The following is a 72,089-nucleotide window of genomic DNA, read 5'->3' on the forward strand; positions in this document are numbered from 1 at the left end:
TGGCCCCGGCCCTGGCTTCTGGCTTTACAGGAACAGAGGTGAATAAGGCTGGTGAGGTAGAAGCCTTTGATTCTAGGAATACTCGGATGGGTCAGTGGCTTTGGGAGCCCTGAATGGAAAGGGAAGTGTTTTCTCACTGTGTGTATTTCTCACCCGCGGGGTGCGAGCTAGGATTAGAGGTAATGGCCCACCAGTTCTTGGCTCCATTGTTTCATTACTGTCTGTCCGAATCCAATACGAACCTGCATGGGCCAGGTGGCTTTGATGGAAGCCACGGATTCTGGCCATACATTTGTCTTTGGCCTGACAGGCTTTTCTTGTGACAGGGACCACCAATGCCTGATTTTCTGTGGGACTTTGATAAAATTTTAGGGGAAAAGAAAATGGTGCAGTCTAATTATAGGTCCTTGATCAAATAAACTTTGTGTATGACTGAGTTGGGAGATAGGCAGGAGGGATCTCATTGTATTGTTTTCTTCTTGCCTGAGTGATACCTGGAAACGTTATTTTGGTAAAGTCAGTTCATAATGGGGAATCTCTGCACGTAAGCTGAATCGCCTTTCTACTCTTCCAAATCATGCAGACTGTGGACAGCGGCTAGAAATCAGGCCAGGATTTAAACAATTTAAAAAGCAATTTTCAAAATCAAGCAAGCTTATGAATACAGAAATGGTTACCAAATTACTCCATGTTTCAAATTTGTGGAAAATTGTTACTGGGATAATAGATTTCAGGTAAGACTGAATTATCCTGATGTTTAGCTTGTGGTTTTTTGTGTGTTTGTTTTGCTAAATTGCTTTTGGACCACTTGTTTTCATTCAGATGACCTACAGATAATCTAGAGGCATCGTGACTGCAGGAAGAGGTTTAGATTTAATTAGTATAGGTGCCATCAGGCATCAGGAGATTTTAAAGTTCTTCAGATTTTAAAGTCCCATCAGCGCTGCTAAAGGACTTTGCAACAAAGTCAAGGGTAAAGGTTTTTCCCACTAATGAACTTAACATGTTTATTATCAGGCTTTGGGAGCAGTTTCATTTCATATCTCATGCTGAATTTCAAGTCAATTAGAGAATACTGAAAAAGAATGCTTTTTTACTTATCTTATTCCTACCTATTATCATCTCTATGGTAGCCAGGCCAAGTATTACTGAGGAAGAATAGTAAGATCAACTACCCTAGCACCAACCAATCAGTAGAGACCACGACCCTGAAAGGACACACCTTTCAGAAAAGCTGATGAATATTCTATAGAGGTTCTCCCAGGAGATAAAGTGTGATAAATAAAACTGCTGGGGATGGATTGTATAATAGCCCTATAACTTAAGAGTCATAGAATACAAACCTAAGGAGTTTGTATTATGCTGAAGAAAATGGGGCCCCAAAGTGGGGGAGGTCACGGTCGTATCTGTGTTTCAGAGAAAATCTGGCTATTCCAAAGTGCCCTCTTGACCTTTAGGCTACGGTCCCGCGTGCGGTTCTCTGGTTTTGGAAGTGAGGATGAAGGGAAATGTACAAAGAGAGGGTTGTTTTGGTTTTATCCTCACAGGCCATGGGGCAGATTTGATGTTTGGGGGAACAAGAGAGGTCCCAAAGGATGACAGCTAGACTGAGCCACTTGAAAAGCCAGCGGGACGATTTCGTGAATTAGGTACCGTATGTATTACAGAATGGGGAGAGAGCTATGGGATCGTTTCCAGACTGTTGCATTTGAGGCATTAGGGCTGCTTTTTAGTATTGGGTTCCCCGCAGAAAATATAAGCTTGTAAAATCTACCAAACCAGTTTATTATTGGAAATGACCAAAGTGTGACCTTCTATTAAATCTGCATACTCAATCCAAAAAGAATGTTAGCGAAACACTGCTTTGTTAGCCCTTAAAAGACGTGGTGGTTGCTGGCCTTCAAGCATGCTCAATACGGAGCCACCGTTCGGAGCTGTCCGAGTGAGAAAAAGCGGTTGCCCCCTGCTGGTCAATCTCCGTAACGCAGAGCCAGGAGGGAAGCAAGGGGCGTGTCCGCTGGTGGATGACGTAACCCCGGCGTCCGGAAACAGGATCACGATTGCGTCAGTGGCGCGCGCCGCGGGAAAGCTGACCAGCCGCATGGCGGCGGGCTGCTCGGAGTCTCCGCGGCCGAAAGCGGCCTCTGAGCAGCGGGTGGTGGGAGCGGCCGGCGTGCTGCCTTGCCTGGAGCTGCCGACCTACGCTGCCGCCTGCGCGCTGTTGGACAGCCGCTACGCCTGCCTGGTGGCCGGGCCGCACCGCAGGCACATCGCGCTCTCGCCGCGCTACCTTCACAGGAAGCGCACGGGCATCCGGGAGCAGCTGGATGCGGAGCTGCTGCGCTACTCCGAGAGGTACCCGGCCGTCAGCCTTCCCTTCCCTTCCCTTCGCGGGCGCGGGGCGGGGGGCGGCTGGGGCGGCTGGAGCTGCTGGAAGCCGCGCGCCCCGTCCTGCAGCCGGGCAGGCCAGTTCGTCCCGGGTCGAGATCCGTCCAGGGTCCGTCTCCGGCGAGGATGAAAACGTCAGGGTGGCGTGACTTGGGTCGGCGGAGGGTTGGAGAAGCTTGTTCTAGAAGCAGGGTGTCGGGGTAAGACTGGACCAGGGGTCTGCAGACCGGGAGGCCCAGTTCTGTATGGTGTCTTTCTCTCCCGCCCCCCCACTGGACAGTGACAGTTTGCAACGCGGCACTTCAGTTGACTCTCATTCTGTAGAACACTGAAGCCTTAGTACAGTTTTTGTTTGTTTATTTTTCCACTCCGAGCACCTGCTGCATGCCAGGTACGGAGCTGATTAAGACTCCGGCTCTCCTTTGTCCTTTCTCTGTTTCTGCACCTGTGAAGTCCAGACACTGTCCAAGGTATTGCCAAGCAGCTGTGACGCTCTAATTCTTTCTTTCTTTTTAAATGATAGTGCTCTCAGATCTGAGTCAGTCAGACCCCACCAGGCTGAGTGATCAGGCCGCCATCGCTCCCTGCCTGATTGCTCCAGTGTAAATGCATCGCCGGAGTTCCATTTGCCGAGTCCGCTGAGCCCCACGCAGGGAGCATTAGGCAGGGTGGTTGGGAACAGGTGCTGGCATGGCCTGCTCTTAACGCCAGGAAAGGTTTGTGTCACATAGAGAGGTGTGAATGGATGACGCAGGGCCCAGACAGTGACGGGCCCCCAGGGTTGCAGACTAATCATTCTTTCTTTTTTAGAAAATTACATTTCATGGGGTGACGTTAATCAATAAAGAGTACATAGGTTTCTGGTGAACATCTCTATAGCATTTGAACTGTCGATTGTGTTGTGTGCCCATCACCGAAAATGAAATCGTTCTGTGTCACCCTGTATTTGTCCCTCTTTACTGCCCACCCCTCAACCCCCGTTCTCAGTTTTTATTGGTAAATAGTGAAGGGTGGTTTTGCCGTTGTTTGTCATGACCTTGGTACTCTCATCTCTTGGACCTGATAGAGGGATGAGAGAAATAGTATTAGTTTTATATTGCTTTGTTTTTAAGTAGACAGTGTATTTAGTCTAACTGACCCACTTATTGCTACTGAGGGTGAAAAAAAAAGTCTTCTGGTGTATTTAAATCAAGATACTCAGGAGTAACTAGAAAGCGCTGGGAATTGCAAGGGTAGAGGCTCAGAGGGAGAGGGGCGGATGGATGTATCTCAGCACTCCTCTGGACTGCTTTGGACCGAAGGTAAAGGTTCTGAAACTCCGGTGAGCAGATTCTCTGGGAATTCCTTGATAGGTACAATTCAGAAATTTCATGAGCCCCGGGAGTTGTAGGAATTTCCTGTGTTAATTCTGTTCATCACAGTGTCCAAATCTTTTGCAGTTTCTCAGTGAATCCTAAACCCTACACAGGTTAAGAAACAATATACAGCTTCCTGCAAGCATCAGCACACACTTTTGTCTACTTAGTATACTAGGGACTTGCGATGTCAAAACAGAAAAAACACGATCTGTGCTGTAAGGAACTTGAAGCTTTCATAGAGTTATACATGTAAGCCAAATGCAATGAAGTGTTAAATTTTGGTAGAAATCTAAGTTTATAATAAGAAAAAGTTGGTGAATTTGATCTTGGGACCATTGTGAACAACTTAGCAGGAGGAGGATGCTTTGAGATGGTAGCATCCCAGGCAAAAAGAGTTTCCAGGTGTGTTCTTTTGGGGTCATGTTCTCCACTGCTTGATCGGTGCCAGAGCATGGAATCATTAGTCAGTGCAGCTGGTCCTGAGGGCCGCAGCTGCTTTTCTTTGTTCTTCGGCTTTTCTGGGCCTGGAGCTGAAACACAACAGGCCTAGGTGTTAATGCTTAAGGGCTGTTCTCTGGCTTTCTTGTTTGTTCCTCCTGGAAGGGGGTCTAAAACCCCATGACTTGTGATGTGCCAGGAAGGGAAGGTCAGAGGAGGGTCCGAATCCCATGATTAGTGATATGAAATCAGGGTCTGAGCCGCAGGACCAGCTCAGGCAGGAAAGGTCAAGGGGGCAGGTAAGGTCCTTGTTTTCCCAGTTTTGCCCATTGCTAGGTGCGGCGCAGTGGGGGCGGGAGGCTCATGGCCTCTGTGCCGGGCCTAGGCCCTTGTTCTGCTTGTCTGTCTAACTGCCTACCACAGTTTGTGGATTTACACAAGTCCTCTGGGTGTTGTCTCGATGGTCACGTTCCCTAGTCAGTAGTTCTGAACCCTACAGAACCCAGTACCTTCCTTTCACAGTAGTTTGCAGTACTGTCTTAAATGAAACTTAGAAGGTAGTATAACCTACCTACACAACTGCAAAAAAAAAAAAAAAAAAAATACGTAAGAGCTCTACAATACAGTAAAATGCATTTCAGTGTGGTAATGCTCAAGCATGATTTTCTGGGAGGACTGAAGTTAGACGCCTCCCATATCCGTACCTAGAAATCATTGTGAATATGTCACTTACAGATGTACATTGAGGCAGGGGTTTTGAGTTGACACCTCAAAGAACTCTGTCTCCAGCAGTGCTTTTCTGAAATAATGGGGAATTCTGGGTAAAGTTCTACGCAAAACAATCTATCCTTGCATTTACATATTATCGACATTCCTGAAATATTTAATCCATATTAAAACCATGCAAAAATGACTTTAATATTATTAATTTTTTAAGTTAGAGTCTTTATAAATCAGTTTATCCTCTATTCAGAAGTGTTGTATAGCTAGGGACATTTCTTCATTGTACAGGACTGTCCTGCACATGGCAGAATGTCTCATATCCCTGGCCTTCGGCAGTGCTTGTGACAACCATGATGAGCACCACAAATCCCCAAATGCCATCTCAGGACAGCAGCATTCCCCCTCAGGAGACTCGCTTAATAATCATTGATTAGAGGAAACAAAGTCTTAATTTTGTTTTTCTGTCTTAACATGGCAGCTGCCCCACCCCCTTGCTTTCTAACTCTGCTTTCTGTGTCCTTAACATTGTCCTAGTGATGATATAGTTCCTGCTTAGGAAAGCCATGTGCACAATTAACTCCAAAGAGTGCTTTCCAGAGTAAGCCTGAGTTTAAAGTTTTTTCTAATGTAGTAATTATTTAAGTTCTTTCTAGTGGCTCCTGGCCGTTTTACTTAAACAACTGCTGTTAGGAGAAATTCTATTCCTTATTCTATGTGAACTATTCTAGAATATTAGAGTTCAACAAAAATGTTCTCTGCCTTTAAGGGGTCTTATGTGGAGTGCAAACACACATGCAGATAGATTCAGTAAAAGGAGATGAAGAGCAGCTGTCCTGCTGTGCACGGAGTCCTATAGTAGAGGAGCGATATAGAGGAGCGATAGGTCTCAGCCTGTCTCAGGAATCAGGCAAGTTTTCTGGAAGAAGCAGTGGGTGTGGTGCCGAAGCCACCAGGTCTGCCTCTCTAGTAGTTATAATTCCTTAAGAACTTGGAAATAACATTTGTCAATACTAGTCGCCCCCTAATCCTGACTTAAATGTATAGACTAAAGTATCAGAGTCTGCAAAGTTCTCCATGAATAGTTTAGTTGTATTTTTTGCATTTCCACTATAGCAACAGTTGCAGTTTAGGATGTTTTTCTATTAAGTCATTGGCTTTAATTAGGGGCTTCAGCTTTAATCCTAATGCTTTTAGTGCTGTATGCCTTCTAAGACAGAAAATACAATAATTTGGTAATGCTGGCTAATACCAAAATTGTTTTGATCCACTTACACTCACAAAAATGCACATTTGTTTTGCCAAGTCCTATTTTCCTCCCGTTCTAGCATGAAACTAGAATCCAAAAGAGTAGCAAATAGGGAAAAAGGGTCAACTTTTTGCACATGCATAATTGGACATTTCTGGGTACCTGGCTTAAATAATCATTTTTAACTTGGTAAATATATTGGAACCCTTGGCAAAATTGGAGTACTAAAGTTATTATAGACTGACCATATACTGTATAATGTTCTAGATTAAGTGGTTATATTTTCTGAGATACACTTTTTGGATTCAGAATATTTATCTAATCAGTATGACAATGCCTAGTTTGAAAGAGGATAAAAGATACCATTTTTCTTTTTTTCAAACAGCCTTTTAGGTGTCCCCATTGCATATGATAACATCAAAGTAGTGGGTGAACTGGGCGATATTTATGATGATCAAGGACACATTCATCTTAATATTGAAGCAGATTTCATTATTTTCTGCCCTGAACCAGGGCAGAAGCTTATGGTATGTATATCTCTTTTTTCTATTGTAGCTTTCTTTGTGTAATTATGTAGTTTGGAAACTTAAGAGACTATACACCCTGGGACTCAAATGGTTTGTTCTTGTGGATAACTAAAAATTATTTTAAAAGATAAAACAGAAATTAATTTCTATCAGTTCAATCTCGGTAAGTTTTAAAACTTCATCCTAAAATTCACATGCATGTATAAAGTATGTGTCCTTTGAATTTATTCTTGTCTTCATATAGCACCACAATGATCTTAAGGTGTAAAAGAAAATAAATTTTTATTATATATTATTTTAAAGTTTCACAATGATACATAAATACAGTTTCTTTATAAAAGATTCAGATCATGCAGTAGCATATAAAACGAGAGTTGCAAACTCAAATGGCTGTGGGTAGTGAAAGTGAAGGGAAGATGGGAGTGGGGCAGGGAAGGAAGGGCAGTCATAGGCCAGGAGACAGACCTGGGGGGAGGGCCTCTTCGTTTCTCAGGAGAACTGGAAGTGCAGAAATGGACGTGACACCTGTTAAATGCCTCCCTTCAGCTCTTCACTTGCCTCCTTTCCCATCTGCAGTTCTGCCTGTGTTTATGTTCATAAATGTACATATAGTGATGGGTATATGTGGAAAATTTTTGACTGAAAAAATTTTATACGAATTGGTTGATCTAACAATAATAACCTTTGATACTGTTAATAACAATACAGGTTAGATTTCACTATGACAAATTTACCTGCCATTTCTAATTAAAAAAATTTTTTTTTCAAGATCAGTTAAACAGGAAGAAAGAGTATACTTGGACTGCCAGACTGGTATCCTACAACCAGCTTTCATACTATTCAAGTTGGCAGTAGTTTTATACTTAAAAATTCCCAAATTTAATTGTCATCTGTTTTGTGTAATTAACACAAATGTAAACATGTCCATGGAAATACAGTGGTATACTGATTGTAAAGAAAGGAAGAAATGAAAAGTAAAATTATCCCTTTCACTCTCAACCCTAGAACAAGACCCAGTCCTTAAATATATTTGACCAGTTAGGGTTTTTGTTTTTACAATTTTTATTTATTTTTAATAATATAAGATAGTTTAAATACAATAAAATGTACAGATCATGGTGTGTAATTCAATCAGTTTTGACAAGGGCATATACTATGGTGTCTACTTAGAAATGACCCTCGTGCCCTGTCCTGCTTGGTCATCTCTCCTAGATACAGCCACTGTTGTGATTTCATTGATCATAAATTAGTTTTGCTTGTTCTGTAATTCCACACTAATGTAATTTTTCATTGTACTCTCTTAAATGGCCTCTTTTGCTCAGCATGAATTTTATCCATGCTGTTGCGTATATTGGCAGTTTGTTCCTATTTATTGCTCATGGTATTCAAGTATGTGAATATATAGCACAGTTTGATTGTCCATCTTCATTGATTGACATTTGGTTAGCTTTCTGTCCGGAGCTCTTAGAATAAAGCTGTTGTGAACATACATTTCATTCCTCCTAGGTGGAGAACTAGAAGCAGTATTACTAGTGTGCAGGGTAGAGGTTTGTCTGGCTTGATGAAACACTACGGTTAGGCTAACTGCCCATCAGCATTTGCAGATGCTCTGCATCTTGGTCATTAGTGCTGTCATTCTTTTCATTTTACTGCTGGTGGACAGGTAGTAGTTCTCATAATGCTTTTATTAGCATTTCCTTCTCATGCTAGTGTACTTTTTACGGTTATTGCTTTTTGGGTCCTCAGAAACTTGCCTACCCCTAGGTAGAGCTTCTAGAATTTGTATAGTGTTAGCTTTTCTGTTTAGGTCTGTGGTCAAGCTTTAAATTTTTGTGTATAGCTTGAGTTAGGCTTTTGCGATCCTTTTTCTTGTCCATTCGGTTATTCCAGACCCATATATTGAAAAGACTTTCCTTTCCCCATTGACTTTACTTTTTAGAGCAGTTTTAGACAAATAAAAAAATGGGACAAACACACCATTTCTTCTATTACTAACATGCGTTAATTTAGTACATTTTTTATAGTTGTTGAGCCAATATTAACACATTGCCATTAAAGTCTGCAGTTTACATTACCGTTCACTCTCGTATAGTATATTCTGTGGGCTTTGACAAATGTATAATAACATGTATCCATCATGACAGTATCATAGAATAATTGATTGTTGCCCTAGAATTCCTCTTGCTCCACCTTATCCTTCCTCCCTTCTTCCCTCTCACTTTCTCTCCCTCCTTTTCCCCTTTGGAACCCTGCACTACTCATCTTTTTACCGTCTCCATAGTTTTGCCTGTGTCGGAATGTCATGGAGTTGGAATTATACAATACATAGCCTTTCAGACTGGCTTCTTTTACCAGCATGCATATAAGATTCCTCTATAACTTTTCTTGGCCTGATAGCTTATTTTTATTTCTGAATAATATTCTATTTTATAGATGTACCACAGTGTGTCCAGACCATACAGAAGGTACTATTGTGGACCTTAGTCTCCTGATAATGATTAACAAGGAAGTTTTATTCTATCATATGTATAAGGAGCAGCTGACATTAAACAGCATTGTATACATGTTACTATTATAATTCTATAATGCAAAATATGATTTAAAAAACATTTTAGGTTTTTATTCACATACCTTATCTATGTTGATTCCTAGAGGAAGAATAGAAAACTAAGTTTTTTAGAAATTTTCATTTTAAGCTTGAAATTATATAACACATAGTTTTAGTTTTAAAGCTTCTAGTATTTTTGTGATTTAGTCCAAACAGCTGTGTTCAAGATTTACAAATAAAGGGCAAGCTGTCTTCTAATAGGACTGCTTACATCATGCTAAATTTAATCATTAAAGAATGCTCTTTAAGCTTTGAAATTTATACTGTTTATAGAAACACAATGTGGATACTAGTGATAAAAAGCATATGCTTCCTGCCTTGAGTTCTTTTTACATGTAGGTCATATCAAAGAGTAATTTCTGCTTGGTTTCAATATGGCTATAGAGCACTCCCATGGAATCTTGCATTGGGAGCTTAGATGGGTTTTTGTGGGTGGAGGGGAGGGTAATTTAGCCAGTTAGGTAATTGATATGGGATTACTTATTTAATAAGGTTAGAGCTTTCTAAAAGTTCTACAGTGTTCTAAAACAATGCTTTAGGATAACATGTGGTAAGTTTTAATTGAGATAAACTTTTCCATATCAGATTATACCATTATTTTGATGTTTTCTCTTTGAAGATCAGATTGAAGCTTATAAAGTTTGATTTAGCTGTTAATTCTTTGGATCTCTTCTTGAAACTCTACTTTTCTTCTTCTCAGGGTATAGTTAACAAAGTGTCCTCCAGCCATATTGGTTGTTTAGTACACGGGTGTTTCAATGCCTCCATCCCTAAACCTGAGCAGATGTCAGCTGAGCAGTGGCAGACCCTGGAGATAAACGTGGGTGATGAACTAGAGTTTGAAGTGTTTCGTTTAGATTCGGATGCGGCTGGAGTATTCTGCATTCGGGGAAAACTAAATATCACTAGGTCAGTTCCTAATCACATTATTATCATTTTGATATTTATTTGTTTCTATTTAATTCTAAATTTAGAGACCATAAGCCCTCTTTAAAATATTAGAATATTTATGCTTTCAAAGCAGAAAGTCATTGTAAGTAATGTTAGCAGTGTGACAATGCATTAAATATTTTAAAGCTAACTCATCTGTATTTTAATAAAATTAGGAGATATTTCAAAATGAATATAAAGCAATAAAATATCCCCTAATTTTTATGAGCAGTATAGGTGATCCCTCAGTTTGAAACTATTACAATCTCAACCATATTATATAATGTTAGCCTGCTTTTATTTTTACTTGATTGAAACAAAAATAATTTGATTGTTGTCATTATGCCAGGTAATTTAACTTCTGTATTGAAATTTTTCTAAGAATCACTCTGATCTTGAATCTTGAGCTTGGCTCCAAAGGAGCCACCTCTAATGGGGGCGCAGGACCCTTTGGAATACTGCTGATGTAATTGAATAGTTTTTCTAGATGGTGCCCTGATGAGTAAGGGGCCGGGCTGAGGTTCCGGCTGAGGTTCCGGCTGAGGTTCCGGGCTGAGGTTCCGGCTGAGGTTCCGGCTGAGGTTCCGGCGCAGCTGGCCCGTCGCGCTCTGTGACGGCAGAGGGGTGCGCTGTGTGCAGTTCAGGAATAGCCTCACCACGGAGCACCGCTGTGCGACTAGTGTGGCTGAGGGACTGATTTTTTTAAAGTTACCTCATTGAAGTTACTTAAATTTAAATAGTTATATATGACTAGGGCTATTTTATAAGACCAGTTCTAGAAAGAAGGCTGCTTATTGAGCCTTGTTTTTATTTTAGTGATATAAAATAATTCACAACTTTGGCATGGGCAAAGAAGAACAGTGAAACAAGGATTGAGATATAGTGGGCAGGAAACTCCATTATTTTGATATATAACAGAAGTATATTTTCTCTCTGTCATATGACAGCTATTTGGCTAATAAGCCTGAGTATTGTGATGTTTAGTGTTCAGTGACCAAACTTTTCTGAACAAAACCAAGATTTAGAAGCCTTGTTTTGACAACTTTTTTTTTGGTCATTTTTATGTGTGAAAACAATCTGGGGAGAAGGTGGGAAACGGTCATTTTAGCATTTCACTGGGCTGAGGGGATAATAGGAAAGAAGCTGAGATTTATGCCATAGTTACGTATCTCATACTGCTGTCATTAGAAAAATGTTCGCATGTTGAAATATTCTTGATCTCTTTTTGTTTTTGTATATTTGCTTATTGCTCTGTAAACTTTTAAACTGTTAATTTATAGTTTACAAACCAAGTGCTCTGCAGTTTCCGAAGACGTAACAGAAACTAGCACTGGAGAAGCTGTTGGAAAACTTCCAAAGAAGAAGAAGAAAAAGAAGCAAGACCCAGAGCCAGATGAAGGAGAGTGTGGTGCCCCAGAGCTGGCCGGTCCTGCGGCTGTCACTGTGAAGGAAGAGACAGACCTGGGCATGAGCAGTAATGTGAACGGCCTCCGGGAGGGAGAGCTGAAGAAGAAGAAGAAAAAGAAGCAAGACCCAGAGCCAGATGAAGGAGAGTGTGGTGCCACAGAGCTGGCCGGTCCTGCGGCTGTCACTGTGAAGGAAGAGACAGACCTGGGCATGAGCAGTAATGTGAACGACCTCTGGGAGGGAGAGCTGAAGAAGAAGAAGAAAAAGAAGAAGAAGGACCAGGACCCTGTTTTTCAAGGCAGTGACTCCAGTGGTTACCAGAGTGATCATAAAAAGAAAAAAAAGAAAAGAAAGCACAGCGAGGAGGCTGAATTGACTCCACTTTTAGAACACTCTCCTAAAAAGAAGAGGAAAAAGTCGTTGTCTTTTATGGATTGTGAATAGGATTCAGTTTTTAAAAGATTGATTTGTATACAGTAGATGAATAAATGTTTGAACGATAGGAAATCATTTTCAGAACTGGAAGCTGTTGATGAGGAGTGGTGCTGAAATTGCCAAACGGCTCATTGTTAAGGTGCCGATGTAGTGTCTACAGAATGGAAGGTAAGAGCTTCTCCCAGGCTCATCGCTTGCATTCTTCCAGGTTTGACATTCTAAATAAAGTTCTATAATCTTATTAGCAAAAGGACTTTGTAATGCAATGTCGTATCATTAAACAGTCTATTTGAGCTTAGGTTTTTTGGTTTATTGGGATTTTTTCTTTTCCTTTTCTTTTTAAATGGGCTTCACCTTTATCATAAAATTACAGGCCACTTCCTTTTGCTTTTTTAAAAATTGAAGGCAATTTACCAGTTTCAGATTTTCCTTTATCATGGCTACTATAGTATTTTCTGTTGTTTAACTTAGAATGTTTTGTTACAGGAGCTTCTGAAATCTGCAGAGCTCTTAGGAACCGTGTCACTACTGAGTGTGGTAGGAACAGTGTTCACTCATCTTTCCTTCCAGGTGCATGTGTGGTGGGGTTCTATTTCCCTCCATGTCTGCGAGATTGGCGGAGAGGGCTCTTCTCTTGTCTTTATTCATTTGTGCCTCAACCGTTCTGTTTTGGTTGTCTGTTGGAGGAGGAGGATCTGATGAAGACCGGATGAATGTGATTCTGATTAGTGGGGAATTTCCCAATTACTTTTTTTTTTCAATTTTTTTTTTTTTTTACAGAGACAGTCAGAGGGATAGGGACAGACAGACAGACAGAAACGGAGAGAGATGAGAAGCATCAATCATCAGTTTTTTGTTGTGACACCTTAGTTGTTCATTGATTGCTTTCACATATGTGCCTTGACCATGGGCCTTCAGCAGACCGAGTAACTCCTTGCTCAAGCTGGCGACCTTGGTGTCTTGAACCTGGGTCCTCCGCATCCCCGTCCGACGCTCCATCCACTGCGCCACCACCTGGTCAGGCCCCAGTTACTTTTTAATAGTTGGATTGACTTGCTAGAAATTGTGAAAAAAATAGCTGTTCACTGCTTTCACCAAGAAACTATTGGCTGTGCCTTAACTACTGGAAAACTGAAGATTGAAGTGATAGGCCGGTTCAGGCTGATAATTGACACATGGCAATATTCACTCGTTTAACAGGTGTTTGACCAGTTACTATGGGCAACCTATTCTACTAAGGTTCAGAGATATAACAGCAAAGTAGACGTAGTTCCTTCCCTTAAGGCAGGGGTCTCAAACTCGCGGCCCGCGGGCCGCATGCGGCCTGCCGAACAATTTTGTGCGGCCTGCAGACTAATCCATGAAGTTCAAAATATTTTGGATAAAATTAAGTAAGCCTAGGGGCCTACTTGTATTTTTCATTTCTCTAGCATCCTAGTTAGATATTAGCTTAGTTAACAGCAGTTGTGATGCGAACTACAGTTTCTGGTCGTTTTGTGACACTGAGTAAACTGCATGTACGATTATGCTTGTTGTACTGATTTTTTTTTTGTTTTCAACTGCAGTGAGAAAAGTGTTGCGTAACAGTTGCCTTTTGTAGACCTAGTGCGGCCCGCCGAACGGCTGTGATCTTGCTCTGCGGCCCACATGCTGAGTTGAGTTTGAGACCCCTGCCTTAAGGGATGTCATAGGAGCAACAGATGCACGTACACACAATAAAAGAAAGAATATACAGAAAGTTAGTAACTGTGGTAAGTACTACAAAGAAAGAAGATTGTCCACTCACTGTTAGTTGTGTTAGTGTCTGTAGCTGGAGGAATGGTTGACTTGAACTCCAAATGGCTGCCGTTTTTATTGCCATTTATGTAGTATTGGAAATACTACTTACTGGTCTCACACTGTTTAATTTCTGGTAATGTATTCTGTTAATAGTGTATCTTGATCCACATCTATAACAATAGAATACAGAGTTTGCGATGTTTGTCTACAAATAGATGTGCCAGACAGTGGCAGGATGGAAGCCACTGTCTTTTCATTCAATTTAGTTTCATGTGAGGATTGAGCCCTTGATATATGGATAGCCCAAATTGAGAGAATGGTGTCAGCATAAAACACACACCAGGTTTTGAAAATGTACAAAGATTGAATGTAAAATATCTCAATTTTGTATATTTGTGAAATTATAATATTTTTGGTATAGTGGGTTAAATAAAATGTTAAAATTAATTCAGCTTTTCCAGGTGTTTTTGGCGTTTCTTTCTGCTAAAAGATTTAAAATTGACTATGAGGCTCATACTGTCTTTCTTTGGACAGCGCTGGTTTAAAGGAAGAATGAGTTGAAAGGTTTAATACAATGGCTTACCCAGAAAATGTTTTACACATTCTTCCTTAAATTTTTTTTTTTTTTTTTTACAATAATAACTCAGATTTATTGAGGACTTACTGTGTTCCAGGCAGTGTACAAAATATATTTTTTTGTTATAAATAAATTTTTATTTTAATGGGGTGACATCAATAAATCAGGGTACATACATTCAAAGAAAACATTTCCAGGTTATCTTGTCATTTAGTTCTGTTGCATACCCATCACCCGAAGAGAGATCATCCTCTGCCACCCTCCATCCAGTTCTCTCTGTACCCCTCCCCCTTCCCCTCTCCCTCCTTCCCTCCCCCCACCCCCCATAACCACCACACTCCTGTCCATGCCTCTTAGTCTCGCTTTTATGCCCCACCAATGTATGGAATCCTACAGTTCCTGTTTTTTTCTGATTAGCTTATTTCACCCCGCACAATGCTACCAAGACTCCACCATTCCGCTGCAAGTGATCGGATGTCATCATTTCTCCTAGCTGAATAGTATACCATGGTGTATATGTGCCCCATCTTCTTCATCCAGTCCTCTATTTTTTTTTACAGTGATTAAAAGCCTTTAAGCAAACTCGTGGCCAATACAGCAAGAATCCATAAAAGAGTAGTGTCCTTAACATGTTCACCAAGTCCAAGTTGGCCTCATCACCATGCCAAATCCCTGAAAAATGCCACAGTTCAGTCTGTTAGGAGCTGTCACAGGGAGCAGGAGTCCAGGAAAGTTCCCCACAGGAAAAGTCCGCATGGCACTGGAATTGTTGTCGCCATTCTATACTTTGCAGCTCATGTCCAAGTCCCAGTGACCACTGCCTCTAGCTGGTAATGATTCAGATAGACTGGAAAAAGCCATTTGCAGCATGCGTGGATATGGAGCTTCTGTTCTCTGCCTGGAGAGTTGAGACCAGGTTGCTTTTTCATGGAGCTCTGTGACTGTGGCATGGTAAAGAGAACCTTGGGATACACTAAGCTGGGTGGCAAAGGTGAATTCATAATACAAGTTGGCAAAAGGAGGAAAGAGAGTTCTAAACTAGGAGTAGGTCCCAGCCTGAAATATGAGTGGGGCAGTGAGGTAGGAGGGATAAAGGAAACACTATATATTAAGCAAAGCAGCAGAAAATAGGACTATCAACACCCACAACAGAGATCTTTGAGGGAAGAAGAAAAAACCTGACTATTCAGGCAAAACATAGTTAAGTGGCCCTTGTGCAAATGAGATCAGTTTACCTGCTTCTTGGAAGAAATACCCTAGGCTCGTCCACAGTGTCATAGATGGGGCCGATGGCCCTGGGCACCTTCAGCCTTCAGTGGCAAACCCCAGCTTTCTGGGCAAGGTTAGGTCATAGGTGGCTGGAGCAGGGCTGGAAGAGACTGAACCCTCCCTTAGAGGAGCGAGGGGGAAGCCCACCTTCCAGTGTCCCTGTTTCCTCACAGCAGAGGCGTGTAAGCCTGTCAGGCTTTAGCTCAATGACCTTCCTTTCCACTATTGAAGCAGGACCCAGATGGCATCCTATGAGACCCCTTTGGAGCATTGGAGCCTTTAATCTTCCTTAAATTTTTGAAATTTAAATTCATAATTGTAATCCTGTCTGACTTAATATAGAAAATCAGTTTTTAGTGAAACAATATCGCCTTCATAAATACCATGGAAACTTCAAATTTTTGCTATTCATGGAAAAATACATTGTGGCTTAACAAAATAAGCAAATTCCCACGTGTCATGTGTATCTTTGCAGTTGGTGCTTCTGCATTCATATTGTATACAATTTAAAATAATTTGCATATTTGAAAATTGAACTTATATTTACTTATTCATGCTTTTTTACAATGTGATTAGCTTTGAAAAAGCAGAGCTGGTATTTGCCTTGCCTAGAATACAGGGACTGTATATTTTTACCCGATACAAAATCTGTGGTGATGATATCCTCCATATTCTGTTCAAAACATTTGTCACATGCTATGATTACCTTGGTGTGTCTTTTCTATCTCAGTATTTGCTCATTAAAATCTTCTAGCCTAGATCAGACTGCTTACCTTCTCTTTAATTACTATCAGTCACCAACTTTGCAAGGCACCTCATTCACCATTTGGAATAAATAGATGATTTAAAGAGTTTCTACAATCAGAGCACTTAATTTTTTTCTGAGATGCACAACAGTGTAAGTCAAGCATAAGTTTGAAAGACATGAACCGAGTGTAGGAACAGTCACAAGTGAACCACTGTTGCAGACTGAGGCAGAGGGTAACGTTCGAGCCCTGCTAGACCAGCAGCATCTTGACCCATAGAGAAGGGCAGGCGTTGGGGGAGAGCCTAGCAGAGGCTTGAGAAATAGTGAATGCAGAAACCGTCTCAGACACGGTATTCCACATCAAGTTTTTCCAGACCAGAGTTGGCTAAATGTGCTTGCTTTGTAATTATAATTGTTCTTTTTTTATTTTATTACTTAGAGCACTCTGCTTTATTGTTTAAAATTATTTACTGATTTATAAAGCATGTCTCTTGATCAAAATATGTCCTGACCAATTATAAAATGGAAAGCAGTTTAAAATGGTAACACTTTGTCTCTGATGTGAGAGTTTTAGCCTTTTCACACTTTTCAACTACAATAACACACGGAGTGCTCTTTCCGAGGTGGGATGTGCTATTCTTACTCCATCAGTGTGTGATGGCATCTTAGATGAAAAACTTCCAACTGGTCAAAATTGAGTGTCCCATTTGCTTTATACATTCACCACAAGGATCATCTTTGGACAGTTTTCATCCAAAAAGAAGTCATTGTGTTACAAAATTAATATGTATTTATTTTTTTTACAGCTTGAAATACAAAAGTGTCTCCTCTAGCCCTGGCCGGTTGGCTCAGCGGTAGAGCGTCGGCCTAGCGTGCGGAGGACCCGGGTTCGATTCCCGGCCAGGGCACACAGGAGAAGCGCACATTTGCTTCTCCACCCCTCCGCCGCGCTTTCCCCTCTGTCTCTCTCTTCCCCACCCATCAGCCAAGGCTCCATTGGAGCAAAGATGGCCCGGGCGCTGGGGATGGCTCTGTGGCCTCTGCCTCAGGCGCTAGAGTGGCTCTGGTCGCAATATGGCGACGCCCAGGATGGGCAGAGCATCGCCCCCTGGTGGACAGAGCGTCGCCCCTGGTGGGCGTGCCGGGTGGATCCCGGTTGGGCGCATGCAGGAGTCTGTCTGACTGTCTCTCCCTGTTTCCAGCTTCAGAAAAAAAAAAAAGGAAAAAAAAAAACAAACAAAAAAAAAAACAAAAGTGTCTCCCCACCCTCCCAGTGATGATTTACCTCCCCAGTCCTCCCTGACACACAGAACAGTTCTACACCCCAGAAAGAAATACTACTGTCAATTTCGTGTACAGGTTCAAAGTTTTCTTTTTAAATAGACTTTAAAATATTTTAAAATGTTAATGCAATCAAACTAGTCATAGTCTTTGGACTTACTGTCTTTCATATGATATAGATTACTTTCCATATGTGTATATATACAAGTTTCTTATTTTTAATGTTGGCAGAATGTCAGTGTGTAATTTGTTTTCTAATGGTGAACATTTAGGTTTATATTTTCCCTCTTATTAAATACACATATTGAGGATGCATGTTTAGACATACTTACTTGACTGATAAAAGGTCCCAGAAGTGGAATTGTATGAAAAGGAATAAATAGTTGTACTTTTTTATATCAATTATCAGATTGTCCTCCAGGACCTTTGTACCAGTTTACAATCCTGTCAGCAATGTATGGTTGGCAGCCTTGCCAACACGGAGATTACTGGTCATTTTAATTTCTGAAAATAGGTGGAAACGTTGTGCTGTGTGATTTACATTGACTTTGTTTTCAGTGAGCTTGAACCACTTGTTTATTGTCTGTGCGTGTTTTTTTTTCTTGACAGTTTCCCTTCATGTCCTTTGATTATTCTTTGTGGTGCTTTGCCATTTATTCCTTTTTTTTAAAGAACTTTCTGCATATTTGGGATGATAATGTTTTTTTTCTATTATGTTTGAAGTGTTTTTATAACTTATTTATATTTTAGCTTTATTATTTGTTGTTCAGATACTTATTTTTGTGTAATCACTGATCTCTTTTTGGATTTTATCTCATTGTTTTTCTTACAGTGGCACTTCCATCCCAAGATTATAAGATACTCATATTTTATCATTTTATTACTTTTACATTTAAAATTTTAATCCATATGGAATTTGTGTAGCTTGATGCAGGAAATTATTTTTTTTCCCTTCAAACTGATGTTCATGTGTCCCCAAACTATTTTAATTAAACCCATATTTTAATCTTTACGGATTTGAAGACCCATCTTAGCTTACACTGCATTCCGTGTACTGTAAATAGTCCTGTTTTTCTTCTGATATGCTTGTGTATTCTGGTACAGGACCACAGTTTGTTACTGTGATACAGTAGGCGGAGTTCTTAGGTGGCCTCTGCAATCTCCCACTCTTATTCTCCTAACTGAAGATGATGAATTTTACTTACATGATATATTTATTTATATTATAATTATATAACACAGTTGACTTTAAGAAATTATCTGGATGGCCCTAACCTTAATCACATGAGCCCTTTTATTATTAATTTTATTTTACTTTTTTAGATGTATTTGGAAATTTTTTTAAACTTGATTTTTCAGTTATAGTTGTCATTCAGTATATTTTAAGTTTTTTTAAATTGAATTTATCAGGATGACATTGATTCGCAAAACCATACAGGTTGAAGTGCACAGCTCAACACACCACCATCTACACACCGCCCCCCTCTGCCTCTGGCACTGTCTCTCTCAGTGCCCCGCCCCCACCCTCACCGAGCCCCACCCCTTTCCCTTGCCTGTCACTGCACTGTCCACTGTGTCTGTGTTGTGTATGTATGTTTTTTGGCCAATCCCTTCACCTTCTTCCTCCCAGTCCTCCAACCCCCTCTTTTCTGACAGCTGTCAGTCTCGTCCATGTGTCCATACCTGTTCTGTTTTGTTTTTCAGTTTATTATGTTCATTAGATTCCACATATAAATGAGATCATACAGTATTTATCCTCTGACTGGCTCATTTCACTTAACAATCTCCAAGTCTATTCATGCTGTCACAAAAGATAAGTTTTCCTTTTCTTTTCTTTTTTTAACAGCTATGTAGTATTCCATTGTGTAAATGTACCACAGTTTTTAGACCTACTTTTCTACTGATGGGCACTAGGGCTGTTTCCAGATCTTGACTGCTGCAGTGAACATACATATGTGTGCATATATGCTTTCAAATTAATGTTTCAGGATTCTTAGGAAATATCCCCAGGAGTGGGATCCCTAGGTCACAAGGCAGTTCCAGTTTTAATTTTCTGAGGCAGTTCCATGCTGGTTTGCACAGTGCTTGCACCAGGCTGCATTCATTCCCACCAGGAGTGCTTAAGGGCTGCCATTTGTCCACATTCTTACCAGCACTTACTTGTTGATTTATTGATGATAACCGTTCTGACAGATGTGAGGTGATATCTCATTGTGGGTTTTTTGTTTTACTTTTTATTTTTAATTTATTGTGTTGACATGGTTTCAGATGTCCCACTCAATGTAACACCCTCTACACACTGCATTGTGCACCCCCTTCCCCATGCAGAGTCTCATTGCACCCCCATACCCCCACAACTTGGCCTCCCTCCCCCCAACTCGACCCCGTGTTTCCTTCTGGCTGTTGCTACCCTGTTGTCTATATGTATGTGTTATGTATATATTATTTTGGCTAATCTCTTCACCTTCTATGTTCCTGTCCCCTCTTCCCCCTTCCCTCTGACAGCTGTCCATCTGTTCCCTGTGACCCTGCCTCTGTTTCTATCTCGTTCCTCAGCTTACTGTGTTGATTATTCAGATTATACAGTGTTTGTCTTTTCTCTGCCTGGTTTATTTCACTTAATGTAATAAACTCCAGGTCCATCCATGCTGTCTGAAAAGGTAATATTCTTTTTTATGGCTGTGTAGTATCCTATTGTGTATATGTACCACAGCTTTTTTACCCACTGGTCCGGTGATGGACACTGGGCTGTCTCCAGATCTTGGCTATGGCAAACAATGCTGCACTGAACATGGTGGTGCATGTCTTCTTTGGATTAGTGGTTTGGGATTCTTAGGATAGATTCCTAAAAGTGGGATGGCTGGGTCATAAGGCAGTTCCATTTTTAATGTTTTGAGGGATCTCTATACTGTTTTCCACAGTGGTGGCACTAGTCTGCATTCCCACCAGCAGTGCAGGAGGGTTCCCTTTTTTTCACACCCTCGCCAGTTGTTTGTTGATTTGTTAGTGGAAGCCGTGCTGGCAGGTGTGAGGTGATATCTCATTGCGGTTTTAACTAGCATTTCTCTGATTAGTGCCGTTTAGCATTTTTTCATGTGCCTCTTAGCCATCTGTATGTCCTCTTTGGAGAAGTGTCCTTTGCCCATTTTTAAATTGGCTTGTCTTTTTAGTTCTTGATAAATTTTGGTGATTAATCCTTTGTTAGGTGTATCAGTGAATATGTTCTCCCAGGCAGTGGGTTGTCTTCATTTTTATTCATGGTTTCCTTTCCTGTGCAAAAGCCTATTAGTTTGATATAGTCAAATTTGTTTATTTTTTTCCTGTTTCCCTTGCCCAAGGAAATAGATTGGCAAAAATATTGGTATGGGAGATGTCTGAGATTTTACTGCCTATGTTTTCTTCTAGGTATGGTTTCATGAATCACATTTAAATTTTTTAAATCTATTTTGAGTCTGTTTTTGTGTAAGTTTTAAGTAGGTGGTCTGGTGTTACTTTTTTTTTTTTTTTTTTGCATGTACCTGTTTGATTTTCCCAACACCATTTATCAAAGACTATTTTACTCTATTATATGCTCTTGTCTTTTTTTTTATTTTATATTGGCTTCAGGTGTACAGCACAATGGCTAGTTAGTTACTTAATTTATAAAGCGATTCCCCCCTCGGGCTGATTATTCAAGCATCCATCTGTCACCATACGTAGTTGTTTCAGTATTATTGACTATTCCTGATGCTGTACTTGGCATTCTGGAGCTTTTTTTTTTTTGTATTTTTCCGAAGTTGGAAACGCGGAGGCAGTCAGACAGACTCCCGCATGCCCACCAGGGGGTGGTGCTCTGTTGTGACCAGAGCCATTCTAGCACCTGAGGCAGAGGCCATGAGCCATCCTCAGCGCTGGGGCCATCTTTGCTCCAATGGAGCCTTGGCTTCGGGAGGGGAAGAGAGAGACAGAGAGGAAGGAGAGGGGGAGGGGTGGAGAAGCAGATGGGCACTTCTCCTGTGTGCCCTGGCCAGGAATCGAACCCGGGACTCCCGCACGCCAGGCCAGGGCCTGGAGTCTTTTTAAATCACAGAGTTTTCTCCACCTGGTGGCAGGGTGAGATAGATTTGAAGCATGAGAAATGTCTGACTGGAGGGAGAGCCTCCCTTACTGGAGAAGGAAGAGCGGAGAGTCAAGGATCTAAGAAGGGCTACCCCAGGCTGATAGCCAGCAGGAAGATGGAGACCTCAGGCCGACATCCACAGGTAACTGAATTCTGCCAATGTCTTAGTCTTAGAAGCAGGTTTTCCTAGAGATCCTCTAAATGAGGATTTGCCAGCTAACACCTTGATTTCCATCTTGTGAAGTCTTGGGCAGAGAACCCGCCCACACCTGCCAGACCACTCATCAACGGAGCTGTAAACTACTGAATGGATGTTGGAAGCTGCTCAGTTGTGGTCATTTGTTAAATGGCCAAATAAAAAGGATTTACATAGCTTCACGGTAAGTTTTGAGATCGAGTTAAAATATCCTTTATTATTATGCACTTTCAGAATTGTATTGGCTCATCTCTTACATGTAGATATCTGGATGTCCTTAAAAATCAAGTTTATCAAGCTAATTAAAAAGGTTTTTGATGGAATTGCTCTAAATTGAGAGAAGATTGAGGGCCAGTTGAGTTCTGCATCATACTTAGTTTCCGTAGCCCAGGCGTGACCAACAGTTTTTGCCCCCGGGCCAGATTAGAAAGAAAACTTTTTTCACAGGTGGGATGAAATATTAAAACTGAAAAATGTTAAATATAAAAACAATTTGTTTAAGTAAACAAAATTTTATTATATAATTTGTTTATGAATAACAGTGAAAATTTTAATATACAATATTTTAAGAAAAATATAATTACATACCGTATAAACATCCAAACTGTATTGCAATCAATTGAAAGAATATTTAATTAATAGAATAAGGTTGAAGAGGTTATATCACAAATAAAACAATTATTTCATTTTACAAACAGCCTGGACACATTTTCTGTTATCAACTGCAGCTATTGTCTGTGCTACAGTGCCACTTGATCCAGCACAGTTGACCACAAAAATAACGGATTGTTTGACCTTGGGTGCGCACTGGCAAACTCCGCCTTAAAGAATGTGGGTTTCACATCACTGCTAAATGTCAAACAGTTGGTATCGAGTACCAGACAAGTACAAAAGTTGTAAATCTTTATAATGGAATTTTTTTAAAAAATAAAGAAGCATCGCGAATCCATTCAACCGATTAATTACTGGAAGTTAACCCTAGATTAGTCACATGCAGAATTCTTTTCCACATATTACTATCTTCTTAAATATCTCGATTTCCAATAATCAAAGACGCTTCCGCTTCTGAGTAGCTGAGATTTTAAAGTAGCGGAGAATATTAAGAATTTAATTGTGGGCCGTATGTTGGCCATGCCTGCCCTAGCCAGTAAACATGTTAGGTCTTCATTTGTTCAAGTCTGTTGCATCCTTCAGTCATACTGTTTTTTTCTCATAAAAGCATTTAATACAAAGTTTATTTTCAGGAATTTTATAGTATTTCTTGTTTTTGTTCATGGGATTTTAAAAACAATACATTTCCTAACTGATAATTGATGGCATATAAAAATATATATAATTGATCATATATACTAACCAAGGTGGGCAGAAAGGCCAAAGTTGTGTCTGTTTTATTGGTCTTCTCAAATCACCACTGGTTTTATTTACCAGGTTTGCCAATTTTTTTGTTTTGTTCCCATAATTCCCACTCTTTACTGAAAGACTATATTTTGCTTTACTTTTTCTTGCCTTGGCTTTTTAAGTTCTTAGATCCCCTTTAATTTCAAGCTTTCTCATTTATTAATGGAAGTCTTTGATCCTAAAATCGTCCTCTGAATTCTTTGACCTCAGATTTATTTAGAAGGGCATTGTTGAAGTATCTAGGAGATTCCATTGTTGTTCGTTACTACTTTTTCATTATTAGTTTCTAGCTGTTTCATGCCCTGTGATTTTCAAAGATATGCTCTGATTTCTACTTTTGAAAAATGAGATTGTCTTTGAGACCCAGAACATCAGTGGTTCTCAACCTTTCTAATACCGTGACTCCGCAATACAGTTCCTCATGTTGCGATGACCCCAAACCAAAAATAATTTTGGTGGCTACTTCATAACTGTAATTTTGCTACAGTTATGATTCGGAATGTAAATACCTGGTATGCATTATGTATTCTCATTGCCACAAATCAAACATAATTTAAACATAGTGATTAATCACAAAAACAATATTTAATTATATATTGAGAAATATTTATTACTAATGGACCTCCTTACCTAGTGTATTGGGGCTACCAATCCATAAATAGCTGCTTAACTAATGGATCTGTTTTTTCCAGATTAGTGGCAAGTTTTCTATATAGAGCAGTGTGAACTACGTCATAGGATACACTGCAGTTTCTGCACAGCATGGTATCTTTCAGGGCTCTTTCACACTATAAAGCAGGGTTTCTGCGGTGGAATTCACATCTCATTTACTTCAATGGGAGACCCGTGGATTCCGCAGAAGAGAGATCCCCTGTATGGCAGAAATGCAGTTCCGACACATTTCTTCTTCTCCTATTCAAGTCAACGGGAGGCAGCAGCAGATTCCACTCAAATATAGAGCATGTTGCTTAATTTTTTCCACGCTAGAGCTTTTCCTAGAGCAGAAAAATTCCAAAGGTGGAATCCGCCACCCCCAATAGACTGAAAGAGGCCTCACACTGAGGAATCTGCTGTGCGGATTCTGCAGTGTAAAAGATCTGCCTCCTATAGAAGTCTATTGGGGGTGGCAGATTCCACCTTTGGAATTTTTCTGCTCTAGGAAAAGCTCTAGCGTGGAAAAAATTAAGCAACATGCTCTATATTTGAGCGGAATCTGCTGCTGCCTCCCGTTGACTTGAATAGGAGAGGAAGAAATGTGTTGGAAACTGTCATTTCTCCGCTTCTTATTGAAATTAAAAGGAGGCTGCGGCGGATTGTGTGGTAACCCGAGATTCTCGGGAGCTCTCTTCCACAAAATCCGCCGCACTCCCAATGAAATCAATAGGAGGCGGATTCAATGCCGGAAACCACTGATTTCAGCAGTTTCCTCATTCAGAATATGGGAAAATAGTGGGAGATATGGGAGATAATTATACATTGGGGAACAGTGTGAACTACATCTTATAGTGGTCTCTTATAGTATAAGACCGCTGTAGTTCACACTGTGTAAATGTATGGTGCTTTGTGTAAGTGTAAGCTGCTTTGTGTACTGTGTAATGATTACACACAAAGCACCTTACACTTACACAGTATTGTGTGTATGGTGTGTGCACTGTTTTTACATTATTAACCTTTTTTACACCAGCAGGCTGTCTTGCAGGCTCTCTTGGCTGTCCGCCTCTTGCCTCTCCGCCTACTAGGCTTCTGTCCTCCAGCGCTTGAGCCCACTGATGATGTCAGCAAGCGCCAGACACACGTAATGCGCTGCTATGGACGAGCAACCGCACTGCTATGGACTGTGGAGCGTTCCCCGCTTCCCCCGCCCCTAGGCCCAGGACGGTGATGCAATCACGTCTGCGCATGACCGCAGGCATTCAGTTTGGAACGCACATCCATAATGGCGTGCGTTCAAGCTGAATAGCGCTGCTGCAGACGGTAGCGACCCCTGTGTTTTGGTCGTTCGGTCGCAACCCACAGGTTGAGAACCGCTGCAGTACATGGTCAGTTTTAAAAAATATTCTTTAGGTATATTTGTTTTTTGTTTTTTTTTCATTTTTCTGAAGCTGGAAACAGGGAGAGACAGTCAGACAGACTCCCGCATGCGCCTGACCGGGATCCACCCGGCACGCCCACCAGGGGCGACGCTCTGCCCATCCTGGGCGTCGCCATGTTGCGACCAGAGCCACTCTAGCGCCTGAGGCAAAGGCCACAGAGCCATCCCCAGCGCCCGGGCCATCTTTGCTCCAATGGAGCCTTGGCTGCGGGAGGGGAAGAGAGAGACAGAGAGGAAAGCGCGGCGGAGGGGTGGAGAAGCAAATGGGTGCTTCTCCTGTGTGCCCTGGCCGGGAATCGAACCCGGGTCCTCCGCACGCTAGGCCGATGCTCTACCGCTGAGCCAACCGGCCAGGGCTATATTTGTTTTTTTAAATACACAAATCACTTGTTTAAAAAGTTTTAATACATTCTACTGTGAGAAGAAAATGGAAAGATAATGGATAACTGCAGATGATTTGACCATTTTTGTATTTCTCTTGGGTAATTCTTGGTATTTCAGTGAATGTTCAACTCAGCATATTATTGTCTCCTTACTAAAAACGGTGATTGAGGTTCAGATATTTGGTTTTAACTTTTTTCTCAGACCTCTGCCTTGCCAGCAGTAAATAACTTCATGGAGTTGTTCTGTCTTCTACTTATTTCAATACATATTTAGTATACTGGGTCATCTTAAAGCCCAGTTTCCTTTCCTCGGGTTTTAGACTAATAACCCTTAAACATTAATTTGATAACATGCCCTGAATTTATTTTAAAAATTTTAGTAAGGCAAAAATTTAGTGAGTTTTAAAATTGGAGTAATTAAGACTAGAAGCTGAATCAGCAACCAGCTTTTCATCAGCAAATAAGCCAAGTCTAAATAGTGGTAGGTAATTAGTTCCACATTCAGTGGACATAATTAGGAAATGCTCTTCTACTTACTGACTCAGGGAAAAGCCAGGGCAAATGAAATACCTTGTCAGTTCTTGTCTGACTAAAAAGTTGGAAATACAAGGTAATAGAGCCCTTAGAAAGGACCACAATTTAGAATTTAAAATTAGAATATTAGTAAATAAAATGACCTAGAAGTTTATGAGTTTATGAGCAAGAAAGGAAAGCTCTAAATACAATGTGTCTAATACATAACAGAAGTTTTTGTTCTGCTTCCCACCATGTTTTGTTAGTCTCATGTCTTTCAAATTTTGTTGTCTGTAGACCAGATGATCACCAGGCATTAAACAGCATTTGTGTAACTGAGTATTCATGCATCTGTGCAAAAGAGCCTACAAGAATACTACCCCTCCACAATAAGTGATAATACAAACGTATTTTAATGCCTAATGTTCTAATATATTTATATTCAATTTTTTATTCATTATTTTTACCTTTACATGTTAAATGACTGGTTTAACTTCATGCGGGTAGAGTAAAGCAAATTTGACCATGTTCCTGCTTCTTATCAGTTTGTTACTTTGGACAGTTTTACTTACTTCCCTGAGGTGTATTCCTTTACCTGTAGAATGAGAGCATGGAATTGGCAGCTGGAAGGCCTCACAGTTCCTTTCTGTTATAAAATCCTGAATGGTATCCAGACTGCTGTCTATTGTAAATAGTCCATTACATCTTGGAATCTTACTCGCCTACTTGTATCTATTAAGAACTATGTAAAGAGTGAGATTTTACCCTACTTGCAGGCTAACAGATTTGTATGCAATATATTCGCAGCTGCTGGCATAAGACATGAGACACCTAAACTCAGAGACGTAGGACTTTTATTACGAGGTACATTAAATGGTATGAGTTTCTTTGTGTCGGTTCCCCTTGCCTAGCAAGTCCCTTGGGGACAATGCTGAGGGCCCCAGATAGACGCTGTGCATGAAGCAAGCTAGTGTCATAGCTAAGAAACACTATGCTTAGGGAGTAATTGTTTCTAATGGTCACGAGCAAACCTGGCTAACCTTTGCCCTACCAGGGGTCTCAAACTCGCGGGCCGCAGACTGGCCCACAGACTAATCCACGAAGTTTGATTAGTCTGCGGGCCGCACAAAATTGGTGGGCGGGCCGCGAGTTTGAGACCCCTGCCCTAGACAGACATTATCTTTATTACACTGGACAGAAAGCAACCTGGCCTCTGTTATGGAGGGAGACACTTTATTTTCCAAGGCTTTAGCTATGTGGATGTCCTTGAGAAGTTAATCTGAAGCAAAAACTGAGTGCCTCTTGTTCAGTGCAGATGCAACACTATTGTAGAAAGTTGTCTCTAGACGTCACTTCATTCCAAAAGATAAGTTCAGTTAATAACCACTAAATAACTTACACATCTACTATATGTAACTACATATTAATACAGTATGCAAACAGAGCATATAGGCTACATTTTTAACTTCAATATCAAACTACTCACTAAAGCTTTTTATTTTATGGATTTATCTATAAAAACATCTTAAATTTCTTATTTCTATGGGTTTCCTTGTTTTAAAACTAATACATGGTCAAAGTTCTATCTTGGTGCATTACACACATGTATGTACACACGCTTATACATATATACATTGGCTATTAGAGGGTATATGCTAACTTTTCTAACATTCCTTCAGAAACCACCTCTAGTCCACTGCGTGGAGTCACCTGGGGCTTCATGTCACCAGTCCCGTGAATCCTGTCCCGTGAATCCTGGAATCTGAAATGACCACAAGTTCCTTAAGCAAATGAATGGGGTAGCTTTTGGAGAACTCATTTTGAGCATCTAGGAGAGAAATTACTTAAGATTATTTAAGTGGAAATAAGAGTTACTACAAAATTCAGGAGTGCCATAGGAATTCCAGGACAAGAATGCAGCAGGACCTCAAGAAATATTAGAAAATATTAGAACTTACTGGAAAGTACCAAGCGTTTCTTTTGATCACTCCTAGGCCTTCCTTGCAGCCTTGCAGCCCCAGCCACATGGAGAGCGATTCCTGGACTCCCAGTCCCGACAGCCAGTGTGGGGATGGTGTACACTCCCGGTAGCACTAACAGAGCCTGGCACCCAGACCTAGGACAGCTTGTGAGGAATTGTAAGTCCCCCCCTCCACCCCAGAGCAAAAGAGGAATCATTGTTTTCTGGTAGATACTTCAAAAGGTGACTTCCACATCTGGAACTCAATATTTTCATCCTAAATGATTTTTGAAATGCTGCAGTTTTCTTTTTGTATTTTTTTTCTTTCCCCATAGAGTTCTTCACTGAGTCACAGCTTCTATTCAGTGAAAAAGGAAGGAGATGGAATAGCAATATTTTAGTCATGGAGAATCATTCTAATCTGTATATTCTTAGCATCTGAATGTACCAGCAAACCGCAAGCTCAGGCTGTTGCTAAATGAATCAGCCAAGTTGGGAACGTACAGCTTCCAGAAGCTTATGTGCTGTTTTTTAGCCCGGAGGTAAGAAGCCAGTGTTATCACCAACAGTCCACAAGTGGTGGGAGGACGAGGAGAGGCGTGTATAAATTCAGTAAGCTACAGTTCTGAAAGTCTGTATTTTGTTATTTTGTATGAAATGCAAGGCTCATCCATTTCCTCCTTTCAGAAATCATAAATTAAGAAAAAGGGGAACGAAGCCATTTATTTTTTTAAGTCACTCACTAGTTTCGCCAGGCCTGGGGCAGACAGTTTATTCCAGTCTTCCCATTGGATTGTTGATTCCGCCCTCACTGCCCCAGAGCCTGCGGCCTGCAGTGCTGGCACACTGTTGACTGCTCTGCGCTAGAAAAACAAATGAAAACACAAAGAGGACTGCCAGCGCGCCTTCGTGGGTGTAGTCAGCAGATGAAAGAGAAGCCAAGAGAAGCATTGTTCCCATCCAGCCACATGCTGGGGATTCTGTATATTTTACCAATTTGCATGTGACAGGGAGAGAAATACGTGCACCCAGTCTAGATGGGGTTCCTTTGTTAACTGTCCCCGCATTTGAATTTGATTTATTTCAAAATATGGAAAACCTGTTCTGGCAACACATTTAAAAAATAAATGGTGAAAACTTCTCCTAGGTCTCCAACATGTCCAAAACGAACGCTTCAGAGGCAGACTCGGACGAGACGTGACTAAAGCTCCCCCCTCCCCCCAAAGAAAAAGTATAACCAACTTTATTTTTGGGCACCTTTTTTTTTAATGTCTTGAAAGTAATTATGTAGAGAGACAGATTCCTGAAATGTATTTTCTATGCATATTTCTTCTATTAGCTGTAAGAACATCGCTTATGATTTAAAGAGAGAAGATTGGAGTAATAAGTAATACTCCACCTACATTTTAAAGTGAACTTTGACTTTTTTCTAAATAGAGTTTATAGACCGAAACAACTCAGGTCATAAAAGTGACAGCTCTAATCTCAAATAGAGATCAGTACAGTCCCACAAATCATAACTGAGGAGTTTCTGTTAATTTTTCTTGGGAACATATTTATGATACCAATAACATTGAAGAGCTTTGCATTTAGTTTATGTAAATTACGTTTTCTTGACTAAAATTATATTCATCGTTAATTTTGGTCTCAGACTACATATCCTGTTTGATACTGCATGTTGGTGGTGTGCCTACGTAGGCCCAACCCTAGCTGTCTCTGCTGGCCCTCGGTTATTTTGTGAGGCTGAATGTGACCATACACACACCTTGAAAGGCCAATTGCTTTGTTATATTTAGACAGGTTCTGGTTTTTCTTTTTCCTCTGATCCATTCATTCTTGCAGCTGATATTTAGAGGATGCCTGCTATGTGCAGGACTGATTTAGGCACTGGAATTATGTCAGAGAACAGAAGAGACGAAACTGCCTTACAGTGGAGGACACATTTAGTTGCAGGAGACAAAAACATAAGCACCTGGATAGTACGTCAGATAATGAATGTTACAAGGAACAAGGCAGCAGACACGTTAGTGTGGTGAGTTTTACAGTTTTCAACAGGACAGCAAGTAAAGGCCTCATTACAGCAGACACGGAAGGATGTGGGTTCCAGAGTAGGGAATGTCCGAGTTGGGTGGAGGTCTGAAGGTGGGAGAAGTGTGGTGTCGGATTTCTGAAAGCTGTCCAGACCAAGGGCACCTGGGCGGCTGGACTCGCGTGCAGGGGTGGAAAACGAGATGATGAGTTCGGATCAAGTTACATCTTTGTATCTGACATGATTTATCCTTGGCCAGTAATCTAAAGAACTACTTTGAAGGAATTAATAGTGTTTGCTTAAGAATTGTTTTAAAATCAATTATATCAAGGATAACTAAAGACCTGTTATTGAAAAAAATGTCATGTGAATTATGCTTTATCTGTTTTGGTTTCAAATTACCAAATATATATATATATATATATATATATATATATATATATATATATATATTCATGGTTTTCAACTTGTGTTCAATAATTAGATCAAATAGCATTACTCCTGTTTAACAGATGATGTAATAGGTACCAGATGTCAGTTTTTGGTTATTTTATCTTCTGGGAAGTTTAAACTATTGATTCAGGTATGCTTTCTTTACATGCTTAGGCATATATAATATGTCTATAAAAATACTTATTGCAGTGAAACCCCACGACTTAATTTAATAGGAAGTATGTAATTTTAAATCTTCATCATCAATAAATGGTAAGACAAATGCACTTTAAATAAAACTAGAAATGAAGTCGCTCTCTTCTTTGGACACCATCTTTAACTCAATCAAGTCTGGCCCGTAGGTCCAGTAAGGGCAGCCTTTGTAGCAACCAACTCCAGTTTCCTAGCCACGTCGATTTGATGTGACGGACAGTGACTCAAGCTGAAACCATCACGTTCTCTTTCTGAAGAACTTGGGATAAACAAATGGAATCAGCATATCGTATAGAGTTTGGAGCTGTAAATTTATGAATAATAGAGATAACGTCAGCTAGATTCTGATACAAGAAATTTGCTAGATTACTGACAAGCAAAACTTAGGACCGTGCATAGAGAGCTGGTCATCTGTGAGAGCTGAGAGATTGCACCTCCCCAGAGGGCGTGGGCTCTGAGACCCTGGCTGCCAGCCAGGTTCCTGCCTCATGGAAGGTCTGGCTACATTTTCTGCTGTGGGCTTACATGAGAGTATTCTTATGATAAACATTTTTTTAGTTTGAATCTTTTTGAGTGGGTTCTGTTTCTTGCAACCAACGAGCCCTTTACTATTGTTAGGGACTGGTTATTGTAAGGATTTGACTTATGTTAAGTAAATAAACTTGTTGCATTGTATAAGCTGGCCTTTAAGATACTGTTTAAGAATGATAGTTGTTCAGATTTCTGGTTAATATTTATAACAAATAACTCCGGTGTCTCTCTTCTCCTTTTCCATTTGAATAGAGTTGAGTTTAGTGACTACCTTGTTGCATTTGGGCGTTGTAAAGTTAACATTGTCAATGTGTCGCATGTTGACTATTTGGAGAAAATGTCGAGACTTGTAACTACGTTGATTTGGATGTGAATGTCTCTCATTTCTTCAGTAACTTGAAGATACAACTTCTAACTACCTCCTTTTTCCCCCTTTTCCCTTTTTTTTTTATGATGAGTGACCAAAGTATATAAAGAATATGGATGAGATAAAACTTTGTGCTACACTTAGTTTTTAAAACTTTAAAAATAGTGTATTAAAAGATAACTATTTGCAGGTGTTATGTTCAGTACAAGAGGACTACAGGTGAGATTGACAGGTGGGATCCACATTGTTCCTCCGTGGAGGGGCTTTTGAACTAAAAATCTTGTAAGAAGCAGTGTTGCCTGTTCTGGATTGTGTTAATTTGTATATAATTCAAACTCTGTTCACTACGATGTCCAAATGCAAATTGGTTAACGTTCTCTTACCATCGTGGAAGGCCAGATATGTCCCCTTTCTCACAAAATGGGCAGTAGTTGTAGGGTACATCTGAAAGTCACTGTAACATTATTTTTATAAAACATTTAATAAGTTTCTCAAAGACCCTAAAAAACTTCACTCAGTAGCAAAATGTAGTCTTTTAAAAGCCAAAACATAAAACATGTATTGATATATATGGGAACAGTGTTTTAGCCAGTCACCTATTAGATTAGTAAATGATATTGTAAAACTAGTTTGCTAAAAAAAAAAAAAAAATCCTTAATTTTTATTGCAACACTGTAAGATAGATAGTCTGGAATGTTAAATTTCAGTCTTATATCTTTATTGTTCAGGTTGCAAATCTATGACATGATGAGTGGGCAGGGGAAGATATTTTGACTTATGTTTTTGCAATTACATTTCTATATAATTTTTTTCTAATGAAAACTATATTCCTAAAAGTCAATATGAAAAATATTCTTAAAAACTTACAAGAGGTTATAATTAAAAGTAAAAGCTGTGCTGTTATGGTGAAAAGTACAATGTTTGTATATAAAAGACATGGACCCAGCTGACAAAATGAATGTTATTTAGAGAAGAATAGAAATAACTAAGGACTAGAGATACTTACAAAAGATTAAAATGACAATAATAGTACTTAATGACAGTTAACTGGATGATAAAGTGATCACTAAAATAACTTGAGGTAAAAATTAAAGCAGCAGTAAAATCGATTATAAGAGTATAAAATGGGACAAAAACTTACATGAAATACTAGGTAAAAACATAATGATGACGTGAACTGGACTGGTAATTATCTTCCAGAAGAAGTGATTTTATTCATGCAGAATCAACTGTTTTCATCATTTTTATGATCTGAAATAAAACAGGACATCATATAATTTTTCTTGAAGGTAACCAGGAAACAAGTCCTGATACCTTGGGTTTTCTGTGAACGGAACGAGGCCAAGGAAAGAGAAGTATGCTTGGGCCCTCCCCACACTATCAGAGTAAAGATGACAAACATTCATAGGGATCTTTTCATTTTCCATACTTACACTTGATAGAAAGCATTACATTATTTTTGTTTTAATTTCTTTCTTCTCCGGAGCATTTAAAGAAACATTCCAATTTCATAATTACTAGGGTACAATAACTCCTCCTTCACTGCTCTCCTTGACTGCTCCCATTTTCTCATGCCCACCCATTGGTACTCTCTTTCCTCGTCCCGGCTCCTCCCCATGATTCTCTTCACTTCTCTCGGCTTGAATCCTTTGTGTACTGGAAATAATCACTCCTGTAGCAGGTGATCCCTTGAAATACCCTTCAGTTACTAAACGTTCAACTTAATTATTTCTTTCACAATATCCTACCCATTAACTTACTCCTCGTAAATGTACTTAAATTATGAGAAACATCAGTAATGAAAAAGAACCTTAAAAATCAATAAACATGGGAGGACTTTCAGTTTCTGGTTTTACATCTAAGGAGTTTGTTGGTTGACACTCCATCCTAACAAAGTACCTGAAAAGACTAGAAAATCAATGACTTTTTGGACCCATAGAGAGAAGCACAGGGCAGAGCACTACCCTCAAGACTGGAGAGAGACAGGCAACTCCAGGAAGTCCCAGCTGTCCGGAGCAGGAGTGGCAGCGCCCCCCCCCCTACCTGGGGAGTCGGCGCTGGAGGGGGAAACCTGAGCTGTGATGGGAAGACGGCTGGAGACTCGGTACAAAGTCTAGACGCTGACAACTACAGAGGAAGCCTGACCACCAAAACCCTTGTGCTTCCGGGGGGGGGGGGGCATTTTGAAATATAACAGAGAACTCTGCCCTTAACAAGGCCTGTTCTCAGGGGAAACTAATTCACCAGAGCCTAACCTGCTGGGATATTTTCAGAGTCTGACTTGGGGGAGGAAAATGACCAACGCTGTTCAGCTCCGCCCTGCCATGTGGGAGAAGGGAAAAACCCAACTCCGGCCCACTCAAGCCATCCTGTAACCACCTCAGAGAAGAAAAAAATAACCCCAAGAAATTTGTGAGGCTCGTAGTCTAGAGGCACAGGCCCAACAAAACAGACCTGATCATAGGACTATAGAATGCTTTCCCTCTCCCCATAGCTTATTACCACATAACTAAAGGCCTATGTGCTTTCACCCAGCACGTCCTGTCTAGCTATCAAGAAAAAAGTGACAAGGCGTACTAAAATACAACAGTTTGAGGAGACGGCAAGAGTCAGAACCAGACATGGGAGGAATGTTGTAATTATCTAACTAGGAAATAATATGCTAAGAGTTTCAATGACTAAAGTAGACAGCAGTCAAGGACAGTTGGACAATGTCAAGAGAGAAATCCAAAGAAAGATCCTTTAATGCAATGCTGGACATGAAATAGACTAACAAATGAAGAATGCCTTGGGTGGCTTATTAGAGACTAGGCATGGCTGAGGAGACAATCAGAGCTTGAGGGTTTCTCAGTACAAACCTCAAAAACTGAAAAGCAAAGAGAACAAAGACAAAAACCAGAACAAAATATCCAAGGATTGTGGGACAATGGCAGAAGGTATACACATAATGGGAATACCAGGAGAAGAGAGATAAAAGAACAAAAATATTTGAGAGTAATGACTGAGAACTTGCCCAAATTAATACCAGACACCAAACCCCAGATCCAGGAAACAGCAGAAAGCAGAACAAGTGCCAAAAAACACCTAGGCGTATCACTTTCAAACAGCATAAATCAAAGGGAAGAAAAAGATTCTGAAAAATCCAGAGGGGAAAACACCTTCCTTCCCTACGGAGGAAGGAATGGAAGAAATACCTTCAGTTTCTCCTCAGCAACCATGGAATGGGGTGAAATATTTAAAGTGTTGACAGAAAAATACCACCAACCTAGAATTCTGTACCATGTGAAATTATCCTTCAAAAGTAAGTCTCAAAAATCGGGAATTTATTGCCAGTACAACTGCTTTGCAAGAAATTGTTAAATTATTCAAAGAGAAGGAAAATAAAGTAGGTCAAGCACTTAGATATATGTTAAAAAAAAAAAAAAAAAAAGAACAAAACAGCTAACATCTTACATAATGATGAAAGAATGCTTTCCTCCTGAACTGGGGGAAGAGGCAAAGAAGTTCACTCTGACCACTCCTAATCAATCCAGTGCTGGAAGTCCTGGTCAGAACCAAAAGGCATACAAATTGGAAAGGAAGAAATTAAAATGGTCTCTTGACAATGCATGATTGTATACATATACAATCCCTAGATATTTACAAAACAATAAAGCTAGTATTTGAGTTTACTCTGTCACAAGATGTAAGGCCAGCAGAAAAAATTCAGTCCAACTTCTTTATAATGTAAAAAACTAAAAAATAAAAGTTCTTGATTCTCCAAATTGTGGTTAATGCAAACCCAGCCTAATGATATTTTTGAAACTATAAACAAGCTGATTCTAAAATGCATGTGGTAACATCAAAGATATACTAACATTAAACAGATTCTTATAAATTTTATTTTTCTCTTTTTACATGCACTATTATAAAAAAAAATACAGCATTTAAGGCAAATTCTCCATCAATGAATGTTTGTGTATAAAATTTTGTAACTTCTCCCAGTTCTTGTGACCCTTTTCCACACCATTATGTATTCAAATAAATGTGGTCTAAACACAGTTCTTTTGAGCTCCAAAACTACATCTTAAATAGTGTAGTCCAAAATGATCCCAATTTGAAAAATCTTCCCTTTGAGTTAAAAAAAAGAAAATCCCAACAGGTTCCAAAATGTTTCTTAAGAAAATAACATTTACATGGTTCTTTAGTTTGACTTCTAAAGGTTGATTTTTATGCTATTAATCTAAGTGGTTTGTGGGTATGGATGATTTTCCTCACAAAGTTTCACCTCGACTATATTCTGTATAAATGCATTAATTTAAAAGAAGGCTGGCTTAGGACACCAGCTCTCTGACTGAAGGCCATGAAGATCCTAAGATTGCTGATTATGGCTTTTCTCATAAGAATTCTTCCTGCCTGGAAAAGCTCCTTTAAAAGCAAATGTGCAAGTACATTTGGATGGATTTCACAAACTCCTTAGAACATCTCCAAAGCACATTTCTTTCAGTTTCCCTAAAAGTGACCCCTTTATAGACATTAAGAAATCACGATGCTGGATGGAGCATTGGATTGGGATGCAGAGGACCCAGATTCGAGACCCCAAGGTCTCCAGCTTGAGCGTGGACTCATCTGGTTTGAGCAGAGCTCACTAGCTTGGACCCAAGGTCGCTGGCTCGAGCAAGGGGTTACTTGGTCTGCTGAAGTCCCACAGTCAAGGCACATATGAGAAGCAATCAATGAACTAAGGTGTCACAAAGAAAAACTGATGATTGATGCTTCTCATCTCTCTCCGTTCCTGTCTGTTCTTGTCTACCCCTTTCTCTGACACTCTGTGATAAAAAAAAAAAAAAAAAAAAAGAAAAAAAAATCATGATGCTTTCCTCAAAAGAGGCATTTTTCACTCCATAACTTATTTTTGACATGGCTGACAATTTTGATAACTACGTTGTTAGCCTATTGCCTAAGTAAACTTATCTTCATCCTTCAGCTTTTCCTCGTAAGTGCTTTGAAGATATTACATTTAGATTAACAGCACATCAGGATGTGGTGACAAAGAATTTTCATTTCATGAGTAACTCCTGTCAGACCTTTCTCAGTTTGTTCACCTGGATTTTCATCATGATACTTAGAGTCAGACCTGACATTTTAATAAAAAGGTAATCTATTCTGACCTATGTTAAAACTTACTAACTCCTGCCTTGACACACATACAAGTTGGAGTCATATGTTGTCTAACATGTACCTTTATTTAAGTACAGTATGTCTGTAAAGTCATGGTGCACTTTTGACCTGTTACAGGAAAGCAACAAAAGACGATAGGAAATGTGAAACCTGCACCAAATAAAAGGAAAACTCTCCCAGTTTCATACCTATTCAGTGCAGTTTGATGTGGGCTCACGCACAGATTTTTTAGGGCTCCTTAGGTAACTATCCCGTATAGCCTCTACAGACTCGTCACTGACTGATGGCCTACCAGAACAGGGATTCTCCACCAAACTGCTGGTTTCCTTCAACTGCTTATCCCACCGAGTAATGTTATTCCTATGTGGTGGCGCTTTGTTATAAATGCGCCGATATTCACGTTGCACTTTGGTTACAGATTCGAATTTAGCGAGCCACAGAACACACTGAACTTTCTTCTGTACCGTCCACATCTCAACTGGCATGGCTGTGGGCTGCTCCGCTGTATACATGGTGTTACATCATCATCTGCACATGCGCACATGCTGCCACATCATCCTACAGAAACTCAGAGGGTTTTCCTTTTATTTAGTACAGATTTCACATTTCTATCGTCTTTTGCTGTTTCCCTGTGACCGGACAAAAGTGCACCATGACTTTACGGACACTGTATATAGCCCAAGTTTTTTAAAAAAACTGACAATACTAGTATATTTTTAATCATTGGTTTTATGCAAATTTATCAGTATTTCTTATTTGTTAAAAACAACAACAAAAACAGTAATCCTCAAATAACTTGAAAAAGTTGTTCCATAAACTTACCCCTTTGCCCTGTCATGGAAAGGGAAAGGGTGTTTAGGGAACCAAGGGGTTTGAACTCTGGCAGAACTAGGTCCCAATCCTTTGTCAGAGTACAGTACTTACCTTGAAACCTGTTTTCTCATCTCTAAAGTGAGGACAATAAATTGTTTTGTGTAGGGGGTGTTACAAGTTTAGAGATAGTAAAGGAAAAAACCTGTTGGCTGGTAATGGCTACTCATGACTAATGGTCACTATTTAAAACATCACTTCTTACTGTGCACAGATTTTTTTTTTTCTCCAAAAGAAGTCAACTCTCTTAACAGATGATCTTTGGTCTGTCATCTGAGAAAACTTTGTTCTTGCAATATGTATTAACATACATACTTTAGAGATGTTCTTCTTTTACAAGCAAAAACAAAAAATAAAAAATACACCCTTAAAAATCTCAAAGGTAAAATACTTTTACTATTAATCTCCAAAATGATTAAGTTCAGATTTTAAATTAAAAACTCTTATGGCTATACATACTTGAGGATACTAGTTTTTTTTTTTTTTAAAGCATTGGATTCTTTTCACCAAAAACAACGTTTTTGTTATCAAGTATGCTTCTGTTAGGCTGTCATCATGACACCATATAATATCCTTTATATTATACATTTGTATAACAATTTTGGTTTTATATTTGACTTTTCTATACTTTAGAAAGTTCTCTGCCTTGTTTTTTTCTCTCATTAAAGAAAACTTATCCAGCACCAGTACCTCTATTTTAAATTTAAGATGTATTTTTTATAAATATATACACATTAAAATTAGCCAATAATATAGAACACTATTTTATTCTTCTGAAAGGTCTATTTTCTCCAAATTAGATGTAAATTTTGCTTTTGAATGATCATTATTATAGAAGTTGTTATAAAAGCTATATATTGTCTTAGTATGTTCTCCAAGAAATCAAGAAAAAAAAAGGCCTATTTCAGAGTCATTAAATTTGTAATTTCTTTGTTGTTGAAAAAATTTCTGTGCATTTTTCATACTCTCCACAGGGTGGAGTATTGCTTTAATTTTGGAATCTTTTTACACATGCATTCCTAACTAGATTAATTGTATTATGTGAGTAAATAGTGAAATGGGATTTTATTGAATGTTAATGAAATTTGGGATACTAAAATTTTGAGCCATATAGAATTTATTTGAAGTATTAATCATAATTAAGAACAAATATTAAATATTTTATGTAATGACACTCAATAGAAGAAAGCAATCTATTCCAATCCTGTGATGTTATAATATTGTCTTCAAATATATTTAATTTTTATTAAATTATATATGTTTCTTCAAAGGCAGGAGTCATGGCATACTCTACTGTTTTGATGGTTTACTTATATTTTGTATATTTGTATTGCGATAATGCACAGTTTGTGCTGGAAAATATTTATTAAAATAACGTATTATGTTATTTTGAAAATTAGGCTGCACTACTGAGTTGCTTTAGAATCATCATGCTGAATACTTGACCTACAAAAACAAAATCTGTTTATTGATATTAAATAATTCCTAGCTGAGATATAGCAAAAGTCAGCTCCCTCCTTTGAGTTATTCAATGCTGCTGTTAACTCAGAGCAAGCACAGATGATCTCCCTGGAAGCTCGGGCTACCGGGGCAATTGTTACAGATTCAGTCATATAATTATGTCCATGATATTTCTGTGCCTATGTCCCTTGTTTTCAGTAGAGGAAGGGTAGGAGCTATGATTGGGCAGCAACACAGATACAATACAAACACAAATGCCAATTACACATGAAAATGAAGAAAGCATGCTTAAATACACTGCTCACAAAAATTAGGGGATATTTTATAGCTTCATGCAATAAAACATCCCCTAATTTTTGTGAGCAGTATAGGATGCCTGGCTCACATATCAGACCTCTAGGGAAAAACCAATGAAGTGTTAAAGTGTTACCTACGAGTTAGACTAAAATGTATCAGAACAGTCATCCAGACATAGCCATCTTTTCAAAATATTTCAACATACGATCATTAAATGAAGCAAATGAAGAAGAAAAAGGACATTTTCCCTGCTCCACATCTCATCTGGAGCCTGCATATGGAGCCAAGATTGATATAGCAATTTTTATGAATTAGAATCTCTGTGCTGTGGAGCTTTAGGGCTTTCTTTTTTCATGTATTCTGAATATTAAATACTTATCAAATAGATGAATTGCAAATATTTTCTTGTACTCTGTACGTTGTCTTTTCATTTTCCTGATAATAATCCTTTGCTGCCCAAAAGATTTTAATGTTAAATTTAAGAATCCATTGTTCAGCAAGAATAACCCTTAGGTTTTCTTCTAATAGTTTTATAATTGTAGCTCTTATATTTAGGTTGTTGATCCATTTTGAGTTTTTGCATATGAAGTGAAGTAGCAGTCCAATTTAATTTTAATTTACTATTATTATTATTTTGTGTAAGTTTATCCAGTTGTCCCAAGACCATATGTTAAAGCTACTTTTTCCTCACTGAATGGCTTTGGTACCCTTGTGAAACTCTGTTGTCCATATATGTTTGGGTTTATTTCTGGACTTTCAATTTCATATTATTTGTCTATTTTTGTATCTTTATGCCAGTACCACCCTATTTTGAATACTTGAACTTTGTACTGACCTTTGAAATTAGGAGATGTGAACCCTCCAATTTTATCTCTTTCAATGCTGTTTTTGGCTAATTGGCACTCTTTGAAATTCCATGTGAGTTTTTTGGACTGGGTTTTCCATTTCCACAAGAAAAGGCAGAATTTATATAGGGATTGCAATGAATATGTAAATCATTTTGGAGGGTTTTGCCATCTTAGCAATATTAAGTCTTCTAGTTCATGAACACAGAATATATCCTTTCCAATTATTTCATCCCTTTTAATTTCAGCGATGTTTTGTAGTTTTCAGTATGCAAATTTCCCCCCTAGATATATTCTTTTGGATGCTAATGTAAATGAAGTTTATTTTTTTTCCTTTTTACTTTCAGGTTGTTTATTGCCAGTGTAAGAAATACACTTGATTTTTTCATGTTGATTTTGTAACCTGCAACTTTGCGGAGTTTGTTTACTAGCTCCAGTAAGGACTTTTCTTGGGGGGAGGGAGGTGTTCTTTGGGGCTTTCTATATTAAATTTCATCATCTACAAAGAGAGATAGTTTTCTTTCTTCCTTTCCATTTGGGTACTTTCTTTTTCTTTTTCTTGCGTAATTACCCCTAGCTAGGACTTCCAGCATTGGTGAAACCTGGCATCCTCGTCTTGTGTCTGCTCTTAGGGGGAAAGCTTTCAGTCATTCATCATTGAATTTGATGTTAATTTGGTGGGTTTTTTTATAAGTGCCTTTTATTATGTTAAGGAGTTTCCTTTCTATTCCTAGTTTTACTAAGTGTTTATATCATGAAACTGTTTGATTTTGCCAAATGTTTTTCTCTTTCTGTGTCTATTGAAATGTTTATTTTTTCTTTGTTCTGTTAAATGTGGTGTATTTCATTGATTGATTTTCTTAATGTTGAACCACTTTTGCATTTCTGTGATAAATCCCACTTGATCGTGGTATATAAACATTTTAATGTGCTGTTAGATTTAGATTGTTAGTATTCTGTTGAGGAATTTTGTACTTATTTTAATAAGGGATATTGATCTCTTCGTTTTTCTTTTTTTTTTTTTTTGTAATGTGTCTGTCTGGCTTTAATATCAGGGTAATACTGGCCTCATAGTTTTAGAAAGTGTCTCAGCTTTTGTAAGAATTTAAGTGTGTTTTTAATTTTTCTCTAAATGTTTGATGGATTTCATCAAGTCATCTGATCATGGGCTTTTCTTTATTGGAAGATTTTTGGTTACTTACTGATTCAATGTCTTTGCTTGTTGAGATTTTTATTTCTTCTTGAGTCAGTTTTGGTGATTTTGTGTTTCTAAAAATTTGTCCATTCCATCCATAGCATATATTTTTTAGCCTATACTTGTTCACTGTATATTCTTATAATCTTCTTAATTTCTGTAAAGTCAGAAGTAATGTCCCCATTTCCATTTCTGAGTCATGTATGTATTCTCTTTTTTTTAAGGCTAGCTAAAGGTTTGTCAATTTTCTTTATCTTTTCAATGAATAAAAAAACAAACAAAAAACTTTGGTTTTATTAACTCTGATGTTTTTCTATTCTTTTATTTCATTTAATTCTTTTCTAATCTTTATATTTACTTCTGTTGATTTGAGGTTTAGTTTCCCCTTTCTCTAATTTCTGAAAGTGTAAAGTTGAGTTATTAAGATCATTCTTTTTTGTGAATATAGGTATTTATAGCTACAAATTTCCTTCTGAGCATTGTTTTTGCTGCATTCTATGTTTGGGTAATTTGTTTTTTCATTTTCATTTGTATCAAAGCATTTTCTAATTTCCTTAATGATTTCTACTGTGACTCAATGGTTATTTAAAAGTGTGTTCTTTAATTTCCATATATTTGCAAATTTTCCAGTTTTCCTACTTTTTGATTTTCAACTTCATTTCCATTGTAGTTGGAAGACACTTATCATGATTTCTGTCTTTTAAAATATATTGAGAATTATCTTATGGCCTAAGATATTTTCTACCCTGGAGAAGGTTCCATGTGTACTCTACTTCTGTTTGTGAAGTGCTCCGTATATGGCTGTTAGGTCTTATTTATATATATATAAATATATATATCAGGTCTTATATATCTGTGACTATTAGGTGATCTATCACTATTAGGGCTACTTGTTTTACAGTGTTGTTCAAGCTCTTATTTCCTTATTTTCTTTTTAAATGTTCTATCCATTATTAAAAGTAAATTAGTGAAGTCTCCAACTATAATTGCCAAATTGCCTATTTCTCCATTCAATTCTGTCAATGCTTAATCTCTATATCTTCGGGCTCTGTTGTTGATGTGTATTTGTTTATAATAATTTTTACATTTTTATTGATACATAATTTTTTCTTTGTCTCTTGCAACAGTTTTTTTACTTTAAATATATTTGATATTAATATAGTTACACTGTCTCCTTTTATGACTATTGCTTTGGAATATATTTTTCTATCCTTTCACCTTTAATCTATTTGTTTTTTGTTTGTTTGTTTTTTGTTTTTCTTTTTTATGAAGCTGGAAACGGGGAGAGACAGTCAGACAGACTCCCGCATGCGCCCGACCGGGATCCACCCGGCACGCCCACCAGGGGCGACGCTCTGCCCACCAGGGGGCGATGCTCTGCCCCTCCGGGGCATCACTCTGCCGCGACCAGAGCCACTCTAGCGCCTGGGGCAGAGACCAAGGAGCCATCCCCAGCTCCCGGGCCATCTTTGCTCCAATGGAGCCTTGGCTGCGGGAGGGGAAGAGAGAGAGAGGAAGGAGGGGGGGTGGAGAAGCAAATGGGCGCTTCTCCTATGTGCCCTGGCCGGGAATCCAACCCGGGTCCCCTGCACGCCAGGCCGATGCTCTACTGCTGAGCCAACCCTACCAGGGCCCTTTAATCTATTTATGTATTTGGGTCTATCGTAAGTCTCTTGTAAGCAGCATATCATTGGATCACATTTCATTTTGTTTTCCATTCTGCAAATCTTTGTCTTTTAACTGGCAAATTTAATTTATTTATAATCAGAGTGATTAATAATAGTGAAGGGCTTACTTCTGCCATTTTGCTACTTGTTTTCTATAGGTCCTATATGTTCTTTATTCCTCATCTCCTCCGATACTGCCTTCTTTTATGTTTGATAGAAATTTTTAGGTAAACCATTTGACTCCCTCTTCATTTCTATATACAACATATTTGAATCCAGTTTATTGAGACATAACTTATAAAAACTGAAATTTACCCTTTTTGGTATATAGTACTGTGACTTTTGACAAATATTAAGGTAATGTTTACTACCACCACAATCAAGATATAGAACAGCGCCCTCTTCCTTACCAACTATTCACTTGTGCCCTTTGTAGTTAACCCTCTTCACAAGTCCAGTTTTTCACAACTACTGATTTTTTCTCTGTCTTTATATATTGTTCTTACAAGAGCATATAACATGTAGACTTTTTTTATTTTTGTGGTAAGAACACTTAATATAAGATATGCTCTTAGCAATTCTAAAATAAATAATACAGGATCATTAGCTACAGGGAATATGCTATACACTAGGTCTCTAGGACTTATTCATCTTGCATAAATGAAAGTTGGTGCCCTTTGACTAATATCTACCTGTTCTCCTCTTGCCCCAGCCCCTGGTATTCACCATTCTACTGTTTCTACGAGTTTGACTATTTTAGATTCCTGATATAAGTGGTATCATGTAGTATTTGTCCTTCTGTGTCTGCATTATTTTACTTAGCATGACAAGTGGCAGCATTTCCTTTTTTCCAGGCTGAGTAATATTCCATTGTAACTATATACCAACCTTTTCTGGTGTTTCATTGATGAGTAGGTGCTTCCATGTCTTGGCTATTGTGAATAATGCTGCGATGAACATGGAAGGATAGATATCTCTTCAACATCCTGATGTCAGTCTCTTGGTTATATACCTAGAAGTGTGATTGCTGGTAGTTCTATTTTTAATATTTTGAGGAACCTCCATGCTATTTTCTGTAGTGGTTGTATGAATTTACATGCTCTAAAATAGTAAAGTTCCCTTTTTGCCTCTTTTTTGCCATTCTTTGTTATCTTTTTAAAAAATAATAAACATTTGTAATAGGTTTGAGATGTTTCAGTACGGTCTGATTTCCATTTCCTTGTTGATCAGTGATGTGGAGCATCTTTTCACGTATCTGTTGACCATGTATATGTCTTCTATGGAAAAATGTCTGTTGTCTTCTATGGAAAAATGTCTGTTCAGGTCTTTTGCCCTTTTTTTTTTTTTTGTATTTCTCTGAAGCTGGAAACGGGGAGGGACGGTCAGACAGACTCCCGCATGCGCCCGACCGGGATCCACCCGGCACGCCCACCAGGGGCGACGCTCTGCCCACCAGGGGGCGATGCTCTGCCCCTCCGGGGCGTCGCTCTGTCGCGACCAGAGCCACTCCAGCGCCTGGGGCAGAGGCCAAGGAGCCATCCCCAGTGCCCGAGCCATCTTCGCTCCAATGGAGCCTTGGCTGTGGCAGGGGAAGAGAGAGACAGAGAGGAAGGAGAGGGGGAGGGGTGGAGAAGCAGATGGGCGCTTCTCCTGTGTGCCCTGGCCGGGAATTGAACCCGGGACTTCTGCACGCCAGGCCGACGCTCTACCACTGAGCCAACCGGCCAGGGCCCTTTTGCCCATTTTTAAATCAAGTTATTCTTAAGGGTTTTTTTTTTGTTTGTTTTTTGAGAGAGGCAGGGAGTAGGAGATAGACAGGAACATCGAATTGTTCCTGTGTGTGTCCTGACTTGGGGATGGAACAGGCAAACCCTGCGCTTCGGGCCAATGCTTCAAGCAATCCTATCAGCGAGGGCTTAATTTTTTTAAAAAATGTATTATTGATTGATTTTCCGAGGAGGGGGGGAGGGAGAAGGGAAGCATTCCTTTGTTGTTCCACTCAGTTGTGCACTCACTGGTTGCTTTCTGGTGTGTGCCCTTACCAGGGATCAAACCTACAACCTTGTCATTTCAGCATGACCCTCTAATGGACCGAGCTAACCAGCAAAGGCCTAACTTCTTAGATACCTGGTTTGTAGTTATTTTTCTCCCGTTCCATAGGTTTCCTTTTTATTTTCATGATTGTTTCTTTTGCTTTTTAGATTAATGTAGTCCAACTTGACTATTATTACTTTTGTTTCCTGTGATTTTAGTGTCACATCTAAGTAATTATGGCCAAGACCAATGTCAAGAAGCTTTTCTCCTGTTTTCTTTTAGGCGTCCCATGGTTTCAAGTCTGACATTTAAGTCCTTAATCATTTCTAAGTGATATTTTTTATGGTATAAGATAAGGTTCTGGTTTTATTCTTTTGCCCATAAATATTTAGTTTTACCAACACTTGATCAGTGAAACAGAAGAGTAATAAAGAACAGCAAACATGGATAACACTGTAGACCAAGTGGGCTTAACAGACAATATAATTCATGCCATCCACCAACAGCAGAAGATACATTTTTCTCAAGTGCACCCAGGACATTCGCCAGGATACAGGCACAAAGCAAGCATGTCTTAACAAATTTAAGAAGACTGAAATCATATCAAGCGTATCCTCTGATCACTAGAATATGAAACTAGAAATAAATAACAAGAGGAAAATTAAAATTTACATACATGAATATCAAACAACATACTCCTGAGCAAACAGAGGGTCAAAGAAAAGGCAAGTCAAAAAGTATCTTGAGACAAATGAAAATGAAAATACAATACATGGAGCCTTTTGGGATACAGCAAAAGCAGTTCTGAAAGGGAAGTTTATAGTGATAAATGCCTGCAATAAAGAAAAACGGAAGTTCTAAAAAAAAACCCTAACGTTATATTTAAAGGAGTTATAAGAACAAGTAAAATCCAATATTAGAATAAGAAAGGACATAATAAAAATTAGAGCTGAACTAAATGAAGTAGAGACTAGAAAGGCAATCAGAAAAAAAATCAATGAAACTAATGATTTTTTTAACCCTTTGAGTAGTATGAACATTCATGTATGTCCTCATGCCTCCTGACCATCCAGAGTATGATCATACAAAAATTTTTATTTTAAAATGTGTAAGGCAACATTAAAAAAAGGAAAATTTATGTTCTTCTTGTTTCCATAAAGTGGTTATCAAACAAACATGATTTTAAGTTAATAAAACTGGAACTGGAACTAATTTCATTTTTGGAAAAAAAAAAACAAAACTCAGTCCTGGGGGTCAGCAAGCATGAAAAAAACTCACTACTCAAAGAGTTAAAGATAAAATGGACACATCTTTAGCTAGACTAACCAAGAAAAGTGAGTGGACTCAAAATATAAATGAACAGGAAACATTACAACTGATACAATACAAGAGATCATAAAAGGCTACCAAGAACGACTATACCCCAACAAATTGGATAACCTAGAAGAAAGGGATAAATTCTAAGAACATGCACAACCTACTAAGTCTGAATCATAAAGAAATAAAAAATATAGGCAGATCAATTATTAGTAAGGAGAGTGTGTCAGTACTTTTAAATCATCCAACAAAGAGAAGTCCAGGACCAACTAGATCAGTGGTTGTACAATATCAGAGTGGTTAACTCTTTTGTGGACCAGCACCTGTCTGCAGACCGGCGGTTAAAAACCACTGATCTAGTTGGCTTCACTGACAAATTCTATCAAACACTTAAAGAAGACTCACACTACTTCTTATCAAACTCTTCCACAGGAAAAACTGAAGCTAACACTTCCAAACTCATTTATGAGACTAGTATTACCCTGACACAAGCCAGACAAGGACATTGCAAGAAAAGAAAATTACAGATGAATATCTTTGAATAACATATGCAACAATCCTCAACAAAATAAATATTAACAAACCAAATTCAATAGCAAATTAAATGCATCCTACGCCGTGATCAAATGGGATTTATTCTTGGGCCTTAAGGAATGATTCAATATAGGCAAATCAATAAATGTAACACCACCTTAACAAAATAAAAGATTAAAAAAAAGATTTTTTAAAAATCATCAAAGTAGGTACAGAAGAGACATTTGACAAAATTTAATATCCTTTCATGACACAAACTTGAGACAAACTGAGTACAGAAGGAATGTACTCAACATAATAGACCATACACTGCAAGCCCACAGCTAATGTCATACTCGGTATGAAATACTGAAAGCTTTTTCCTCTAAGGTCAGGAACAAGTGCACACACTTGCCACTCTAATCAAAATAATACTGGAAGTTCTTGCTAGAGCAATTACACAAGAAAAAAAGGGCATCCAAATTGGAAGGGAAGAAGCAAAATTGTCTCTGAAGATGACATGATGTATATAGAAAATTCTAAAGACCATCAAGAAACTGTTAGAACCAATAAGCAAATTCATTCATGTTGCAGGATACAAAATCAATATATAAAATTCCATTAAATTTCTAAACATGATCAGTGAACTATCTGAAAGAAAGATTAAGAAAACAATCACACTTAGATTAGCATTAAAAAGAATAAAATACTTAGGCATAAATTTAACCACGGATCTGTGCACTGGAAACTGTAAGACGTTGATTAAATCTGAAGAAGGCACAAATAAATGGAAAGCTATTCCATGTCTGTGTCTCATTCAAGGCACAGATCACAGCCATCATTCTGCATTAAGCTCATAGACTATTTTCGGTTTATGACAATTTTTAGGTCCTGTGTTTACTGATAAGTATTTCCATGCATATAAGCTTGAACTATTACATAAAATAGCAGATCATTTCTGGAGTCAATTTTAATTTGTAATTGTACTGCTTGTCTTACCTGGATTATAAATGCACTAAGGTATACTTTTTCTTCTGACATTCCCTGCCCCTCCCTCTGAAAACTCTCTCCAGCCAGTGCTCAGTATTTGAAAGCTTCATTGATTTTTCTCCTCAATAGTTTCCATTAGATTTTCCTGTAAAGGGGGATAGGATTTGTGCCAGTGTTCCAACTGCAGGTGGCACTGACTGACTTAATTTGTCAGTTCTTTTTCAGTCTTTCCTAACCTGGAAGTGCACAGAACACTACACATCATGAATCATGTTGAAGGAAAAGCCTGAAGAATAGTTCCTTTGAGGGCGCAGTTTCATGTGGGAAACCATTTTCTTTTTTTTATCTATTGTGCTCCTAGGAGTTCAGCCAGGACCACATCTGTTTAGTCTATTTGATATATCTTAGCATCTAGCATGGTGATGTGAATATGTCGACATTTGATAAATACTATATTATGGTAGTTGAGGTTATCATTATTAGGGTGATTTTGAAGCCTATTCAAAAAAAATGATTTGATGATATGACTTCATAGTAAGGTACCTTTTGCCTCCAGATTTTTAATAGAAGCCTTGAATGAACTCCTTTTGTTTGGACATTGTTAAATCATAGGAAGGAAGCATGGCCACTTAGTCCATATACCTTATGTTACACAGGAAGAATGTAAGAATCAAGAGGTTTGACTTGTTCAATATAAAGATTGTAGTTAGTGCCAGATCTAGGAGGAAAAAAACAGGCTTTTTGATCCTAAACACAGTGAATGATATTTCTACTGTACTAAAATGAGAAGTTGCTTTTGCTATTACAAAGTGGTCATTTATACCTCTTATTCAAAATCGTGTTTTAAAATCATGCTTTAGAACTCAAAATGGAAAACAAAGAATACTGAAAATAACTTGATGTATTCCTTCTCCATTTGGAGATTCTGATAGAGTGGGTGGGCCCACCGCCCACCCCATTTTATTAGGCATTTATTGAATAGTAATAAAACCCTGAGTTAATAGAATACAGCCTAATTAAGTCTAGTTGAGTAGCCAATTTCAACCTCAGCTGACAAAGGAAACTGGCAGAATGTAAGTGAATAGAACTTCAGGGTCTGTGTTAATATTGGCTTTGGGGAATTTAAAAAAAATGTCGAGACTTACCTCCCTGGTGAGATGGTCCGTGTTGAAAGCAAACTTCCTTTAGAGTGATTCAGGTATCAGTTTCTGCTGGAGTTCGGGGGACCAACTGGGGATTTTCTAATACATAATATCATATGTATTCTGACATTGATGATTTTCATTGGCTGAGGCAAATTGATGTAGTATAAGATGAAAATCCTATACATCCCAAAGTAGGCTTGATGCAGAATGCAGCTACCACAACAAACCTCAAAAGACGGTTTGTTCATTTGGTTAATTTTGTGGCCAAATGTATTATTTCATAATTCTGGAAGCCAACCAATTCCCTGTTCCCTCACTACATTTCAGCGCTGAGTAAATACAGCGCTGGCCCTGGCCCTCTGCAAACGACCTGCTATCACTCATGCAGGCAAAGCCGCAAGGCTGCATTGATTTGGTCCTCCTCCCGGGTTGCGGTAGGGAAAATAAACGCGCGCCGTGACTTATGTCTGTTTCTTCAGGTGACTCTCACCTTGGCTGACTTGATTTGTGCTGAGGGGACCTCAGAGAGACCTTTATCTGCTCCCCAGCAACCAAAGGTCAAGCTATTTCCATGCTTTTTTGTCTCATTTTCCTTCCTTCAGGGGTCAATCCTGTTTTTCAGTCCTTATGTTATTGTCACACCCTTTTAAAAAATATTTTCTCTTTGTGATCAATTGCAGGTCCCTTAGAAGTATAATATAAACCTATTTAATTATTTTACAAAAGAATTCCTCTGTCAAGTCTTCTCTGTGCCCCTGGCCCCAGACACGCAGCACAATTTGCTATTCTCCAAAGGTTGAGGCATCGCCACGTCTTTGTTTTGTGTGTGCTGCTTTCTTTGCCTAAAATCTTCATTCTTTCCTTCTGGGCCCGGCTGGTTTCTGTTACCCTTCAAGATTTACCTTAGGGCCCTGGCCGGTTGGCTCAATGGTAGAGCATTGGCCAGGCATAGTAAAGTCCCCAGTTTGATTCCCGGCCAGGGCACACAAGAGAAGTGCCCATCTGCTTCTCCACCCCTCCCCCTCTCCTTCCTCTCTGTCTCTCTCTTCCACTCCTGCAGGCAAGGCTCCGTTGGAGCAAAGTTGGCCCGGGCACTGAGGACGACTCCATGGCCTCTGCCTCAGGTGCTAGAATGGCTCTGGTTGCAATGGAGCAACACCCCAGGTGGGCAGGGCATCGCCCCCTAGTGGACATGCCGGGTGGATCCCGATTGGGCTCATGCAGAAGTCTGTCTGCCTCCCTGTCTCTCACTTAATTTAACAACAATAACAACAACAACAATAAAACTAATTTGGAGCTGCCCTGGCCGGTTAGCTCAGTCATTCAGTGTCATCTAGAAACACCAAAGTTGTGTGTTCAATCCCCCGAGGGCACATACCAGAAGTGACCAGTGAGTGCACAACTAAGTCACACAACAAATGCTTCCCTCTCCCTCCCTCTCCCTAAAAATAAATTTTAAAAAATGGTCATTCAGAACTGATCTGACATATAAATGTTCGAAGAAATAAACGCTCCAACCTTGACAAAACCTATTTGGCAGAGAGCACGAGTCCCTGTGCTAAGGTGTACAGGAAGAGGAAGTACCAGCTCAGGATGCTTAGGGGAGGAGCGTTGCAGGAGAGGATTTCACAACCTCAGGGCTGAGGACCCACAAGGAGGAACAGAATTTTAGAAGTGAATGGGTTCTGAGAGTTACCCATCTCCCTCTGCAAGTTCAGTGGAGCTTGATCAGAGAATTCACAGAGTCCTGCCTGGAATTCAGGGTTCTCCATCCGGTTCTCCTTCCACCACCGCCTTGGACCTCTACAGACCGAGGCTGAGGCCAATTGTGACTGGGCTCACGCAAAGCCAGGGCCAGAAGGAAGAAGCAGTGGAGTCCAAGTTCAAGCAGCACATTGGACTCAGAGCTCCCGCTGGACATGTTAGACAATTGAGAGAGATTTCCAACGCTACACGAAGTAAATATCTGCTTTTCTTTTCCCTGCCCAGCACCATTTTCTTTCATAAGAAAATCCCAATTTTTCTCAATGAACTATTTCTTCCAGACTTAGTCCTTTTAATTTAAGTTGAGCCTGCCAATCTCGGAGCGTCTTGTTGCTAATCTGTACATTTCTAGATTTATTGCCAGAATCTTAGACATTCATAAACATTATTACAAAGTAGATAAAAGAGTTTCTAACTATTGGTAATTCTGAGCTTGGACCTGTTGAAGATGATCATGTATTCCAGGGGTCCCCAAACTACGGCCCACGGGCCACATGCGGCTCCCCGAGGCCATTTATCCGGCCCCCACTGCACTTCTGGAAGGGGCACCTCTTTCATTGGTGGTCAGTGAGAGGAGCATAGTTCCCATTGAAATATTTGTCAGTTTGTTGATTTAAATTTTTAAATATTGTATTTGTTCCCGTTTTTTTTTTTTTTTTTTTTTTTTTTTACTTTAAGATATGTGCAGTGTGCATAGGAATTTGTTCATAGTTTTTTTTATAGTCCGGTCCTCCAACGGTCTGAGGGACAGTGAACTGGCCCCCTGTGTAAAAAGTTTGGGGGCCCCTGATGTATTCTATAGTAGTAGATTTATGCTGTATTTCTTTTAAATATTCCTTGAAGCAATTTACCAACCTTGACATTGGGAACATTTGCCTTTACCTGATAAGATCATCTCTAGAATATTTAAACTTCATTCCCAACTTCCCTAAATGCCTAGTTTTCATCACCTGTTAGTCCCAGTTCCACCCAGCTTCCTGAGGTCCACATTCCATATTCTCAGTGGTAACACTAGGATTTTCCTCTTTGTCAAGTGTGGTTTTCGAACATTGCTCTCTTCAGAAGAATGCTGACTCTGCCGGTAGAAACCTTTGGGTTTGAGTGTTGACTGTACCATGTGACCCTGGGAAAGCTGCTCACCGCCTGATAACTTCTATGTACCTCATATGATCGTTGTAGGAATAGACTAATACAGATGTCATATGTAACACCTTTGTCAGAGTTCATGGTACTTAGCACTATAATTAGGCATTAGTATTACATTATTATCCTTGTTCCAAAGCAGTCACCCTTGGTACCCTTTTCCATATATTTATTCTACTTTTGTTTAAGTTGTTAAATTTTTAAAGCAATTTTCAATATTTTGACTAAAGAAAACCTAGGCAATTTTTATTCTAAGACACAAACTGACTATTGCTACTGGATCCTTACTAGTCATTTGGTGAGAAGATAGCATTTCTCTCTAATAATGTTACTCTAAGCATGTTACATAGATGATATATATATATATATATATATATATATATATATATATATATATATATATATAGAGAGAGAGAGAGAGAGAGAGAGAGAGAGAGAGATCAGTGTGTTTATCTCTACTCTCTACTACAGATTCCATCATCTGTCTTAAGAATGGAGTAGTAAGAAAGATTTGTCTTACTATCTCCAGGTCTTACAGCAATGTCTCAGCACACAGAAAGAAAAGAAAGAAAGAAAGAAAGAAAGAAAGAAAGAAAGAAAGAAAGAAAGAAAGAAAGAAAGAAAGAAAGAAAGGGAGGGAGGAAGATAGTGACGAGGCATATTTTTTTCACTCTGAATCAAGAAAACATCTTAAAATGGTGCATAGAGATATGTGTGTTTATATTTCTCCATGTAATCAAAATGTTAAGAAACTGTCCAATGTTTCTTTAAATATTATATATGCTTTTTAAAAGACTGTGCCAAAACAGAGGTATTGTTTTGTTATATACTTTGTGTAGATACATTTCATTCATTCAACATAAAATTACTGATCATCTACTGTTGGGTAAGCAATATGCTAGATGCTGGGAAATAAAATCTGGTCTCTGCTTTCCTGTAGATTACAGAGCGATGAAGTAGAATGACTAGTAGGCAGATGAATTGTTATATTAACACAGCAATTGTGCATTTCAGTGCAGTTATACGTTAGCATGGAGCCTGAGGATCAGGGAACTAACAATGGGAAACTGAATGGTTGTTCTAACACTAGCTCTTCCTTTCACTAGAATAGAATGTGTTCATTTATACACCTTTTAAAGAATGGTAATTTTGTTCTTTCCCATCTTAACCTCTGAAGACCACTCCAGGGCACTCTTCCTGCCTTCCGTTTTTAGGTGCCCATGTTTACTTTTTCAACTCAAATCTTTAACTTTTGCCTCTGCCATTTCTCTCCTCCCAAAAGTGGATGGTAAGGACACACTCAAAGGAGAAGGCAAGAGTGGGGGCACGATAAAATTATTGGGGTACAGGTACATCTATCTTTTGGTCCAGTGACAAACTCAACTCAAACTTGTATAGGTAAGAAAGGTGATATAATATCCTTCACAACCAAACTGTAACAGTGAGGAATATGCCATCCATTGGGGTCTACTCCAGCTTGGTGATTTGCCTACTGACAGGATTCTCCCACCACCTCACCTGCCTACTAGCTCCACATCCATCACTCCTCCAGACTGACCTTCTCCACACTGTTGAAGCAATGGCTACTGCTAGCATCTACCAGGCGTCCCCAAACTACGGCCCCCTGAGGCCATTTATCCGGCCCCCGCCGCACTTCCGGAAGGGGCACCTCTTTCCTTGGTGGTCAGTGAGAGGAGCACTGTATGTGGCGGCCCTCCAATGGTCTGAGGGACAGTGAACTGGCCTGCTGTGTAAAAAGTTTGGGGACCCCAGGTCTAGGCTATTATAATACAAAAAGAAGTCCTATTGGTTCCCATTTGAAAAACTCTTTAGAAAAAATTTGATTAACCAGATGTGACCTAGAACAATAAAATGTGACCAGCAGTGTAGGATCTATAAGAAAATTGGCTTTTGTCCAGCCATTCTGTGGTGGGAAAGAAAGGGAATGCATTTGAGAGGAGGAGGAGCCAGCGGCAGGGCAAACAAGCAGTCATATACACGTGCTGGTTTTTGACAAATGTTAACTGCGCTCCTACTATGTGCCAAGCACTGGACTCGGTGCCACAGTCTAGTGGGGGAGAATATTATTCAAATCATCTATAACTAAGCCCCCTCTCAGTGGAGAATGGTAGCAGTTGCTCTATTCAAAATGAATTCCACTCTTTGGAAACTTCCTGAACCCGAACACAGCCAGCCCTACCTGCCTGGGATCCGTCAGGAAAACAAAGGCACTGTAATCGTTACAAGAATAAAAGGTTTCATTACAAACTTTGCTTTACAGGGATGTTGGAAGAGCTGGGGAGGGAAAGGCACGGAGTTGCCATGGAAAATCACGGGCTCGGAAGCTGGGAAGGCAGGGAGCTGGGGAAGACCTGCTCTCTGCAGCAACAATCTGAGAGGTCCCCATAGGCTCACTGACAAGCTGCTGCACTCTCAAGCCTGCCTACAGCTCTGGCTGCCAGCACTCCCAGAGAAGAACGGCTTTACCTTCTCTTTTGCTGCCTGACCTTCATGCAGCTTCCTCTCAAAGGGAAATCCTACCCAGAATGAAATAAGAAAGGGCAGTCTGGGGAATAGAATTGCCCAGACCTTGAAGGGTGTGGTTATGATGCTGAGTTGGCAGCAGACAATGCATCCCAATATCCTCACCTGTTTCAGATGTTAGCACATTGGCTGACATTCATTGATGACCGACCCCTGCCCATCCCTGTGCTCTGCATTTCATACCTTTTCTCACTGAAGTTTTTTTTTTTATTTTTTTTTATTTTACTTATTCATTTTTAGAGAGGAGAGAGAGAGGAGAGAGAGACAGAGAGAGAAGGGGGAGGAGCTGGAAGCATCAACTCCCATATGTGCCTTGACCAGGCAAGCCTAGGGTTTCGAACCGGCGACCTCAGCATTTCCAGGTCGACGCTTTATCCACTGCGCCACCACAGGTCAGGCCTCACTGAAGTTTTAAAGCAACTCTAGTGATGGTGTGTGACATGGAGTGGGAGGGAGAGAGCTTTATTTTCTACATTTTACAAATATGAAAACTAAAGCTAAGAGAGTTTCCGCAGCTGAAGTAACAGTGGAGCTATGGTTTAAATGCAAATCTCTGACAAGAGAATCAGTCTCTATACTGCATGCAGTCTCTAACCTTTGCCCCAGTCTAAGCTATCCTTTCCTTGATATAATTCTTGGTTGTTACTAAGGGAGCCAAAGCCAGATTATCTTCCCATGTAATCTCACTGCAGATGGCACTTCTAATTCTAATGGTTCTTGTAAAAACCCATCTGGGGAGGTATATTTAGGGGATGTATAAGGCTTAAAGTCCAAAAAAAGATGGATTCCCAAAGGGAACATCAGTAATGGAGAAGCTAAAAAGAGGGTGTATACCATGGACAGGTGGAATTCCTTCTCTAAAATTATTCAAGGTAAAAGAACAAGTATCTGGATATGGTTTATTGATAGGATTAATCTTTTTAAAAATGGGAAACAGTTACCCTGCTATGCAATTGTAAAAAAAAAAAAAAAAAAAAAAAAAAAAGTCTATCCCTTTGTGAAATTGTCACAGCATGAAAGAATGCTGCAATGAAGAATGGTGCGATTGCACTGAAAAAGGAAGTTCTAATGGAATGAGAGAAAGAGCACGCCCCCCCCCCCCAGAAGTACCAGTGTTCCTCAGAGGAATTGTAGGAAAAGAAAGAGCAAGAATGAGTAAGAGAACAGGAGAGCATGTAAGAGACTGTGTATGGAAGGTTCAAGTAACATGCTCTGGCCCTCTGAAAGAAGTTACGCAAGGAGCAATCATGTTCACAGGGCTCAATGAGGACGCTTTCAGTCCTCCTCTGGGCCTGCTGGTGATCTCACTCTCCCCTAACCATCTCCGCTGCTAATTTCACACCTAAGTACTTTGCTATTGAGAGCTGAATATCCAGTCTAGTAGAAGTGACCTCTTTTATTATTGGAAAGATGAGTTCCAAAAAGTGCATATATTTGAAATTTGCTTTATATATCCATGTCTGATGCCTGTATGTATCATCAGACTCATGAATTTCTCAAGACCTCACTGAAGACCTGGTATATTGAAATCTTGGACACAGAAAGTAGAGAGTCAAACACTAGGCTACTATGATGACTTCATCAAGACTCAGAAAACCCATGGAGGTCCTCATGATATGGCCTTACCATCCTGTGCCCTCACAAGGAAAATGCAATGTGTATTTCACTCTAGATACAGATGAGAAAATTGTGTCAAACGTGCGCCACTGCGAGTTAGTGTGTTATAAATCTGAACTCTCATCTTGTGTAGGAAGAATGTTACAAGGCTGTCTCCATTTGGTATCAGTGATTATTTAAACACCTGTTTTTAAAAAAAATGGCACCCTGGCCAGTTGGCTCAGTGGTAGAGCATCACCTGGCATATGGAAGTTCTGGGTTTGCTTCTCCACCCCTCCCCCATCTCTCTCTCTCGTCTCCTCCTGCAGCTGTGGCTTGAATGTTTCAAGCGAAAGTGGGCCACGGGCACTGAGGATGGCTCTGTGGCCTGCCTCAGGCACTAAAATAGCTCAGTTGATGAGTAGTGGATCAGTGGCCCCAGATGGACAGAACATCAGCCCCAGATAGGGGTTGCCGGGTGGATACTGGTCAGGGTGCATGCAAGAGTCTGTCTATACCTCCCTAACTCTCACTTAAAAAAAAAAAAAAAAAGCAGCACTACTACCCTCTAGGTGCAGAAGAACATAGTTTTAATTAATAATAAATTGCCCATTTTATGGAGATGGGTTTAAGAAATGTAATTTTTTTTCAGTTTATGAGGCCGAAGTAACAAATTGTCTATAATGAAATATTTTAACCCTTTTGGTCAAATTGATTTGTATTTGTATATTTGCATATCCTAACAAGAAGCATCATCAACTGTGAGATGATAAAACATACAATAGTAATGTACTAATTCCAAAAACTTTTCACTCCAACTTTCAAGAAGAAAAAAGAATGTCACTGTGAGAAGCAAATAGGCTGCTTTCCGTGGTTTAAAGTCACTCAAATGAACCACTCACCAGTTTCAAAGCTATTTCTAGATATTTTCTCAAGCATCTTGAAACTTCTTTCTAGCCGTGGGTGAAGCTGTGTCACACCAGCCTGTCACCACCCTGTCATCCTTCACCACTGGGATTCAAAAGACAAGCTCTTGCTGAGGTGGCTTGGAAGGAAACACGCAATTGTGAAACGTTCAGTAAAGAAGGCCCCTGGGTAGTAGTGCGCAGCCTGGGTGGAACTCAGCGCACCCCCCGCAAGGCTTCTGCGCTCTCCTCCTCAGCGGCTGCTCTGCCGTAGCTGGGAGCGTGCAGTATAAATGAGCAGAAAGAGCCAGGTGGCATGGGGATTTGGGAAAGCAACTGTTCATTTCTGGAAGTCTGTGTGAAAAGTAATGCCAAAATCCCAATCCAAAAGTGTTGGGTGGAGTGAAGGCAGTCTCTGGACAGTTGGCTGTACAAACTCCAACGCTCCAAGCCTCCTGGCCAAGCGCGGTGATTGGCAGCTGGAGGGGGTGGCTGCGATGGAAACGGCAGGCCTGTGGGTCAGGGCTGAGGTGAGCAGACCGAGACACGGGGGTCCCCGAAGGAAGAGTGTGGAGACGGGGAAATGACAGGTTGGCATTCGGGGAAGTTTCTGGATTCAGCATATCATGTTGAATAAAAGATAATGTGCGCTTGGCAATAGACATGAAACTTAATGACTCATTAGTTGAGATAAATCTGATTCCTCTTGAAAGAAATTCTGTCTCAGGTTGCAGACTTGAGTAATTATGCTTGTCAAGAAGCAACTTATTTAATTATAAATCAGAAAGGGGGTGAATCTGAATCGTAGCAAAAAAGGAAAATAGAAGAAATAATGGTTAAAAGGTTTCAGGATACTGAGGCAGGGATAATATATCGCTAAAGGGTGAACATAATGGTTTACAAACAGGGTGATACATGGCCCTGTTGGGTTGATTTCTATTTTATCTAAATTGGTGTTCTCACCAGTAACTCATCTGCCAGCCAATTCCAAAATGAAAAACAAAAAACAAACACAGGCCTTCATTTCCATAAAAACTGAGGCTCTAACCTGGAGCCTCTAATGTGTCAGAACAAAGAATGTGGATATGTAGGCGAGCCTAACGGAATCAGCAGCACCTGATTATCAAGGTCTACCAGAGGTCCCCAAACTTTTTACACAGGGGGCCAGTTCACTGTCCCTCAGACCGTTGGAGGGCCGCCACATACAGTGCTCCTCTCACTGACCACCAATGAAAGAGGTGCCCCTTCCGGATGTGCGGCGGGGGCCGCATGTGGCCTGCGGGCTGTAGTTTGGGGACGCCTGGTAGGCACTTCGGTTTAACCTGCAATCTGAAACGTCTACATACCCGTGATGCTATAGGAGCATTGAAATGAGGCAGTTAGGATGGGGAAAGGGCTTGCATAGAACCAACTTCAGTCCAGGACATGTTACAGGAAAGAGCGAGACTGAGAGCAACAGTGAGTCGGAGCAAGAGGAAGAGAGAGAGGAAGCTGGCTGATGTTACTTATGTGGTACTACTAATATGTAAAACATAGTACTTAGGGAATCCAATAATATATTATGACTTAGGTAATTATGAGTTAGAAGAATAGGCTGATAATAAGAGACTTTCAGGGTACATACATTTCATAAAGGGAAAATGCGAGACGTGTGCTGTGAGGAATGACGTGGACGGAAAGGAAGGTGGCCCACACTGGAATGAGGCAGTGTCCTGCTCAAATAGCGGTCTCAGAATGTGGCTTTGACAATGATAATCAGTTTACATGTAATATGTGTAATACATAGAAAACTGTACTCTATATAAACCAAATGAGGATGGACATATTTAAAAATTCTATATGGATTATTTTAAACAGAATTATAACTAGTTATATGTTTGTTTCTCATTATACTAAAAGGGTGATATTCAAACACAGAATACAAGCACATGCGGCTCTTTGGCCCCTTGAATGTGGCTCTTCCACAAAATACCACGTGCAGGCACGCAGGAATGTGCGGGGGTTTCGGTCGGTCCTAATTAAGTTAATAACAGTGTACCTACCTATATAGTTTAAGTTTAAAAAATTTGGCTCTCTAAAGAAATTTCAATCACTGTACTGTTGATATCTGGCTCTGTTGACTAATGAGTTTGCCGACCACTGATCTAGGCTTACCTTGGGGTGGGTACAATTCTCTGAGGGCTGGTGAGCTCCTGTTTTTATTCCCCTATACAACAAGCTAGATAGGAAAGTAGCTGAGAGAGAGGATCATTATTCTAGGCATCTGCTTCTCTTTTTTATAAAAGAAGGAAATCATCTGACAACTTCAGTTCTTAATTTTCAATAAAATGTTGATTGGGAGTTTTTTACAATATACCAGTGTATAACAACCTTACTCTGAGAACCAGTCTCAATGGTAAAGAACTCTTAAAAAAAATTGAGAGATTAAGGCCCTGGCCGGTTGGCTCAGTGGTAGAGTGCCAGCCTGGCATGCAGGGGTCCTGGGTTTGATTACTGGCCAGGCACACAGGAGAAGCGTCCATCTGCTTCTCCACCCCTCCCCCTCTCCTTCCTCTCTGTCTCTCTCTTCCCCTCCCGCAGCCGAGGCTCCAATGGAGCAAAGTTGGCCCGGGCGCTGAGGATGGCTCTGTGGCCTCTGCCTCAGGCACTAGAATGGCTCTGATTGCGGTAGAGCGACGCCCCAGATGGGCAGAGCATCGCCCCCTGGTGGGCATGCTGGGTGGATCCCGGTCGGGCGCATGCGGGAGTCTGTCTGACTGCCTCCCCGTTTCCAACTTCAGAAAAATACAAAAAAAATAAAATAAAAAATTGAGAGATTAAAAGGCCTAATTCCATCAGAAAAATATACAAAGAACATGAATAGACAGTTTACAGGGAAAGATATACAAATATCCCTTAAACATATGTAAAGACATTTGTATTTAATTTTTGTTCTACAACTCTTTTTTTAGTAATTTAACCTATAGATACATCCTCCAAAATACAAAAATATATGCTCAAGTTATTCATTGCAACTTTATGTGCAATACCGAAATATTGGAATGACCATACATCAGTGAGTGCTTGAATAACCTATGGTACTTTTGTACAATGGAGGACCATGAAGTTATAAAAAAAAGTGAATATTTCTATTAACCGATACAGAGGGATTTCAAGGATATATACATTAGATGAAAAAAATCAAGAGGCAGATATTTTGTATTGCACCTTTTGCGTGAGATAAAAAGGCATATGCATGTATGCACATTTCTTTATTTTTATGAATCTATGTTATAGACAGACTGTGCCCCCCTCCAAATTCTTATGTTAAATCCTAGTCCCCAGTGTGATGGCAGTAGGACGTAGTCATGTCACATAAAATATATAGATATCGTAAGATAGCAAGCAGATTTACGTGGGTTGCTAGGCTTTCTCCTACCGCCCATAATTCTGAAATGGTTCTACAACTCCTTGTCCATTTACCCCCCAAAATATTCTTTATTCCATCATTATTTCTTCTTCTTCTCTTACTGCCCTTCTAAATAAACATCTAAAGCTTTGCTCACCAGGACTTTCTGACTGCTCATTGTAAACTCTGTTCACTATGGAATGATTGCAAACTCCAAATTACTTAAATAAAGATGTCCTTTAAATTTTTAGACGTGGTTTGTCTTAGTTATTGCAGTGATAGCACAAGTTACTTGGGAATTCTCAGCTGGAGCCAATGTTCAGCTGGCACCGTGCCAATTATTTCCATAAGTCCTTTTCTTAAAAGAAAAAGAGGAGAAGAGAATTAACCCTAAAAAATAGCGACCATGTTCCTGTAAACATCAGGTGAGTGTATTTTTTCTCAATATCTTACCTAGTATTTTTTATTTATGTTTATTTATCTAGAGCCCAGCTCTCTAGACAGCTGCATTGGAAACTCATCTAATACGTGGCTGAGAATGCAGACCCGCAAAGAGATAGCATGTTTCAATATCCCACAAACTAGATTAGATTATCCTACAATGCCAAATAATCTAAACCAACAGACAGTTCTCAACTTCATCAAAATAAAAATATTTTAAAATTTCACTAGCCCTATGAATTAAATTTAACAGACAGTATGAATTTTAGCTCGATATGCACAGAACACCTTCATGTGAGGAGACCTTATCTATAAACAGATATCGTTATCCATACAAACATAGACAAAAAAAAAATGTTATTAATTATCCTCATGGAAAAGACTAGAGGGCTCACTGCAATTTTTTAAAAACTCCTTCCCAATTTCAACTGAAGTTTGAAACAGGTATTTTTACACGAGCAAGTGAGTATTCTACATGTTTCTAATTTGAGGGTTTTTAGCATTCCTCCTTTGTTATGGACTGAATGCTTGTGTCCTCTTAACCCCACTTCGCAAATTCACGTGTTGAAGCCCTAACCCCCAATGTGATGGTATTTAGAGATAGGGCCTCCAGAGGTAAATGTGGTTAAATGAGGTCATGAGAGTGGGGTCCTCATTATGACATTAATGCCCTATTTGAAGAGGGACATCTCCCTCCTTTTATCCTCTCTCCCACCCCCATCCCCCAAAAAGGCAGTCACCTGCAAGCCAGAAAGAGTCTTCCAGGAATTGACTATGCTAGCTCCCTAATCTTGAATTTACAGTGTATAGCTTATCTTTTCATATGTTGAACAGGATCTTTTGCAGAAGAAATACTTTTAATCTTGATGAAGTCCAGTTTATCAGTATTTCCCTTTATAGACTGTGTCTTCTGTGTTGTCAAGCCCCAGATCCATTGTGGATTTGTCTTTCCTTTCAGTTCTGTGAGTTTTTTTCTATCTTGTTTTTCAACTCTATTGTCTACTGCATACAGTTAAAATTGCTATGTCTTCTCTAACTGTATAATACCTGTCTCTGATAATTTTCTTTGCTCTGTCTGATAATATAGCCACTCCCACTTTCCTTTAATTCATATTTTTACCCTTTTACATTCTACCTGCCTATGTCATATCTGAAGTGATTTAATGGTCAACAGCATATAGTTGCACCATCATGTTTAATTCAGTCTGCTAATTTCCATTTTTAATTGGTATATCTAGACTATTTACATTTAGTATTATTATTGATCTGTTTGGGCTTTAGTTTGCCTTTCTTTTTGTTTGTTCCTCCTGGTTTTCATTTTTCCATTTTTCCTGTTCTCCTGTGGGTTACTTGATCATTTTTTTAGATTTCTATTTTTATTTAGCTACAGTGTTTTGAATATAACTCCATATAGATTTCATAGCACCACGGAATGATGTTCTCATTAAACTAGTTTTAAGTAGAGAAACCTTAGCTCTCTTTACTTCTCGTTACCCTCACGCATTTATAGTTGTCTTAAGTGTGTCCTCTATATATTTACAACCACATTCCAACAGTGGATAACTTTTGCTTCAACCACCAAACATAATTTTAACAATTCAAGAGGATAAAAGCTATTGTATGAATGCATATTTTTGCTTATTATACTCTTCTTGATATTCTAAGGTTCCTTTTTTATGTTGTTTCCTTCCCATTTAGAAAAATACCTTTTGCCATTCTTTGAGAGTAGGTCTCCTGGGACAAATCCTCTTAAGTTTTTCTTCCTCTTGATTTCCCCTTCAGTCCTGAAAGATAGATTCACCAGCTGTAGGACTGAATTGACAGTTCTTCCTTCTGGTCTCCATGGAGTCTGAGAAGAAATCTTCTGTCATTCTGTATTTCTCCTTTACATGAGGTGTGGTATTTCTCTAACTGCTCTCAAGATTTCTTTTTTTTCTTTTTTTTTTTTTGTATTTTTCCGAAGCTGGAAACGGGGAGAGACAGTCAGACAGACTCCCGCATGCGCCCGACCAGGATCCACCTGGCACGCCCACCAGGGGGCGACGCTCTGCCCACCAGGGGGCGATGCTCTGCCCCTCCGGGGCGTCGCTCTGCTGCGACCAGAGCCACTCTAGCGCCTGGGGCAGAGGCCAAGGAGCCATCCCCAGCGCCCGGGCCATCCCTGGTCCAATGGAGCCTCGCTGCGGGAGGGGAAGAGAGTGACAGAGAGGAAGGAGAGGGGGAGGGGTGGAGAAGCAGATGGGCGCCTCTCCTGTGTGCCCTGGCGGGGAATCAAACCCGGGTCCCCTGCACGCCAGGCCGACACTCTACCACTGAGCCAACTGGCCAGGGCCTATTTATTTTTATTTATTTTTATTTTTTTAAGACTTTATTTATTCATTTTAGAGAGGAGAGAAGGAGGAGAGAGAGAGAGAGAGAGAGAGAGAGAGAGAGAGAAGAAGAGGGGAGGAGCAGGAAGCATCAACTCCCATATGTGCCTTGACCAGGTAATCCCAGGGTTTTGAACCGGCAACCTCAGCATTCCAGGTCGACGCTTTATCCACTGCACCACCACAGGTCAGGCTCAAGATTTCTGTCTTTAATTTTCAATAGTTTAATTTTGAGGTGCTTTGACATTGATTTATTTGGGACTCATTCATTCTTCTTAATCTATAGGTTTGTATCTCTTAACAAATTTGGGAATTTTTCAGCCATTATTTCTTTGAGTATTGTTTTATCCGTATCCTCTTTCTTTCCTCCATATAGGACTCCGATGATATGAATATTAAGTTCTTGAGGCTCTTTTATGTTTAGTTTATTTGACCTGTGTTGTTCAGATGGAGTAATTTCATTTATAGCTGTTCTTTCACGTGTCCCTTCTATTCCTCCCTTGAACCCATCCGCTGGTCTTTTCATTTTAGTTATTGTATTTTTCAGTTCGGAAATTTCCATTTGGTTCTTTATATCCTCTATTTCTTTGCTCGAACTTTCTAATTTTTCCCTTGTTTCAAACATGTTTTTAGTTCCTCACTGAAGTATTTTTATGATGGCTCTTTTAAGATATTTGTCAGATAATTCTAGCATCTGGGTCATCTTGGTGTTATCTTTCGATCGTCTCTTTTCATTCAATATGAGCTTTTTCTGGTTCTTGATGTGATGAGTGATTTTTCTATTGCACCCTGGACATTTTTTTTTACCATGTTCTGAGCCTCTGGGTCTTATTTAAACTTTCTGTTTTATAACTTTTTCTGACACTGCTCTGGCAGAAGAAGGTGGAGCACCACATCATTATTGCCAGTTGGTAGCAGAAATCCATATTCTCCACTTATCCTTCATTTATACAAGGGAAGAAGCTCAGCATTACTATTGTGAAAGTCCTGAGTTTTCATGAGGGCTCCTCTGACACCACCCAGTGGAGAGAGGAAGAAATGCCTTATTCTGGCCGGGAGTGGAAGTTTAAGCTTCCTAATTGGTCTCGTGGACACTGAGACTTAAAATTAGGGTTTATTACTGGCCAGCAAGGACAAAAGGCCTAGCTCTCCACTTAGCTCTTCTTGACATCATCCCAGTTGGGGTACTGGGATATATCATTACAACCACATGAAGGTGGAGGCTAGGCTCCCCAATCAGCTTTTAAGGATAAGGGCTAAGGTATCACTCACTATACAGGGTTACATGTGATGTTTGGCTTAAATAGAATTATTTTATTTTTCATGACAGTTGATTTACAATGTTATATTCGTTTCAAGTGTAGAGTGATCATTATCTAAATATTTTCTGTCTTGAATCACAAAATTTTAATGTTTAAAGGAACTTTAAAATCATATAGTCAAATCCTTTCATTTCACATATGGGGCCCAGAGAAATAAAATATATTGTCTATGATCGTAATTTCTAGTTAGTATCAGACACTGCATGAAAACCTAAGCCTGGGATTCCCGCTTCACAGTTCTTCCCTTTCACTAGGGCCTTGGACACAGTACATTCAGGGAAGGAAAGAGGACCATCCTAAAGACTTAAAAAGTACTTCGCTTTTTAAAATAACTGTGCCCCTGTAAAGTTAGTTGTCCAAGCAGAAATGTGTTTTCACTTTGTCAATGTAAATATGACATTATAACAAATCCCGAAGCTTACGGAACTAGACTTTCAATAAAAATTGATGTAGTCACATGACTTTATCCTTAGCTCTTTCTTCTCTTTTCTCTTACAGATTTCCCCAACATTTTTCCTAACATTTGCTCCTAAAACACTTTAGTGTTTGAAGTTCAACAGGAAATATTGTATGTCACTATAAGAAATGCTATCTTTTCAAAGCTGCATCTTTAAATTAGCTCATTTTTTCATAGTTTCTGCCAATGTTAGCTGATTTACAATTTTTTACTTTACCACGAAAAATCTTCATTTTAACATTCTAGTATAATAGTTAAGTACATAATAACATAATAATTTAATGTGTTATGAATATAATAATTTATTTATTATGTGTCTATGATGAACTAGTCACTGGGCCAAGAAATACAAATTATTAAAACTTAATCATGTCTTTCAAGTGTTTATTGTTTGTGACATGACATAGATTTGCAAATGTGAAAAATTATAATCAAGACTGTGCTATAAGAACATTATCATTTTTGTACAGAAGACAAAGGATAACAAACCACTGACTTCCTTTGAACTTCTAAATTCAAGCACAAAGCAACATGTAAAAATACTCCACAGTTAGAAAGGCTCAGGAATCTTGTTCCTAAATTTAAAATCTCCCTTGGAAGAGGGGTTGATTTTCTTAAATTTGCACATAAGAAAGAAATATAGGCACACAGAACTGAAAAAAAAAAGTTACATAATGTTAATCTACTTTGATAAAGATTTATATTCCCCTATGAAACCAGATGGTAAAGATTATATATTTTGATATAAAATGGGTAAATATGCCATGATGGAAAGAAAGGATTACAGAGAGAACTTTGATCTATGGAGGTGCTAGAAACAATTAAAGATATGAAAGAAGTAAGTATCACCAGTCCCAGATGGAGTTCCTGTGAATTCGACTAAGTGTTCCAAGACTATTTGACAATTCCTCTAGCAGATGTTTTTAATCTTGGATTGAAAGCCCACGCCTTACCTGGATGCATGAAAAAGGCTACTTGGGAAGTGATGGCAGGAAAGGCATCAGGATCTTGACTCTGGTTCTTGATTTTTATTGATCTTTCTGACTTCCGTGCCTATCAGCCAACAAGTTCTCTTTGGTGATTATCTCCGTAGGACGTTTATGAAAGGACTCGGGTCACTGGAGATCATCTGAAGGATATGAAAAGAAGGAAATCAGACGCGGTTATATATTTTCTAAAAGTATCCAACAATGAAGTATTACACTAGAATGAGCAAACTAAAAGGAATGTAGATTAGACTTTTTTAATAGGGGTGGACTTGGAGGGGTCATCCATCTAAATGGCAGAACAGAGGGTGTCTCATCCTGATGTGCCCAAATATTCTGGGATTTAATCTGGCAGACTACTGGAAAAGTACTATCAGAATAAAGTATCTTGATATGACCTAAAATGGTGAGACATCTATTATTGCAGATGGAGCTCAGATGCAATCTAAAAGTTAAAGAAAAAACATGATTTTAGGTTCAATGATGTCTGATTATTGGGAAACAAACAGCATATAATTAGTCATTTCTTTACTGTTGAGAAGTTGAAAAGAAGTGTATTTCCAATGATATGGGAAATGATCAGTAGACATTTTTTCACACCATTAAAGATTTTTATTAGCATCTTCCAAACTCACTTGGCAAACATCAAATACATCCTCAGCTAAATGCAAATCCAGAAAGAGGATTTCCATAAGCACAACCTATGGACTGACAAGGCAAATGTGAAACTTCAAATATTTTCAAACTGCATTCCTTTGCTTTTGATGGGTAATAATAGAGTTGCTAAATGAATTGCAATAATAAAAATTAATTTACCAAGAATATCTCCCTTTCTCCCTCCGTCCCTCCCTCCTTCCCTTGCCTCCTCTGTCTCTCTCCTGCTCTCTCACTCACTTTTTTATTCCAGACACTTCCATTTAGAGTCCTAGAGAAATAAATATTTCAGAAAGGAATTCCATGCTTTCTTTGGAGGGAAACTTCCCCAAGAGTTCAATAATACTCTATAGAAACAGTTAGTGGTGGGAGGCCTTTCCTACTAAATTTAAAACAATATTATCAGGCATGCCAATTAAAATCCTTGTGGGATTGGGTGTGGTGGTAGAAGCAACTTCAGGTCACTACAGAACACAGAAAATGTTCAAAGCAAACCTCTAAATGAAACTGGGCCTCTTCTCCTCCCATTCTAATAGAAAGGATGGCTCATTCTTATATCCACTCTATTGTTGATATAACCTTAAAGTTTTGGCAATACGTCTCAGAAAAACTGACCACATCCCCACCTTTTATTCTGTGATAGATGGGGAAATGCTGATCTGGGTAAGTTTCTGAGGAGACAGAGGGAAGGTTCATGAACCTTAGCATTATTACAGTTCTCAAAGCAGGATTGTTCCAAGAACAAGTTTGGATAAAGGGAGAACACAATGATTTTCCATTTTAGAACTCTATTTTCTAAGTTTTCGTATGACTGACCACCCAGAATAATACATTATTGTTATAGTATAAATGAGTGGCATTCAAATATTTATGAATCAGTATAATTTAATAACAGGTCTAGTAAAATAATTTGATATATAAAGAAAGAAAAGCTATTATGTTTCCATAATTATAAGCCATACTTTTCACATTTCTACAACCAGTATGTGTGGTTTTTTTTTTTAATAATTCATGTGTACCTTTGTATTGAGACTTTTAAAAAAAGGTGTTAAGTCACTGGTGCTTTTTCATGTAATCTTAGTTTTTAAAAAGTATATTATTTGCTATAAATGACATTGTTTAATTTTCTATGGGTTTGTATTACTCTGTCTTAAATACCTGTAACAAAAAGACTATGTGAAAATAAAATGATAGCTATTACATGTTTAAATCATATCATCATACACACATACAAACATAATTATGTCATCCTCTTCAAATATCAAAGAGCTACTACCCAAAACCTTAGATTACAAAAGTAAGCCATGACCCCGTGTATTAGTCTATTCGGGCTACTATCACAAAATACCATAACTGAGTGGCTTATAAACAAGAGAACTTCCTTTCTGGATGTAGGAAAGTCCAAGATCAAGGCACCTGCAGATTTGGGGTCTGGTGAGGGCCAGCTTCCTGGTTCACAGACGGCTGCCTCCTCACTGTAATCTCACATGGTGAAAAGGGGCAAGAGAGCTCTCTGGACTCTCTTAAAAAGGCACTAATCCCATTCTTTCAGACACGATCTCATCACCTACAGGCTCCACCTCCAGATACCATCACAATAGGTATCAGGATTTAACATGAATTTTGGAGGGACATAAACATGCAGTCTATAGAAGCCAATGAGAGGCCAAATTAGTGTGCTGGGTCACACATAGGTTAAGTCTAAGGAGGTGCTTATCTTCAAATTATGCTGAGCTGTTCCATCCCAAATGTTTCCTTCTACCTTGATAAGAAGGTAGTTGTAGAGACTATATTTAAGGTAGGGTGAGATAGTAACTTATATAGCCCACTACACAAGTTGTTTTCCATTGAAACAAATTGGAATCAGGAAGGGAAGGTGAGAAGATAGAAGGAAGGGGACTCATATCTTACTTTTTAGGGGTTGAAGGTCATGAAGCATGGGAATTTCCTGTGTTGATAACTACCTCTTTGAGGGGCTCATACACACTAAGTAATCAATAGGTGAGCCAGTGGTAAGCAGCTGCTTGAAGCTTTCTTCCCATCCGGAATGTTCCCTCTGCCCTATGTAACCTTACCACTGTCAGATTGGGATACCCACATCTATATTGGACAGATTCATTATTTCTCACTTGACCCAAGGTTTTCCAGGTAAAGTACCTGATTTGAACTTAGTCTAACAAATACAGATTTATGGAATTATTCATCTAAACTCTATACCAGATTTGATATACATTGGAGAAAAAGGACAGATAAAGCGTATTTATTTTGAAAGAGTTTGAGATGACTTCCTGGATTCTTAGAAATTCAGTGGTGTAAGGGGTGGTTCAGGGCCAGGAAGAAGACATTTAAACTCCCAAGAAGCCTCAGAAAATTATTCATAAAGTTAAAACTTCGCCCGCAAAATATTGTCAATATCTGTTGCAATTAGAAAGGAATTTCAGTTCCTAAAAGGATTAAACTCTTTCTTTTACCTTCTGAACCTTCTGTTTTTTTAGATCTATTAGAGTATGCTTATAAATTCAGTAAGCCTCAATGAGCTGGACTGAAATCCCTTTAATATGCAGGTAGTTTGGATACAACTTGAAGACACTTCAATGTTTCAAGAAAGTATGGAATAAACTAACTACCCTTAAAGATTTTTAGAGTAGCCTATTGTTCAAACTACTGAAATTAAAAAAGGAAAAATATCACGAACACAATTGCTTGAATATAGTTGAACTGCATCTTCAACCATCTTAAATTCATGTAGAAACCAACAAGTATTGCCCCAAAGTGAATGATTAAGTTCACTACAGATGCTAGCACTCTCCCTCTTCGGAATGAATATTCCATAGAATATCCACAAGCTGCAAGATCTCGCTAGGGAGTGAGGAGGAAAGTGGTGAGAGAGTTGGGGAGGACAGAAAAAAAAATGCTTTCACTTATTTGTTCCTTTTAAAAATTCTATACTATTTCTTTAATGAAATCATGTGCCTATAAGTACAGCCATATAAGGCTTAAAGACAATGATATATTCTGAAAAATGTATTGTTAGTTGATTTTATCATTGTGCAAATATTATAGAGTGTACTTACACAAACCTAGCTATACATCTAAGCTATATGGTATGGCTCTCAGGCTACAAACCTGTATAGTATGTTCTTGTACTGAATACTGTAGGCAACTGTTACATAATGATAAGTATTTTTGTATCTAACCACAGAAAACGGTGCACCTGTATAGGGCACTTACCATGAATGGAGCCCACAGGACTGGGAATTGTTCTGGGTGAGTCCGTGAGTAGTGAGTGAACACGAGGCCAGGACATTGCTGTCCACTATTGCGCTTATAAACCCTGTAGAGTTAGGCTACACTAAATCTATAAAGCAACATAAAACTAAATTAAGCACAAGAGAGAATTATGCAATCAAGGGACATGGTTAATATGAGATATATGAGACAGCTACTCCCATAACATGCATACTGTTTTAGAGAAAAATAATTTTATGAGGAGTACATTCTAAAATAATGATAAAAGTATAATATAAATACATAAACTATTATTATCAAGTATTATGTACTAAACATAACTGCATGTGTTATAATTTTATAGTAGGTTTGTTGTTGACTGAAGCCTTGTTACCTGGTGCAAGACTATACAATACACCCACCTATATGCACACAGAAATTGGAATCACAAATAAATGACTCTTATTAACGAGTCTATTTTCCATGGACTCATTCCTCATTCTAATCATTAGATGACCTTTTTTTTTTTCAGAGACAGAGAGAGAGAGTCAGAGAGAGGGATAGACAGGGACAGACAGACAGGAATGGCGAGATGAGAAGCATCAATCATTAGTTTTTCGTTGTGCGTTACAACACCTTAGTTGTTCATTGATTGCTTTCTCATATGTGCCTTGACCATGGGCCTTCAGCAGACCGAGTAACCCCTTGCTCGAGCCAGCAACCGGTGAGCTTTTGCTCAAACCAGATGAGCCCGCGCTCAAGCTGGGGACCTCAGGGTCTCGAACCTGGTCCTTCTGCATCCCAGTCCGACACTCTATCCACTGCACCACAGCCTGGTCAGGCTAGATGATATTTTAATATCTACCTTCTCTTCCTTACTGCAAGCCCAGAGTCAGGTACAGTTCAGGTCTCTAAGCTTTTTCATGAAGATACAATTCCTCCAACAGTCGATGTCTATAGCATTTGACAATGAATTTCTCCTGATCAAATTTCAGCACTCTCGTTCCCTTCAGTTGGACTACAGATATTTAGTTAGGTAATAACCAGCTCTCAAACATGTACCAAAGGTAGTTAGCTGTTTGACTTCTACAAAGATAAAATCTTGAAAATATAAACCGTTCTTTAGAAACTGGCCGAGTCTTGAATGTGAAAAGCATACCTGGTTCTTAATACTTTCCTAGCACCTGTCAGAAGAGACACAGTCATCCAGCCATGTCTCAATGTTCTGGTCAAGATTTCACAGAGACAGTGGAAATTTTCAACATTGTACTTCATAAAATTGTAACCAGGCTGATAAATCTGTTTCTTTTCCTCTGAGTGTGCCCTGGTTTTCATAACGAGGACATTTTTTAAGTGTGCTAATAAATGGCAACCCCCCCCCCCCCGCCCCGAATCTCAATCTTCATGCTCTCTCTGCCAAAGAAATTCTGCGAATTTTCAGCTTCTGTGTTTCCATCGCTGCAAGCTAGCCATGAGGCCTGGCTTGAAGGCAGGTTTGGCATTTTTTTTTTCTAATGCACTTACTTTGATAGCTAAAAAATGACCTCAAAGGATGATTAATACCTCGTGGGGGTCGATGACATAAATCTGCTCCAGTGTGCCCAGTGCAAGTTCTCTCCAAAGGAATGTTACAGCTATATTGCTGTGGAAACCTGGTAACACTGAGCAGACCACACCAGATATAAAATCTTCAAAAAGCATAACTACTTAACCAGGACTTGAATTTATGTTTAATTAACTTGTTACCAACAAAACACAGTGGACTCTTTTCCATGGAAATTGCATAATGGGTTGCAATACTACCAAGAAGAAAAACCCTCTCCAAAAGTTTTAAACGTGCTAACAAATAATAAAAAAAAAAATGAGTAACT

At 39.2% G+C, this 72,089-nt stretch overlaps 1 protein-coding gene and 1 long non-coding RNA gene across 2 annotated transcripts; one reads left to right on the top strand and one right to left on the bottom strand.

Annotated features, from left to right (window-relative positions):
• The first annotated feature begins 2,077 nt into the window (after positions 1 to 2,077).
• POLR1F (RNA polymerase I subunit F) lies at positions 2,078 to 53,946 on the top strand. The gene is made up of 5 exons (XM_066354123.1): positions 2,078 to 2,355; positions 6,539 to 6,680; positions 9,989 to 10,197; positions 11,499 to 12,228; positions 53,932 to 53,946. Exons 1-4 carry the CDS (start codon positions 2,102 to 2,104, stop codon positions 12,067 to 12,069), a joined length of 1,176 nt encoding a protein of 391 aa, XP_066210220.1. The 5' UTR covers positions 2,078 to 2,101; the 3' UTR covers positions 12,070 to 12,228; positions 53,932 to 53,946.
• Positions 12,803 to 14,447, bottom strand: LOC136384072 (uncharacterized). Its single transcript, XR_010747520.1, has 2 exons — positions 13,735 to 14,447; positions 12,803 to 13,338 (listed from the first exon to the last, which is right to left on the bottom strand). It is a non-coding gene; the product is annotated as an uncharacterized lncRNA (long non-coding RNA).
• Positions 53,947 to 72,089: the final 18,143 nt, after the last annotated feature.

The sequence above is a fragment of the Saccopteryx leptura genome, chromosome 12 (assembly GCF_036850995.1).
Source record: "Saccopteryx leptura isolate mSacLep1 chromosome 12, mSacLep1_pri_phased_curated, whole genome shotgun sequence".
Classification (NCBI taxonomy): domain Eukaryota; kingdom Metazoa; phylum Chordata; class Mammalia; order Chiroptera; family Emballonuridae; genus Saccopteryx; species Saccopteryx leptura.

Bases quoted from the DNA above. Each gene is read 5' to 3' on its own strand.
- POLR1F (XM_066354123.1), top strand. From the start codon at position 2,102: ATGGCGGCGGGCTGCTCGGAGTCTCCGCGGCCGAAAGCGGCCTCTGAG. The intron at 2,356-6,538 runs GTACCCGGCCGT...TTTTTCAAACAG, and splicing joins CTGCTGCGCTACTCCGAGAG to CCTTTTAGGTGTCCCCATTG. The intron at 10,198-11,498 runs GTCAGTTCCTAA...GTTAATTTATAG, and splicing joins GGAAAACTAAATATCACTAG to TTTACAAACCAAGTGCTCTG.